This window comes from Saccostrea cucullata, unplaced genomic scaffold (assembly GCF_032062105.1).
Source record: "Saccostrea cucullata isolate Sc308-1 unplaced genomic scaffold, CSIRO_AGI_Scuc_v1 ctg979, whole genome shotgun sequence".
NCBI lineage: Eukaryota > Metazoa > Mollusca > Bivalvia > Ostreida > Ostreidae > Saccostrea > Saccostrea cuccullata.
This window is the reverse complement of record NW_026924382.1, coordinates 105,774-177,862: the sequence shown is the minus strand read 5'-3', so window position 1 is coordinate 177,862 and position 72,089 is coordinate 105,774. Positions and strand designations below refer to the sequence as shown.

Here is a 72,089-nt window from a genome sequence, read left to right as displayed (position 1 = left end):
AGTTCTTAATCCACGAAATCAAATCCCCACGAACCAACATTTTTTCCTCAAACTACGAAACTTTGACCCCACGAAAATATGTGATTTTACTGTATTAGAATGATAATGATAAGTAGTTCGAAAGAATGGTGTTCATCAATTGCATAAACATCTCTCTAGTTTTTGTTCCATCACGTTTTGAAGAAGCTTTTATAAAAAAAAATACACAGGTATTAACCCCCCCCCTCCAGTTTTCCTTCTTTTTAAATCTGGGGTTGAGTGACCTTACTTCTATTTTTAGCTCTTCTGAGCCAAAGGCTCAAAGAGCTAATGCTATGGCCATTTGTGCGGTGTGCGGTGTGATTTTTTAGTATATGGGCCATAACTTTTGGCCAATCAGTACCAAATTTGTCACAGGGTATCCTTGGCCCAATTTTTATATAAAATAAGGGTTGGGACCCTAAAACAAGGGGATATATTAATTAAAACAAAACCAAAAGTACTAGTTGCTAAAAAATCTTCTTCTCCAGAACCACCAGGCATATTTTCACCAAACTTACATACAAGGATCAGGATATGTTGAAGATTAAAAATTGTTCAAGGCATGACCCTGGGGCAAAGGGCCCAAGGTCACTTTAAAGTTGACCTAAATTTACAATTAATAAAAACGTTTATATTTTGCTTACTACAAATATTAGGATCATCAAATCTTGTAAGTTGATACATCTAAGACCTTCACATCATATTAACTCAAAAATAGGTCATGGTGACCTACTTTGAATTTTTTAGGCATTTGTTTTCAAATTGATTTGAAGGCATAGTTTGGACACCTATGATCATCAAACTTAGTCAGTTGATGCAGTACTTGAAAAGAAGATCACTGTGACCTACTTTTTGAAATGGTTATCCTTTTTAAAACATTTATCCATATTTCAGGCACTGAAAGGGTTAGAATCATCAAATCTTGTAAGTTGCTGCTTCTTGGGACCTTAAAACATATTTACGAAAAAATAGGTCACTATGACCTACGTTTTGAATTTTGCTGGCATTTGCTTTTGAATTGTTTAAAAGGCATATTTTGATTACCTTCAGACCTAAAATCATCAAACTTGGTCAGGAGATGCATCTTGGGACAATGTCGACCAAAATGTAGGTCACGGTGACCTACTTTCCATTTTATGGCTATATTTAAGTATCTTAGGTATTTATTGGCTTAGAATCATCAAACTTTGTGAGTTGATGCATCTTGGGTTTTCGGAAGAAAAAATTTTGTGACCTAAGATTTTATGGCTATATTTAAGTATCCTATATATTCCATCAAACTTTGTCAGTTGATGCATCTTGGGTTTTCGAAGAATGTCGACCAAAAGGTAGGTCACGGTGACCTACTTTTAACATTTTATGGCTATATTTATGTATCTTAGGTATTTATTGGCTTAGAATCATCAAACTTTGTGAGTTGATGCATCTTGGGTTTTCGGAGAGTGACGACCAAAAATTAGGTCACTGTGACCTACTTTCGACATTTTATGGCTATATTTAAGTATCTCCGAGTTTAGAATCATCATACTTTGTCAGTTGATGCCCAGTGGTTCTGGAGAAAGTAGGTCACGATTTTTTTGAATATCTCAGGTATTTATTGGCTTAGAATTATATATATTCCTCTGAAAAATGTTGAAAAATGTAGGTCAGGGTGACCTACTTTCGACATTTTATGGCTATATTTAAGTATTGCCGGTACTTATTGGCTTAGAATCATCAAACTTTGTCAGTTGATGCAAATTTGAATCTACAAAAAGTAGGTCACAGTGACTTACTTTCGACATTTTATGTCTATATTTAAGTATCTTAGGTATTTGTCAGTTTTCCAAGAATGTAGACCAAGAAGTAGTCCTAATTGGCTAAGAATCATCAAACTTTGTCAGGTGATGCAACTTTGGTCTTAGGATATTTAGGGTTAAGATTTTTGTAAAATTTATCAGAAGAGCATTCAAGGCCCTTCTTGTTTTTCTAATATGCACCATATGTTATTGATTTTGTAACCCTTTTGTCTCTATAAGCTTCTTAATTTTTATATTAGTCGAGAAATGATATACAGTGTATTAATTTGTAATGTATAACCTAAGGGTCCGTTTTCAAGGGATACAGGGTCTTAATTCTAAATAATATAAATGAAATTTTCCTTCAGCTCTATCTGAGCTTATATTCAATACGGGGAATCAATTTTATATACAACAATGATTATTTGTTATTTTTAAGGGATACTTGTCCTTGTTTTTTTTTTAATCCTAACAGCCGGATACAATTAGAGGTTCTTTGTAACCGTTCTTGAGAAGAAGATAAAAATGTGAAAAGTACTTCAGTTTAATTCCTTGGCCAAATACACACCGGGGCTCTTTACCCTAGCCTTCCTTATCTTTCTTTTACCCTTTAATTACTTCTAATTTTATTATTACCTTTAATCTTCTATTCAGCTTCTTGCTTCTTCTACGGGTTTCAGAACGCCCGAAACTGCCTCTGCAGCTTTCTATATAGCAAAGGGCTATACCATTCAAACGGGGGTGAACAGGCTCCTGGACTGTTCCATTAGTCCAGGTCACACCAACGTTTGAATGGTATAGGCCCATTGCCTTATTCATTACTCATTACGAATTAAAGAATAAACAAGTGCTTATCAGTGTGTAAAAATACACCAATATACTTCTAGTATATATTATGCATTAGGTTTAAAAACGTTATACTGAAGAAAACTTTTATGTATTTGGACAACATCTAACATGTAGGGAAAAATAACTGACAGTGTTCAGATATCATTTTGACATTATAAAAGTAAACTATTCAATTCATGAGAAAATGATACTTTCATAAACGCCCAATCCCGAAAAACTCTTGTATCAACTGTTGTATTTTAAAAGGCAACTCTTATTTTCTTGTCAAAAACATCTGCATATACATAACAAAAACAAAGGTACCTTTGCAATCACAGCAATTTCAAAGTAAAATTAAAGGAAGAGGTGTTTTAAATTGTCAATTTTTTTCTGTGTAGACGAAAATTTTGACAAATGAGCTATCTGATGATATAAAGGGTTCCATTTAATAGAAGGATATACATTATATGAAGGATTACATTGTGATTCATGCAAAATATTGAAACATTAACATGGAAATATTGGATGCATAAAGTAATTGTATTTGATAATCAGACCAAAGTTCCATATTATATTAAATTAAATTATATTATAATTATATAAATGTTGAATATTTATTATAATTACTGTAAGTGTATTCCTTTTATTGAATATTTTTTCCATCATAATTACTCAATTTCTGTTTAATCTGTATTCGTTTTAATATATATTGATTTTTTTCTTCAAATTTCCATTTATATAGTTTTAAATTAATACCACGCGCTTTACAGTATTTTGATTTTTTACTTCTTTCATTAAAGTTTTACATTTTTAAGCTAATTAAATTACGTACAAAAGTAAGAACAGTATTCAATGAGGACCTTGATGTACCTTGATGAGGACCAAGCTTAAGGGAACCCTTCACTTTCCACTGTCATTAATTTCATCAGTTATGTGGAAGATAACGCCAGGCGATGTAACAAACATTTAAAAAAGACCTCGAGACTTTATATGTCAGAAATCTGTTATAAGAATTAGATGGAATTATAAAATCTAGCATTAATTTAAGTTATTGAAGAGCAATTTGAAAATCTATTATTTGTTATTTTTTTAATAATTGTTTGGTAATACAGAAGTGAAGAATAATACATGAAATATATAGAGTCTACAAAAAACAGATCATGAGTAAGGCAAACATGGACCTCTTTAACATCAGAGTTGGGATCAGGTGCCATGGAGAAGTGAGGATCCACTTCCGACCGGCCACACCCGCCGTGTGCATCTTGTCATGGTCGTGAAATAACGGAAAAAATTCGTCGACAGTTCTACGTGTACATGATCAGTACCTGATCCCACCTCTGATGTTTTGGAGGTCCGTGTTTGCTCTGCTCCTATTTTGTATTGTTTTATGGACTTTTATATTGAGTACTGTTCGTTATCTCCATATCCTTCATGTATATGCTGGTCCCAGCTGAGTGGGTAACAGTATTGTTTTATTTAGTAAGGCTCATTGATTTAACTGTATTTCAGAGGAACTGGTATTTTGTTCTGCAGCTCGTAATCCAACTTATACACTTTCTAACAGCAGAAGATATTCTTAAAAAAAAATGAATTTGAATTTACCATACCTATAATGGATCCTAAACGAGGTGACAATCCTTTAAAAAAAGAAATATAATTGGTTTCAGTTCCAAGCAACGTAAGTTCCAGTAAGCTTCTTTCTTTATTAAAAGCATTTACCTAACGAGTACTGTACAACATTACGTTTAAAAAGTATAGTGTAAATCAGATGTGGATATCAAAATATTCCAAGGAATGTTAAGAAAATCTGAAATCACAAAAGTTTTACAAAATTGATCACATCAAAATTAATTTTCAACACTTTATTTAACCATTGCCCACACTAAATAACTGTCTAAAGACAATAAAGTAAAGTTTTCGTCAGCTGCTTTTTCAATTAAAAAAAATGGATTTGGTAAATTTTCTTGCCTTGTGTTTTGTCATATTAAAAACTATTTTGCTTTATTTAGTAAGGCACAAGATTTTACTGTATTTCAAAGGAACTGGAATTTGACAATATCTGTCTAGTTCTTAATTTCAAATGAAAAGACGTCAACTTTTCAAGCATTATCTTCCATTTCTTATGTAAAAATATACCTTAGTTTATGTATCTCAATTGATTCCCCAAAACAAAAATGAATTTGAATTTACCTTACCTATACTGGATCCTAAACGTCATGACAATCCTTTAAAAAAAGAAATATAATTGGTTTCAGTAAGTTCCAAGCAACGTAAGTTCCAGTAAGCTTCTTTCTTTATTAAAAACATTTACTTAGCGAGTACTATACAAAATTACGTTTAAATAGTATAGATCAGATGTGGATATCAAAATATTCCAAGGAATGTTCAGAAAACATGAAATCACAAAAGTTTTACAAAATTGATAACATCAAAATTAGTTAACGGTTCAAACTTTATTACAAACATTGCCAGATAATCTATGTTTTGCAATACAAATAAGTAAAGTTTTCGTAAGCTGCTTTTTCAATAAAAAATACTCAATTGATTCGAAACGCAAGAGCACGCTTTCCATACAAACAATTTCAAAAAACAATGTAAGTTATAGACAAAGTGTATGAACTAAGAGTGTCAACGATCTCGATACACCATTTTGAGAGTACTGTGGACGATACATTGACCTTGTCAGAAAATACAATATATCATTGAGTCAAATAAAATGCCGACTGATTTGTTTCATACTAGTTGTTAGGTCATTTTGATACACTGAATTGTTTAAGAATTTTTTTATTTTAAGGACATATGCAACGTAGTCTTTTTTCATGGAGTTGAAGAGTTCCAATTCTTAAATTCTTGAAGTAACCGTGTGCTATATTGTAAAATCTGTATATGGTGTTGTAAACTTCTAAAACAATTTTTGATAAAAGAAACAGCTAGAATATGTGTTTAGTATTTTTGTATATTTTTTTTCAATCATCTAAGAATTTTCATCAATTGATATCTTTCTAATAACCTTGGTAATGCATGCTGATTTTTTGTCTATGAACATCTGATGACACTATAATCTTTATTTAGGAATAATTTAATTCTGATTGTAACGCTGTATTTGATTGGATAAAAAATTTACTTCATATCGTATAAAATGGGTTGCCTAAGTCACAATTACTTGCGTCAAAAACGTATCAATCCGCCTGACGTTACATTCAAATTTTGTACAAATTGAAGTCATTTTGTTAGAAAAATCATCTTTTTTCCTTACATCAAATGAATGAAAATTACATTATAAGCAATGAATTTAATAGTTACCCATTTTATACGGTATAAACTGGGTTGGAACAGTTTACGCTTTTTTATAAACCGCTTCGCGGTTTATAAAGCGTAAACTGCTTTATACCGAAAAGTTATTCCTTAAATATCTTGAAAAATTATTAGTATGTAAGGTAGAGTGCGTATGCCCATAAGAAGGATATATGAAGATAACGAACAGTTTTCAATATCAAAGGCCATAAAACAATACAAAATAGAAGCAGGGCAAACACGGACCTCCGAAACATTAGAGATGGGATCAGGTGCCATGATTAATCGTGAGAAGATCATACGGTGAGAATACGGTGGGTGTGATCGGTGGCACCGACAGAGGATGTTTATTATTTCATGGCACCTTATCCAACCACTGATGTTTTAGAGGCCTGTGTTTACTCTGCACCTGATCCATTACAGTGTATGTATGTTAATCAAAAATGTTTAATTTAATTTGGAAGAGCTCCCCCTCCCCCAATTACTGTTAGACTATTTGAGCTGTGTTTAGAATAAATAAAGATATACACAAAAATATATATAATATGATTTTCTAGTATATGAAAAAAGCATAAGTGGTTTCAATGCCGTATGAGAATGTATGTGTGTACGCTTTTAATCAAAATAAATGCATTGATTTCATATATCAAAAGATTTGTTTATCTCGTACATCCTATTTAAATTAAAGCAATAAATTAACCAGTTCAACCAGATGGCAATGCTAATTATAATAAGAAACATTCAAAACAAATGATTTTTGAAATAAGTTAAAGAGAACTGTTTGGATATATATTTTAAAAGAGGCATATTACTAGTAATAGCCACATGGAATTTCATTAACCGACTTAAACAGTTAGCTGTAAACATTTTATCATTGAAGGAAGTATCAGTATCAAAATATTCAGAAATAGTTAGTTTCGGGGCGCTGTTTTAGTGAACGCTAAAAAATCTCATCGGTTTATGTAAAATAATTCGAGTTGATTAAAGATAAACTTTCAAAAAAGAGGTCATTAGTTTTCTTTCAAACAAAAAACATATTCGTAATTGTTTAAAATAGGCCATTTTCATTTCAAACATATATGGTTTTATTAACATGAACATAATATCAGATTTGAAATATATCAAATACTGATGAGAAATCACAGATTTCATGAGGGTTTAATTTTCGTTGTTTTTGGTTTGTGGAGAGACCCACGAACTTATGACCACCACGAAAAGTAAAATTTTATATGCATTACTACTTTCTATTTACATTCAACTACGAAATACATGTAAATACCCACATAGCAATATTTTTTCATTAGACCTCGAAAATTTGATCCCAAGAAAATATGTGACTTTACAGTATCTGTCTTCATTTGCAAACTAAGTAATGTAAGTATTTTTGGATTATTCTTTTCAAAGTCTGTAATAAAACTCATACATGTACATGTAATGTGTTTATATGAAAATCAAGATCAAGATAATGTTTAAATAATGTTTATTATTTTTAGAACAGATTATTTTAATTTTTCTTTAATTATGGAAAGAAAAAATACACATATACGAGGGCTGTTCAAAAATTATTGATACATTGTGTATATTTTGCTTTCTAATGAACATCTTTAAGTGAAATTTTGCATATATGTTTGACATACACTAAGAATTAGTAAAAGCAAAAAAAATTTACAAATAAAAACCTTGATTGGTAATATGCAAATAATTTGCTTCCGATTCCGTCTCAGGTGCTATTATAATAAAAACTATACAAATCAAATAACAAGCCTTTCATTGAACAATGATGTCTGTTAGGTATGATTAATTGCAGTATTTCCATGAAGATTTCAATGACAATTTAACTGACTGAACTTTAATTTCGTATTCATATATATATATAGTAATACAGGTCATTGATTTACATCACAGAGATCAAAGGATACCTTCAGTATTTTTTAAAAAGAATTCATGTTCTAGTTGACTGCAAGTAAAATTCCTAAGTTTAATTTTTGCTTAAACATGTAACACTTATCTCTTTATGGACATGAACACTGCGTAACGTATTACCGTTTTCAGAGATTCCGAAGATATAAATTTATCATAAACATATCACGATGTGTTTTAATATGGAAAAAATAAACCCATAATCCAGATTTTCGTGCCGACAAAAGGAAGATAAATAAAAAGAAAAATATTGAATTCTAATTTTTATTAACAGCAACCTTTTCCCTTGATTAAATGACACTTTAGGTTTCCATAATATCATTTCTTTTTTCTCCATAGGAATTAAAATTTTGCAACAATTATATTTGAAAAAATAATTGTAATTTATGTATTTTCATGAACTAAATAGATAATTTGTTTGGAGGTTTTCAAACATTTAAACCTTGATTGGTAAATTGCAAAAATTTGCTTCCGACGCCTTGCTTAATTGCAATGGAATGTGTAAGGTCATTGAACAATGATGTCTGTTAGTCATGATTAATTGCGCGCTATTTCCACCGCTTTCATGACAATTTAACTGTCTATTTTGAAGATATATATATAGTAATACTGATAAGCAAAGATTGGATACCTTCTTTTTTTAAATTGTTCACATTGACTGCAAGTAAAATTCCGTTTAATTTTTGCTTAAAAATGACATTTTTCATCATCATCAAAGTGTTTTATTTGACTTTTACAAAATTAGCAAAAACAAGCTGCGGTGATCTTGCCTATAAGCATTAGAAGACATAAAGATTGCTTATATGTTTTCGTTATTGATGGAATCTGAAATGACTTTTTTTCCCCTGCGAAAAATAAGAAATTTCCCTAAACCGTTGAATTGCAGGTATTTTTTGTGATCTATAAATGAAAACTTATATAAACGTATGTTTAAAGTTGAATTTAAGGCACATTTTAATACCATTATCTTACATTTTGCAGACAAAATCATTGCAAAAATAGCCATTTGAAATTCGGATTTCTTTTTACAGGCTCTTTTTATGTTTTCACTGAAATATACATTATTTTCTTTTGTTATCAATTAATCATTACCTTTCAATTCATAAATGATATTATAATTCTTTTAAGATTATGTTTGTGATCACTAGATTTTACTTTTCTGCAAATTAAAACACAAACTACAAAGCAAATTACCAATGGAATTACACATTGTTTATACAGATAGTTATGTCTTCGCTTCATATAAAATGATCAATATATTTTCAGATTATCGAAGTAAATCAAACCATCATTACTTTATTACAGATAATGTTGCACATGTTGTACACAAATCACATGATCCTCATGCATACAGATGATAAGATAAGGCCTTGGGAACAAGAAACTTAGGGATTTAAATAAAAAAAATAGTTAAGGAGAAATGAACTTGCTGCTTGCATGAAAAATTCATTACCCAATTAGTTATCTTTTTTATCTATGTTTCAACATACAGAAAGCAACATCAATATTTGAGCATCATTAAAGTCAAAATATCTTAATCAGTGTATTTATATAAATACTAATCAGTCAGTATACAGAAGTGTTTAATATATGGCATATGGAGGAGTGAGTGAGCATCCCCTGTCGATCGTTTACACACACTGCGTGCTTCTTGTCTTCATCTGGAAAATAAGGCAAAAAAGAATGTCGAAAATCAAGTGTGTATATAATGGCTTAACAATAAGTCAAACGACATTTTACAGATTGTCTTTGCTGACAAGGTCTGTATCGACCATTCATCTTACGAAATGATGACTTTAACTAGATAAAATTAATTTTTGCTGTTCAAATATGCATGTACAATAACAAGACAATATTGGAGCAGAGCATACACAGACCTCCAAAAAAGAAATACAAATGCGAATCACGAGAGCCTTAGCTGCACCTGTTCAAAAGTTATGGCCAAGTTTAAAGTTTTTTAAAAGTAAGTTCAAAGTCCGGAGTCAAGGTCAAAGGGTCAAATTGTTTGATTTCTAAAGAAAGGTCTTGTCTCGAGGATTACATATGTGAAGTATGAAAGTCAAAGCCCTTACCGTTTAAAAGTTAAGGCCAAGGTAAAGGTTGTTGGTATCCAATGGAAATTCTTGTTACAAGAATTACATATGTATTGTGTTATCATCGCGGGGTGCAATCTTTTTGCATTGTCCCATGTAAAAAAAATTGACTAATCCAAAGTTATTGGTACATGTATCAATTGGGTCTATGAAATACCGATTATCGTCTTGATACCTGCATGTACAAGCGAACTTCGTCTTTCTACAATATCTATTAAGTAAAAAAATTCTTAAACAAGCAAACTTTGTCTTTCTAGAATATCTATCAAGTAAAAATAATTTGATTCGAGATCTGTAGAAATGGATTGAGCAATTTGATACCTCGGTTTATTGATTATTATTTTTTTAGAAATCAGGTTGTCCTTTCAGGGCTTTTGTAGTACATAACTTATATCAACTCGATAAATTCTTGCACTTTTGTAGTGTAAATCACTACAGTAATTATAAATTACTGATGCACACATCTTTCTCCTCTAATTCTGCTTTGAGGACACTTAGAAAATACACTGCTAACATTGTAAGTTTTATTTACATTTTCTGTGGTTTGAAGAAGGTTTCTTGTAATTGTGGGAGTTTTATTTCTAAATTATTATCAGGTAAATTGATTTACACCAAGAATGCTCTCTGAGACTTTGTAAATCGACCATGACTAATACTCATAGCAAAAAGAATCCTACAAACTTGTCTGTTAGGTTACACAAATGACCTAATTCAAATTTTACCTGATGGTTCTTTGAAATTTACGAAATCAAAGGAAACAGAAAAACAATTCAAGTGGTTTTATTTTTAACTTGTTTGAGGTATATTTGGGGTGAAATGTTGTTTCAAAAGTGCAAGTGATTTTTTTATACAAGAAACATGTTCATCTAGCCCTATGTTTACAATGAGAGAAGAAATTATTTTGAACATTAGTTATAAGATTGTTGGCAAATTCAGAAACGAAACAACGTTCAATCTGTTTGTTTTTGGTGAACTGATCTGTGATTATAAACATCTACTGAGCAACAATATTAATGAAATATGTTACCTTATATATTTGTACATATATTTGGCATATTAAAGTAATATAATTCCTAGACAAAAAACAGATATGAACAAATTTAATTCTGAATCAATACAATTTTATTGAATCGATAAGAGGCTGAAAAATGAAATTTGTGTGTTTTTGAATACAAGTATAGATAATATTTTGCTATCCCTCTTCATTGTGTTTATAGAATATTTACATTAGTATATCTTTGTATTCAAATAATTTTTAATGAAACGAAGGGGAAACTATTGTAATAGTTTGGTCATTTCCTTTTATATTTTGGAAAGTATACAACATATTCCATAAATAAAGCTTCCATATTTTATTTGTCTTAAAATTATTTTATCAAATCTTTTTGGCATAGTAATATTAAAGTAATATTAACACTTTACCAATTTTACTGATTCACAATTTGAGTAATTTGTATATCTGTATGTATTGTACTTTAAATAACCGATCTTGGCATATTAATTTAACACTTTACCTGGTTCACAATTTGATGTTTGATATATATATATTGGATGTTTTACACATTTTCTTTTCATGTCATCGTATGCAAAGTGAAAGTAGAACAGGTACATGTAATACATGCATATCCTTTCGTATTTAATGATGTCCTTGTTGAAATAATTGCATAAATGTTGTAAAAAGAGTATGAACTACTATATATGTTTTGATGGAATTAATACGTTTTTCACTAGTATTTTACCTGTATTGTGCAGACAAGTGTTGTAGGCTGCAGACAGTCTATTTTTCTATTTACATGACGGCGAATTGCATTATGGTACTATACTTCCGGTTTATTTTACTCTGGATCCCCGCTGTATATTTATAAGCCCTTGATATTTCGCCAGAAGTAAAAATGAACAGTTATATGGTAATTAATTAATTATTTATTGTTGAATGAATGAAAGTCAAGTTATTATATGGTGAAATATTTATTATTGATCTAATTATTTGAACGGAACTATTTAATTTCTGTATTAAGATTTTTCGTTTTTTTTTTCGTAATATTCCGTATGGATCTATACGAATCCAATGGGTTTCTTATACGATTTTTCACGAAAGTATGTAAGGGGAGATTCTTCCGTAAATCGGAGGAGTCTGCTATTTTTGATTTTTGGGTTAACATCATTTTCTTTGGGGATATAGTCAAAATTGGTAAATATTTGTTATCTTTGAAATCAATTTAATGTAATTTATTAATTGGCTTAATTTAATTAGGGAAAGTTTAATTTTAACAGTTTTGAGAGTTTGTTTAAGATAATAATCTTGATTACTTCAGGGTCCAATCTTATCTAAATTTCCATTTGTTAATTATCTCTGATTCATAAATATATTGTTATGTTTAAAAGATTAGGTTTTTAGCCATATATCTCGATTATTTCGAGATCTGGCTCTTTATTGGGATTGAATTAATATTGTGATATTTATTAGTAAAAGGGTGGTTAAAAGGCCTGGATATTTTTTTTTTTTTTTTGATTTTGCAGACTCAATAAATTTATGAAGCTTTAATTATGAATTAGAGTTGTTTACAGGTGTCTGAAGGGAGTTAATCCCCCTTCTCCTTCTTCTAGAACCACTATACCGCAACATTTTTCTTGGTGTAAGAAGTGGGATAGCCATTGAGCTCTATTCCGCTACATTTTTCTTGGTGTCAGAAGTGTGATAGCTATTTAGCACTATTCCGCTACACTATAATTTGAATGAAAATAATGATTTCAAATTAAAACAAAAAATTAGTCATTAAATACGATGTGCATTGCAATATTTTTTCTCCAGCGAATGTTGAGGAAGATTTTTTTTTTATATTCAGCCTCTACAATGATTTTTTTGTAAATCCTCTTCAATGAATATTTCAATGTAATTAATTGAAACACATATTTAATTTGAGTAAATACTTTTTCTCTGTAATAAGCTAACACAGATTGCATTTTCAAATACAATCTTCAGTTGCGCATTTTGTCCGAAAAACTATTTGTAAATGAAAAATTATTTAAAATGAAAAAAAAAACAAAATTTCTCACAATTTGTGTTGCTATAATTGTTATGCATCTGTCTTTCATGAAAAAGCAGATTTCCGCATTTTTTAAAAATAGGATCAATTTGTCTTCAGAGCCAGGTCTTCATAATTTTGAGAGATTTTTCATCAAAATCTCTTTGATTTTTACTAGAATTTGATTCAGTTATAATTGATAGATTGAAATCTTACGCTTACCACGTAATTTAAATACATGTTTTTAAAGAAATTTGAATTTTGGTTTAATTTTTTGCTACTCTTGTATACCTATGTTACAAACAGACACATTGTTTGACGAACTACATTAATATGATTTACACGTAATAATCCATCATTGCACACCTAATACAGATGGTTACTAATAATTTAAATAAATAATTTTGACAATAACGAATTACGTTTGCTTCAACGATGTAGTAAATGAAAGTTGCTGTTGTATGTTATTAGAAGAGTTCCATTGTACCGAAAACAAGATTGTGGTCAGATCATATAAATATGATTTGATATCTTTAACAGCTTACAATCATTTTTCTAATACACAGGCAAACCTCAGAAAACACGGTATGTTATCTTAAGCTGGCTACTCATTAGTTTAAATGACTTAAAAGGAATAATTTTAATATAGGATATAATATTTCTGGAAACCAGATCAATAGAGAGCTATTTCTTTTGACACTAATTTTCATTTATTTTCAGATGTTGTTCCAAGGAAAATTAATATTCTTCTTCTCGTGTGTCTTAAGGTTTGTACCTATTAACGGGAATTTCGGATTCCGTAACTCCCGGAGATTTTTAGACCAACCATCATTCTTTTCTACAAGATCTAACAGAGTTCTAAGAAGAGGATCTTTGTTGGATTCTGATTTAAGATTATCTAGAACACGTATATCTTCATCTCCATGGAGAGAAGTAAATCAGAGAAATTATTTGGACTTAAGTCCGAGAACTTCTGGAAGATCATTTAGGAACAGTTGGTCTTCTTCAACACGTGTTTCCAGAGGAAGACCACTATATGAAATGCGAGAAAACAGATCAAGAAGAAATAATATTCACGAAATACTGGGACGACAACAAAGTGGTAAAACAAGTAAAGAAGTTCTCAACAGTCCAGTGATAAACGGAAATGAAGACAGATGGGTACAACGAGCTGGAACAGGTACAGTTAGATCCAGAAGAATTGAAGACCTACTGAAGCTGATGTCGCAAAATCGGAGAGCCGACATTTTCAATCCTTTAAAAGGTGATTTTGGTAGAAAAACATCGGCTGAGAGAATGTCAGCAGCTGCAATTTCAAGGCCTTTGCACGTTTCCAGTCGACATGAACAGTTGCGGAGACTGGAAAGTTTGGAACCGGTTGAAAAGAAAAAGACATCTGCAGAGAAGATTTCGGAACCTGAAGTAAAACTTCATAGAAGAATAATTACAAGACCCAAGGAAGTTCGAAATCCAAATGTATTCTTACGAGTAAGAAATACTCCAGTACAACGAAGTAAAATTTTCCAATCTCTGCCCATGGAAAGAAACCATATAATCGCAGAAAAGAAAAAAACATCTGCAGAGAAAATTTCTAAACCTAAATATGAAGTAAAACTTCAGAGAAGAATAATTACAAGACCTAAGGAAGTTCGAAATCCAAATGTATTCTTACGAGCAAGTAATACTCCAGTACAACGTATTAAAATTTCCCAATCTCTGCCCATGGAAAGACATATAATCGAAGAAAAGAAAAAGACATCTGCAGAAAAAGTTTCGAAATCTAATCATCGTACAAGGCTTTCAAATAAAAACGATTCTATAGCTAATCGAAACATTCTTCTCCTTCAAAGATTGAATACATACTTGCGACAGCAACTCGCTTCCAGAAAACATACTAACCCCAAACAAACGATCCAAAGATCAAAGAAAGTCAGCAAAACGAGTAAGGAAATACTGAAGGACAATGACATTAAACCTGCTACGAAAGCACATGTTGTCAATGCCGTCCGCACACCAGAACCTTTATCATCCCTCACTCAAAGGCAACATAGAAGATCACGTTTATTAATGGAGCCAATGCGATTTAATCCCCATCGACGCCGATTACCACAACACCACAGATTGGAATCTAGCCATGGTATTCAGATAGATAACCAAATCCGGTCAAACACAGCGAATAGCGTAATAAAGTCACCAGTGTCCCCTCAGAAGCCTCTTTTTGTGGTTTTGAATCCCTTTACAGGAACTGTTGGTTCTTCAACTTCGTCGATACAGGACAAAAAGAAAGACACAAGTAAAGAAAACAAGAGTGGAGAAAAACTCACGTGGGTGAATCCTTAATCTAATTATATTAACTGGAACATTAATCTAACTTAAATAAAACATAATTTGTAATTTTTTTGTGCATACGTATTTTCAATAAAATATTTTCGAACGTTTTAATTTTATACCCAACCCTAAACCATTTTGAAAAATTGGACGATAGTCAAACTAAGAACAGTAGCAACTTTTTTCATTTAAATAATAATTATGTGTGTGTTATTTTTTTTATTGTAGTAAGATTAAAGATTAAATCAATTTTGATTGACATTTTCCTAATAAACGTAATGAGTTTTACTAATTATTCTGTCATCCATTGACATTTTCCTAATAAACGTAATGAGTCTTACTAATTATTCTGTCATCCGTCATCATTTTCTGTCAAATTATATATTTATTCATAGTGAAATTATGTTTCTCCTTGTACATGTCTATAATTAGGAAAAAGCACACAGTGAATTGAGTTTACTTTTCTCTATTCAAAATAAGGTGTAAGGCGTTTTAATTACAAAACTTTCCCCCTCACTCAGTGTGCTTAATTACTAGCAGTATTATCTAATATCGTCTGGTATTTTGGCATTTCTAAAATAAGTGAATGTACCATAGTACAATTACAATGATTAAAAGTTGAGCCATTAATGTGTTTGTTTATTCTTCATGCATTACTTTGTAAACACATCACCCTGCTTTTAAAGAAGTTTCATTTGACCACAAAATGTGATCGCTCAATAAATTTTAACTAAGTATTTAATAGCAGGTTGCAACCTTTGAACTCTCTCAACGACAACTAGTTACATAAAATCTCGTGTTATGAACGATACTTTGATCAACATAGCTGTCAAATTTAATAGAAAAAAATCGTTTTAACGAATATTAACTAGTTAACTTGAATTGCATTTACATAAGCACATTTACAGGCTACTGTAGCTTTAAATGAAACGAACATATCATATAAAAAGAGCGTATGACCACACATTATATAGAAAACCATGGAGTGCAAAAATTTATCGACAAATTTAGTTTTGTCATACTGATGATCAAGTTACCGAATATAAAATGCTCTAATCGCTTTTAAACTGTTTCAAAGATTTTGTTTTAATTGGGAAGTGTTCGATTTATCAAATAAGCGTCCAAATAGTCGGTGGTAGAGAGTATATTTACACGTTGAATGATATGTTTCAGTTTTTCTGTATTGTTGACAGATTTTTTATGAAATGCGATTTCATAGATTATACGTAGTTTGAGAAAAAAATACGAATCACAAAAATTTACTTATTTTTCGAAATGTTACAAAAACGAAGTCATTATACCTACCAGAAATTACCACGAAGATGGCTTGTATCGTTTTATTTAAAAAATAATATTTATTTCAACTGCCTGCAATTCAAAGTTTTGTAACAAATATTTCTCACAGATTACATGTATAAAAGTTCTACCACAAATTAAATACATTATATACATGTAGAACTTCTACTATATCGGTGTCACACTCGTACATGGAGTCGATAAAATATACACATTCCTCCTAATTCATCAATAAGATGGATTTTCATTGATTACCCACCTTATTTGACAGATGAGTTAGAATCAATGTTTCCTATCATAGACACCCTTGTCTTTTTCTTACTTTTAATGAATGATTGATAATGAGATGAAAATAACCTATTTTACAACAATTCGTGTTTGATAAAAAGTTGATGACAGCTAAGAAAAACTATTCATCTTCTAGACTGTATGTTCTGTCATAAAACTCGATCTTATTTCTTTATTGTTTAATAGATCTATATACAAAAAGGAATATTGTCTTTACTCGAACATTCTTAAAATCTTGTATGGCGTATTTTTGATAAATTCAGACTAACTAAAATTAAAAGGATCTGTGTATTTGTTTATATTTTTTATGAAGAAAGGACTTTCCTGTATATTACACAATTAAAATTAATCGGGTTTCAGAAATATCCGAAATTGAAACGATAACAGATTTATTTTTATTTTTATTTTACGGACTTTTGATCTTGAATTCTGTTCGTTATCTCCAATTGTTTCATTATTTACTCTGCATTTAAATTGTCAGACACAATTTAAAGTTAATTTAGTTAAACACATGGGGATATTTAAGTTCCGAATTGGTGAAAAAATTAATTGGTGAACGTAAATAGCAAATAATTTGTAAATCTACACTTTATCTCGTATTTTTATTTAATTTTTTTTTTAATCTAAAACACACCATTTGTAGCTTTAAGGAAATAAGAAGTTCCTTGGTAAAGGAAATAAGATGTTACCCGATAAAATTTTTTCTAGGATTTCCCGTCAGACCTTCATTAAAAGTTTTTTTTTTAACTCTTAACTTTATTTTTTCTTTTCAAAGGGATATTTACTGATCATTATATGATCCTCTAGATGAAGAATATACATTCCAGTATGCTGTGTACGACTATATTGTACACCGTAATTGTTTTTTAAAATTTTATACTAATTTAATTAATGTATACGATGACTTATTTATGATTATTATGTTCTAAGGGCCAAAATCAAAATCAGAAATATAGGATAGCAACTGGTATCACCAAGTGTCAGTAAAATTAGTGTGTCAATAAAGTTCGCAAAGAAACGTTGTGGTTATGTTCATAAAGAACACGTGCTAAAAGTTTTGCTAACGTAATACGTATAATTCAACAAACACGGGGTTGAGGAGAAGTTATTCAGAGTAAAGGGTTAACTATACATTATTTCCCTTTATGAAATATTTGGAATGGACCTCAAAAACATGAGGTCGGATCAGGTGTCAAAGAGGAGTAAGCATCCCCTGCCGACCGGTCACACCCGATGTGTTCTACTATAAAGATTGGGAAATAACGAAAAAATCCGTTGTCGATTTAGTGTGTGAATAATTGACTAACAGTTCTCGTTATATATGAAAAAGTCAGTCAGCATTTGACTTAATGATAAATTATGTTTACTGATAAGGCCATTGTATCGACCAAAGAACTTACGAAATGATGACTTCAAACTAGACTGCTGATATCTTCGTTTCATCAATTTGTTTGTCAATAATTTACCTGGTTTAAATACTCGAGTTTCTGATTGACAATATCTATCTGGTTTTGGAGACCTGGTTTTCCAGCAATCGATTGGAATTTTCATTAGTACCAATTGTGCACAGTTATTAGGAGACTTATTTTTGTATTCATATGAAGCAGAATTTGTTCAAAATCTTTTCTATCGTCAACTGCCCTTACTTATGCAGCTATATACCTTCATCACCTGCATACGGAGTGTATATATCTCAGTTGATTCGAGACGCAAGAGCATGCTCTACGTATGAACAATTTCTAAGACGAGGTAAATTATTGACAAGGAAGTTGATGAAACAAGAATAGCAACAGTCTCGATTAAAGTAATCATTTCGTAAATTCTATGGTCGAAACAATGACCTTGTCAGCAAATACAATTTATCATTGTTAGACAAATGACTTTTTCCGAATTTTCCGATCATGACCAGTTTTCATACTAATTGTTAGTCCATTATTTATACACTGAATTGAAAAGAGGAAACACTTGTGGTGGCCTTAAACTTCACAATTAGGTATATTGACGACGTATTGTCAATTAATAATAGTTATTTCCATTCTGCTGTCAATTTCCTGCTTTATCATGATTAACGTGATGACTTCAGCTTTTCAATCGTCAGCTTCCATTACTTATGCAGCAATATACCTTTGTCACCTACATACAGAGTTTATTTCTGGCGGGCATGTGAAATTAGTTATTGATAAACAAATTAATGAAGCAAGGATATCAGCAGTTTCATTTGAAGTTATCATTTCGTAAGTTCTATGGTTGATATAATGAGTTGTCCAAGAACCCCCCCCCCCCCAACATGACAAGGAGTACACCGCAGCTGTGAGTGGTCGGCAGGGGGATGCTAATTCCTCCATGATACCTGATCCCCCCCTCTAATGTTTTTGGATAACCGTGTTTGCTCCGTTCCTGTTTTGTAATGTTAATTGAGCTCGGATACTGTTCGTCATCTCCACAAATTTCATCCATTGGATTGTAATATAGTTTATTTGGAAAACTTTTACATGTTTGCAAAAGTAAAAAGAAGAAAATTTTGCAAGATAGATTCTGTAATAATGTAAAACAAATTGTGCATTTAAATGTATTGTAAATAGATAATCCATATCTTATATTTAGAAAAAGATGTACGATTCTAATTTTTTTTTGTCAATTTGTTTAAGCATAAACTCTTTTAGACAATCAATAATTACTCGAACGGTTGTGCTTAAAAATTGAATAAAAACATGAGACGTATTTTTCATTACAATACAAAAAAGTAAAAAAAAGTTAATCACTCAATTTGTCAATTATGAAATAAAGAAATTCCTTTTTGGGTGGGTGGATAGGGTTGAGGTGGGGGATTGAAAGACGGGGTAATTATCCTATTATCCTTACTTTAAATATACCATCTCCTAACTGTATACAAATGCCTGTATAATCTTTGGATACATGCATGTACATATGATTACAAAATAAGTATGTTATTGGATCATTCCGTTCAGTGAGGTTTCAGTTCATAGTACATAACAATATCATCATGGATATTTTTATTTATATCTTATCTAATTGACATAGTGTCATCAATATGATTTGAACAAATCAAACAACCTGCATAAAAGTGATCAACACCCTTAGTTATTATCCAGATCAATAGCGTTTAATATAAAGAGAGCTAGGTTAAGATAAAAAGTAATTAAATTAATTAAATTTTGGTATCAAAAGTTATGAAAAAAATATTTATATGTTGAAAACCGCAAACAAGATTATTTAAATAACTTAATTGCAAATAAATAAGACCATAAATGCTTACAAAAATGATGACTGTCACTAAATAGATTATCCCCGTTTTAACTCTGTATGATGTACCCGAGTAACGTGAGTTTTTAAGCTATGTTTAATGATACAAGTGAATTATTCAATTAATTGCATTTCATACTGAAAGACCTTGATCCCATAACATTGAAAGATACAAAAATAGAACTTCATCGATCTCGTTTCTCTGTTTCAATGGCAAAATATTTTATATAACATGTTTGGAGAGTAACTATGCAAATAATTACAATTTATATCGATGTTCTGTCTAATTTTTATGTATTTTTAAATCCTTTTTCATGCGCGATTGAATAATTAGTAGAAACAAACACTATATGTAATTGCTATTATTCATTTGTTAACGGTTGAAGAATGACTCAAAATATCTTTAATTAAAATTCTTTTAACCATAAGATATAATTTAAAATGTATAGAAAAGGATTTCTCAATGATTGGTCTGCTTGGGATGGAATTTTTAGGTCATAAAAGTAATTTAAAAACGAAAAGGGCTTTTATTTCAGATAAGATAGGCAAGCACATAACTTCTGCATACTGAATCTACAACCAATTCTATCTGTGTTGATATTTTGTAACCTGCTTTTATATAATAATTAACAAGCAAATTGCTAATTGTACAAAAATGGCATCAATCATATGAGAAGGATAGAGAAGTTGGTTGGATCTCAAAGGTTAATGAAGCTATAGGTCTTAATGATTCTCAAGAATCCCAGGACGGGAGTACGACTGCTTAAAAGTAAGTATTATCTTATTGAATTTAGAAATCGTTCATAAATTAACTTTATATCAAACATTTTTTCACAATTTATTACTTGTGCTCATGAATAAAAAAATTAATCTAAAATAAGACAACAAGAAACTCAAGATATACACTTTTTGAACTGAAATAATAAAATACCAAATGCTTGTAATATCTAAGATTGGCTCTAGAATATTTTAAGAATATTTTTAAGGGAAACTGAATATAAAAAATTAAAACAACATGATAATATCTTTTTTTTTCAGATGAATTTGGTGAATAGCTACACCTTTATGATAATAATTGTCCACATTAAGATCTTGAAAACTACGCAGTTACCCTTATTTCCACCAGATGCATATAAAACTGAGGGAGCATCAAAAGTAAACTTGAATATTGAAGAAAAAGAAATTTTTCAACATAATGAATCAGATGCAGGGATATCAAAAACCAATGCTAGAACAGATCATTTTGGAATGATTTCATCAATGCCTCTGCCTCCGTCTCCACCCGTTGTAAGGCAAAATGGCATTTTGAATTCGGCAATTCTAGGGGATGTAAGCAAATGGGATCTCAGTTCACACGAACGCAGTAAACAGGAAACTAAGTCACGGATGTTTAATGAAAAGGATTCAGAAAATGCACAAGAACTTAACACAGGAAAGAATGCTCAGGACGTTCATTTCTTTTCTACGGGACAAAAAGTGAATAACATCGGACTTTTACAAACACTGTTTGAAGTCATGCCAGAGAAAGATAGGACAAATGTCTTTATGAACATTATAAACAATATTTTAAACTCTCAAAGCGCTGTGCAAAAGCAGCAGACGACTACAACAGAAGCAAATTCGATACCAAAGGACCATTCAAGTCATGGGGGACACACTGAATCACGAATTGATAGTATAAAGAAAAACAAGGTTTTTGAAACAAAAGAGATGGGTAAGAAACGAATTTCTAGCAAATTCAAAAAAATAACTACGACTGAAAGTCCATTGGAACAGGAACTAGTAATCAAACCCACTCAATCCCATTTTATTGAGGATAGTAACATGTTTGATGTACAAAGTCCTAATGAATACAACCTTTACAAAAGAAAACCAAGGAACAGGGCCATCAAATCGCAGAGAATTAAAGAAAAATCTTCGCTTAAACATCGACGTTTAGTTGATAGGAATTCTAAACACAGTAAAAGAAAATTTGGTTTCACAAAAGGATTCGACAGCATGTACCAAAGACATTTTGGACAAAGTCCAAGTCAAGAATTTGTAGTGTACAAAACGACACTCTCCCCTATGATTTCTACTTTTAGTCATTTTGATAAGATGGTAAATCAGCACTGGAAATATAACAATCCCAAAGATAACACGCATGAAGGGACGGAGCGAGAAAGGTATAAAAATATAACAGAGACAAGATATGATTGGAATAGACAATCATCAAAAGAATCTTTGGATCAATACAAGGATGCAGAAAAAGATAAATTTTCAGATTATAGAAAGAAACACCCCATCAATATGCCAACACAAAATTTTCATGGTAAAAAAATTCATGGAAACCAATGGAATATACGTCCTAGAAATTATCAGAGAAAAATAAAGTTCGGCGTCAAATCTTCAACCGCTAGTCCTCATCATAAAGGTCCATATGCAGTAAGTTTGCCTTCGAAAGTGACAAAACAAGAAACATATAAACCTTATAGTTTCGAAGCTGGGAAAATGAAAGAATCACTGCATGACAAATATCCAAACAATGAAAATGCGTTTTTGAGATCAGAGCATATAGAGTCATATTCTGTTCATGAATTTGATTCTAAAAACGTCAATAAAGTGTCACCTATATTATCAAATAAAAATATACATATTCAAAGAACAAATTATTCTGCACAAAAAGTTGAACAAAAGCAAAATGATAAAATTGCTTTGAAAAGCTCATCTCGTCAATCAAGATACGATTTTGAAGCTGGAAATAACCGAACGAGTTCAAATGAATTTGGAGAAGTACGGAATGAACGTAAAATAAGCACTCATTCTAGTATCGTAAAAGCTCCAAACAGGACGAATGATACTTTATTTGTTATGGCCAAAATGATTCAAGAGGCAATACAAAAATCATTTGAAACTTTACAATTAGGCCAATCAAGTAGTTATACGGAATTAAAATCAAATAGTTCGCAAAAGTCCACGACGATTTCCTCAGCGCCTCCAGAAAAATCAGCGTCAAACTATAGTTTAGGTCTCAAAAAAGATGAAAATAATAAGAATGTTGCATCTGCTAAATCTGATGATTTGATAAATAATGGTGAAAATCAAGATAGGGTTGAATGGATAGATCCTGTCTTACCGCCGATTGAGAGTGAAAAATCTTTCAGAAATAAACAAATAGTAAACGATAAAACAACTAAGACCTCCAAACGTGTTGTAAGTACTGGATCAGAAAATGCAGAGACAACGAAAATATTATTTCCCTCATGGATGGCAAGGGCATCCTTTACACGAAGAACACTACAGAATCAAGACAGCAAGCGTACTCGATCCGGGTTTCGGGAATTACATGTACCTGCTTTTTCAGACAGTGTGGACAATGGTGAAAATACCATATATTATGCAAGGAGAGGTAGACGCATCCGATTCCCTTCATTTGTAACAACACAACAAACCAAGAAAAATAAAAGTAAGGAAAGCAAAAATATCAGTGCCCAGAAAGGAACAACGACACTTAGTCCTGATGTCGACTCGCCCTACTTTGATTATGCTCTGCCAGTTTCTGATCCACTTGTTTGGTAGACTGTGAATTAAATTGTACAACTCTATCTTTCATTTTATGATTCAGTGTAATGTAATTCATAATAAAATTTATAAAAATGTGTATCCAATTTTTTTTTTTCAAGTTTGTGTTCAAATATAACAATTTGCATTCCAGCAACCATATCATTTTAGCTAATGAAATAACAAGCAATACATATAGAACATATTCAAAGTGATTCGTGGAAATTTATTTGAATTTGAATGACCCACATTTTAAGACGGTTATTATCATTATTGTGGATTTTAGAGAAGGCATCGATAGGAATAAAAAGTATTTGGAGAATATACTCTGAGGGAGAGAATTATACCTCGTTCAAATGTTGTTTGTTTTTTTTAAGTAAAAAAAAATGCATCTCTTTCTTCTACAAATATATTTCATTATTTCATATATTAAAACTGTTCTTGAACCAATCCTGAATTTTTTTTTTTCTAATGAGTAGAACAACTGGCTCATGGCTATCACTTGTAAATTACAAATAATCTTTGTGATGCAATTTTGTTTACAGAATAGAAGTTCATTCCCGGATTCAAGCATAATCTTTTCTTCTTTGCCTTTGTATCATTTGATTCAAAGGTTTTTTTTTTATAATAAATTGAAAAAAGTGAAGTATTCAAGAATTATCATTGACATAATACTATTTATCTGGAGATTTATGAATTATCGAGAGAATGGGTATCAGAATTTAATTCGTAATAGCATTTTTTTTCATGTCGTTAAAACGAATTTTAAAAAATTGCTTTAACAGATTAAATTCATAATAACAAATTCAAAGAAACTTTGTTATAACAAATTAAATTCGTTCTAACGTTTTCGACAATTCGTTATATCGAATTTTTGTTAGGTCCTAAATAGGCTTCCGGATACACATGTATAACGAATTGAATTCAAAGTTATTTTTATAAAAGCCCATTGAGGACCTATCAAAAATATTTTTGAATTCGATATAATAAATTGTATTATTGTTGCGGTGTTTTTACTTTGAAGACCACTGTGTTTTTTTTTTTTTGATACAGCATGGCTAACTGTAATCTAACAACCATGCTATGTCAAGATAGAGCACGGCAGAAAGATGATACAACATTTCTAATATTATGACTCATGACCTTACACTGAATAAGAAAATATATAAGTAAAGTATCCAATTTTATGGCGGAAAAAAATCATGTCAACATAATGAATTATACCTTTCCTAATACATTTTTTTTATTTTGCACGTTGAATTTTAAATCCAAAATGAAATCACACAGCACATTTTTAAATAAATGTTTTTGACTCTCATAAACTTGAAGCGTAACAGGCGACACGCAATGTAGCATATGAAATGAAGTGGGTATTCCGAGCCGGCTTGATTTTATTAAATTTTAATTCCAGCAAAAATTGCTACATTCAGTAATTAAGAGAATCACTGTACAAGTCGATCGGTCAAAAGTGGACATTTTCCCGTGCGGTATACGTTGAAGGTTTAAATTACCCAGGTATTTTTACGAGTGTTAGGATTAAATAACATAAGGAATTTCCATTAATATATCGAATTTCAGCGAGAAATTTAACACAGCATAAAATCACAACCATCATCCATGGCGTTCAGACTTGGATCAGTGAGGAACATGTAGTTCTGATGTTCAATAAATACAGCGCGCTATACATTTCGAATCACGTGCTCCTTTTTCATTGGTCATATAAAATTGCATGATGAAATTTTGATATATTATGGCTAACTCAGTGTTTGAGAATACAGTTGAACTATGTGCTAGTAACGTAAAAGTGATAGATCATAGGTAACTCAGTTCCTGGGAACAATGATACAAAACTATAGAGTAACTTTTAACTCGTGCATCTTCAGATATCAGACTCGGGGGACAAGCCCCCTCGTCTGATATCTTTGTCCCCCGAGTCTGATATTTGAAGATACACTCGTTAAAAGATACTCTCTATATATTACTTGTCAAATTGTTATCAATAACGAATTTAAATCGTTATATAACAATTTCTTTGAATCTATTATTACGAATTTAATTTGTCGAAATCTAAACTTTGTTATAATGAATTCATTTGTATTAGCAAATTCAATAAACTGGGCCTATGGAAAATATATGAATTCTATTTGTCGTAGTAGTTTTAATTCCTTATAACAAATTACAGAATTCGGTTAAACGGGTTAAATTCTTTATAAAAAGTGTTGGAATTTGTTATAACAAATTTTTGAATTCGTCAAAATGAATCTGATAAACTTATTATAACAGATACATTCATTATGAAAAATTCAAATAAATTGTTATAATAAATTTATTTTATTATAACAATTTCAAAACTTCGTTAAGTAATTCACAAATTGTTTATAGGTCCTAAATGGGCTTCTACAAATTGTTATATCGAACTCATATGTATTCTTCTTTAGGCTCTGATTTTTAATTTTTTTAAACGAATTTAATTTGTCACCGTGCGTTAACATTTGAACATAATTAGCTTCATTTCTGCAACTGCTGAACCAAATTTAAGCAGTTTTGGCAAAAAACATCTATGGGTGAAGGAGAACAAAAAGTTTGATCTCATGGTCCAAGACCTCTACCTCCCGAGGGCTGATATGTGGAACTAAGACATCTTAAATTAATGCATTCCTTAAAAATCGTCTTTACTCCTTGAATTGACATCAAGCCATCAAATTGTTGGTATGATTGTAATAAGCATTGAGTTCTCAAAATTGCAAAATTTATGGCCCCAGGGTCAGGGGTTCTGGTGTTAAGGCGGGGCTATATAAATTATATACTGACAATGTATTAATTCTTTGAAAATCTTTCCTCTGCTCCTGGGTATTAAACAGACTAACTACATACATAGTTATGATGTCGAGGAAGGGTTCCTCTTCCCAAATTGTGAAATTCATGGCCCAAGGGTTCGGGGAGCTAGTGTTAGGGCGGGACTTGATAAATTATATACTAATAGTAAAAATAATGCATTAATTCTTTGAATTCTTCCTCTGTTCTTGGGTATTGAGTAGATGAACAACCTATATAGTTATGACGAGGAAGGGTGCCTTTTCTCTAATTGTGAATTTCAAATCCCGTAGCTCAGGAAAACCATAGAGGGGGTTCTAATTATATACTGAAAATTAATTTATGCTTCGAAATCTGCTCCTTGGTATTAATCAAACATTTATGATGATCAAAGGTGCCTTTTTCAAAATTGTGTAAATATGTGGCCCAAGGATGAGGGGTTCCTGTGGGATAGGAAAACCATTGATTATTGCTGATGTCATGGCCTCCGGTTTAAAACACGAACCAAATCCAATCGTTGGAACGTTATTACACGATGCTAAGGTGACCTATAGGACTCATTAGCCTCTTAATGTTTTTTATCTATCTTTATTAATCAGATTTTTTAAAATATTTGCATTTTATTCACAACACCCCCCTCTCTACCTTTTTTTCTTTCAAACAGTTTTATAAATAGAGAAGTCGATTTGATAAAGAAAATGATTCATTTATGAAAATGCATTTTAAAATACTGTGTCTTGAGCTTCCTTGAGTTTGACACATCATACATTTTCGCGTATTTCTGTTTGATAATGATAGGAAACGTTCTATTCCTTTGATTAATTTGATAGAAAAATTCTAACTCTACACGTCACTTTTTTCCATGCTAATTAACCTATTTGCATAAATTAATTATACCGCAAATTTTTTTTTACTGAACGTTGTGGTAAATTATTAATCATTACAGAAGATAAATGATTGCTGAAAACATGTTGCTGAAAAATAGAGTAAAATCCAGTTGATGAACTAAAAGCAGGTAAATATGTGTCTCTTTGATCATCATCAAATAATAGTAGTTCATGATATATACTGAAAGGAAAAAGAAAGGCATAATAGCATAATAGCGAAAAATATTTAAGTATGTGGCCGAAAATTATGAAAATTGGTCAGATGTGTAATTTTGTTACTGTGCACATAAATCGCTGGTCAAAATTACTCAACCATGAAATGTATGGCATCACGTTAAGGAAGTGATAAAAAGCCAAATACACGTGCTTGTTGATAATGACAATTTTATGATCACAATTTGTAGTGCCAAGAGATGCATTAGAGTTACAGACATCGTTTTCCGATATTTGCAGTCAGTATAAATTTCTTGCAATCATGGTATGGCTGACGGAAGTTACATTGTGTCTAGTAATTGAGTTCCATAAGTGAATAAAAAGGCAACAACATGATGCTGTGCAGTTTGTTTTTAAATTTTCAACCAAAAATGTTTTTTCGGCTATTAGAGAGTAACTTAAAAGGTTTCCAACCAACCATGACGGTGACGTTGGCGCGTAACAACGTCACATCGAGATAGGGCTTTTCATCATGCTACCTCAGTTACTGACAAGTCATTATCACTGAAATCGACATTTTTACAGCAGACAACCATACTCATATTTTCATCCTAATACTGACAGAAACTCTCTGCTCTAATTTGGTACGCAGGCTTGGCAACTTTACGTCGATTTTACTCTCACACGCGCACGTACGCGCCGTATGCGTAACGTTTTTAGCATGTTCACGCTGAGAAAATGTAGCCAGTGTTTGTCGAGACTTCCTTACAAACATTCACATGTACAAAATCAGCTAGATTCGGTAATTTCTATCCTAAATCGAAAATTCGTGGGATTCATTAGGCGAGGGGATTTGTTGGCTTTGGAATAACACAGCTACTCTCAACCATTGAGACTATCGTCGGAAGGCTTGAATGATAATCCTATGAGAAAGATAAATGCCCTGGTGAACTCAATGCACAAGAAAATCAAGGTTGTTACTGATGCCCAAGGGAGATGATGAGAATTTTTTATTTTAATTTTGGGGGGTATCGACATATCATTTTCAAAAACTAAAGAATTATAAGTCAAAGTCACACAAGATTTCGGTTACTTGTTGTTTAAAGTTGGATTAAATTGTTCGATAACAATACTGGAAAACATATTGGAAATAAAAATTTTAATTTTATTCAAAAGTTTATTATGCGTTTCTTTTTCCTTTCAGTATATTTTGTTTATCTAGATCTGTAATTATATTTTTTATTTAATATTCTTATATTTTTATTTCAGGTAAGATGAATACTGGTTTAATGATATTTGTGACGTTTTTTGTATTTCTCTTTAACCATGCAAAATCACAGGAGAATTTTCATAAACGAAGGACTAAGTTTTTAGTGCATTTACAAGCAGGTAAATTGCACATTTTTCCTTCTTTAAAGAATTTATTTCACAGTGCTCATTATCCAGCAGACAAAAATGGAACCAATAGTGATGATGATGATGAAGATGGTGATAATAAAGACAAATATACGAAAATGAATTTCCGTAGCCTTCAAAAACTGCACTTGACATTAAGTAAAATTACAAAAAATCGACATTCATTAGATCGTCTCGTCCGGTTTTACAAAGATAGTAGGGCATCTCGTAGAGTAAAACATCAACAATTGTCGTCACAAAAGGTAATCAGATTTCTCTCTACCTTTATTATCCAGAAGTATATTTATTTACTCAGCTTGATTTCGATTGCTAAAAAGGAAATTATCTACAGGAAACATGTTTTACATCGCTTCCGACCATCCACAATAAAGAGATTCAAGTTACCTCAAGTAAACCAAGCTAGAAAAACGACGAAACATCTCATTTCAGTTGAAAAATTACCATCGATTCAAAAGCCATTGCATGCTACGAATCTTGCAAAGCAATCAAACACAAAACAAAGGATCCCAACTACATCGTCTGGAACAATTTCTAGTCGGTTAACAGCCAAACCATCAATGAAACATGATCAAGACACAAGATTTGCGAAATCTGTGTCCAAGAAAAAGCCAGAAAAAGTCATCTCACAGATGTCCAACATACAATTGTTTGAAGTGTTTGAAAACTCATCAGAATTGAACAATTCAAAAAGTCATTCTTCTCAGAAATTTGGTTCTAGTATGAAAAACACTGGGTCCTCTTCTGGTGAAGGTATTCCTACAAAGCAGAAGTCAGAACAATTTTCATCTAGTCAGCTGAACTTGGACCCTGAACCGGATAATACAGATACTTCTTTGAAACTAGATGATAGCGAGGAACTTGAGCATGATGTTATTGCTGAGTTAGACAGAATTAATATGGCAGAAACATTTCAGAAACTTGTAGAATCCTCATCCAAACAACATCTCGCAGTACCAAAATCTGTTCATGAAATTCAAAACAATATCAAATATAACTTTTCGAATCATGCGCAATTTCCCCAACACACTCCAAAGACAGCAAATGGAGTTCATGTTAATTATAGTCGTAGGAAGAAACAAAATAGCTGATTTATAAAAATTCACCACTTTTCTTTTTACTATCATCACTCAATAAGACTTTAAACATGACGACCACTGAAACTGTGATAGAAAATTGACAAAGAAACTAATATGGTTTTTTTTTTGTTTGCACATTTGAATTATGTCTGTAATACGTTTCCTTATCTTTTTTTATAATCCTACTAACATTTTTTTTAGTTTTGTTAAAAATATTATGAACTGAGGTTATAAACATATTTTGTATTGATATCTGTTTTAATATTCATTTTTTTACTGTGTTTTCTTTGACTATTTGATTGCTTAACGTCCCTGAAAAGATATTTAACTCGTGTAAGGACACCTATATTTTCTGTCGCTGACTTGTACTTCTTTGCAATTACTTTCCTTAATCAACGAAGGTTCATTTTCGAGCCAATATTTTCTGTCAGATAGGTCTTTTTGTATATGGCGTCCTTCATAGATCTGTCTCTACATCTGAAATTCCATTCAGCAATGATATGCAAGTACTATCGCCTTGCTCTTCAAGATGGGATATATTTGCCAGAAATACTGTACATGTAAATAATTTATAGAATAAGAAATTTTGAGTGGAATTGTTTTAGTTTTAACGAACATCGCAAACTTTATTATCCTATTCGTTTTATTCCTTTTTTTTCAATATATATTTATTTTTACATAATGAAAATGTCAAAATCAATATGTTTGTTGTAATTATTTTCTTATCTTTTTGATGTAGCGAAATTATTATTTAATGTTTCATCTTACAGCGATAAAGAATATTTTTGTAATTGTTTTGATCGTATTATTCTTTTTGTTGAATTTTGACTTTCAAAATTACATTTTTGGTCATGTTTACTCTTATGAATATTTAATTTTTAGATTCACGTTTTCGTTTTAGTTTAAATGATATAAAAGTTAAGGATCTGAATGGATTCAAAATATTAAAAAGCCTTTAATCATCAGTTCATTCATCGGGTAAAACTCTATTTTCTTACTTTCGTATATGAAGTAAAATTACATGAATATTAACTTAAAACATTTTTTTTTACCAAAAATAATGTCTGACGGGAATAAACAAAATATGGTTAATATTAGTAACTCCTCCTCCATTTTAAACACATGTTTATTGATCTGAATGATTAAATCTGATAGCTCTGAGAATATGCTTGGACTTGATTGATTCAAGGACAATCATTACGACAGACAAGCTGTTTTATTATTAGTTTTGCCAAAGTCTTGAGGCGTCTCTTCACGAGTCTCCAAAAAAATCAGGCTTAGCTTGTTTTTTTTCGACAGCAGGAAGAAATATGCTAATACGTAAAGACCAGTACAGGAGTAGAAAGGTTTAAACATATACAAATGTATTTCAGCGATTTGCACTAATGCATAATTTCAAGAAGATGCTGTAGTTTCTTGACTATTTTATCAATGTATATACATGTTGTACATCTAATTTCATGCTTTTATTTTTATCCTCGGTAGTCCATGAGTCGCAACTTTATTTGATCGTACGTGTATGTATGTGTATTTATGTATATAAAGGAATTTATGTGATCTAAATACGTAATAAATTGCATATTTTTATTAATTACCAATTTGTTTGAAATATTTTCTGGGTTTTATACTTAAGCGTCCTCTAGTAACGGCTATTAGCCTTATCCTTATCAGAATAACATTTTGGCTCCAAAATGTGGTTTACAAATTTTACTTAGGTGTGAGTATTTATATTGTGTCACTCATGCAGAGTAGGGTTTTGATTCAAAGATATTGATTTATTGTTCGTTTGCAGATTTGTGTAGAACAGTGAAATATCAATTTCTAAATATATTTATTCGGGTTGCATTACATTGATATGGTTAGAAGTTGATAAAATTAAACCCGATTTAGTATGTATATAAAATGGTTCTAATGATTTGTGTAGTCTAGATATTAAGTTATACACTGGGTTGAGAATGTTTTACTCGCTGAGAAAAATTCGATTTGGTGCACAGTGTAATGTCAACATACCAAATTCTTCATAGTAAACCACCAAGTAAACCTGACAGGTTCTTAATAGAACATGAATCCTGCAATGTTAAGGTGTTGTTGGTATTAACAGGCTTTTTAACGCTAAATCAGGCAGAGAATTTGGTTATCATGGTTAGGATGTAAGATTTTTTTTTCTTTCATTACTAAAGACTTTGGTCATCAGAAAATGAGAATAAAGTAAACTGTTAAAATGGTGTGCACCAAAAATGAGCACATGGTTACACAAACTATTAGAATAGTAACAGGATGTCGGTTGTTTCAGCACTTTAAAGCTTGTAAGCAGATTGTATAACTTCAATACTTATATTTATAACAATTTAGTGTAAAATGGTCAAGTTTGGGTAGGTTACAAGTGCATATAATGTTTTTGGTTTCATTAAAGAACTAAGGCCTGTGGATTGTCAGTATACGATAAGAATTTAGCACTGCAAATGCATGTAGCTAGAGTAAATTGCCTTTGTTGTTCATCATGTAGCTATTACAGTCAGTCGCTTATTTTGATTTCATTATTTGCCATTGGGTTGGTTGCATAATTACAAGATAAAGCATATTAAGGTATTCATATTGTATATTTATGCTTTGCTTTGTTTTTTTTTTGGAACTTGGAAATGCCAATAGTGATTTATTAGCCACATCACGCTATAATAATAATAATAATAATAAAAAAAAAAGGTTGGTTAATTAAAAAATCCTCTATGGTTTTATATGCTTGTATACAGTGTATATATATCCTGTATGGTTTGGTTACCAAGGTAGTCCATATATAGTTGAACAATTTTTGCTATATATATCCTATATGGTTGGATATGCTTGTGCACGGTATGTATATGTATAAATATTTCTGTATGGTTTTGTAACCAATTTGTCCTATATGGTTGGACAATTAATTTTAGCTATCCTATATGGTTGGATATGCTTGTATACAGTGTATATATATTGAATGGCTTGGTTACCATATTGTCCTATGTGGTTGGACGCAGTATATTTATATCCTGTATGGTTGTAATTAATTTGACATATCCTGTATTGTTGGATATGCGTGTATACAGTATATATATATATCCTGTATGGTTTGGTAACCAAGATGTCCTATATGGTTGGACACATTATTTTTAGCTATCCTATATGGTTGGATATGCTTGTACAGCAATATATATCCTGTATGGTTTGGTAACCAACTTGTCCTATATGGTTGGACAATTAATTTTAGCTATCCTATATGGTTGGATATGCTTGTATACAGTGTATATATATTGAATGGTTTGGTTACCATATTGTCCTATATGGTTGGAATATTTATATCCTGTATGGTTGTAATTAATTTGACATATCCTGTATGGTTGGATATGCGTGTATACAGTATATATATATTCTGTATGGTTTGGTAACCAAGATGTCCTATATGGTTGGACAATTATTTTTAGCTATCCTATATGGTTGGATATGCTTGTACTTCAATATATATCCTGTATGGTTTGGTTACCAATTTGTCCTATATGCTTGGACAATTATTTGCCATTATTTGATCGTACGTGTATGTATGTATGTTTTATGATTTTAATAAATTTGAAATGCTATTTCATTTTGTAAGTCATGTTCCTCCTTCCTTTGATGTTTTATAGGTCCATATTTGCTTTGAATACTGTTCGTTATCTCCATGTTTCAATTACTGTGAGTATTTTAAAATATTTTTTCCACTTATTCTAGTGTCGAAAAAAGCGCTTTATTAATTGTGTATGGTACAAATACACTTGAGTAGTTCAGAAGAGAAATTAAATTAGACTCCTTTTCAGACGCGTTCTGTTATAGTGGATTTGTGCTAAGTAAGGTGGAATTTTGTTTATGATTCTATCTATTTTGATCTTATTATCATTTGCAGTTGTAAATATGACAAAAGCAATCCAACTTCATTTTTTCGAACGATGTATCCTGCTACAGCAGCGGATACAATCTAGCAAGAAACCGTGAAAAAAAGGTACCATTTAGGGCCACCGAATAAGGTCTTTAAAAAAATAAATCGTTTGAATAATTGTTAATTGCTATGTTCATTTGATATTTGTAACCAATTTGAGTAAATTGAAATCGTTACAAAAAGCCAGAAAAATTAGGTAATGTTGTACATATAAATGTGACAATGATAATGGTTCTCTTAGTTTTCATAAAAGTGTTTAAATATGAAGAAATGAGTAAAGATATCGAACAATGATCGTTGTATAGAAAGGACACTGTGGAAAGGGTATAAATTACTTAACCTTAAAATATCAGGTTGTCGTTCATTTTCTCCACATGTATTCTGGGATGTCTATACATTTATAAATTCTCTTTTGTTTTCCTTTGGTGGATTTTATATCAATATGTAATCTTTGCTCGTAAAAGGGCTTTCATTGAAAGAAAATTTCAGGAAATAAACTTTGAAAGGAAATAATCGTAAAAGTTATTTAAACTCCAGTTATTCCGGATAAAGATGGAGGAGTTGCTTATCTTTGAACACAACGATCACTTCGTTGAGAATTCAAGTAAAGTAGGAAATGAAACAGTCAGATTGGTTCGGGGACTACCATTAAATTTAATGGATAAGTGTACTTTTCTTTAATTCAACGAACTGGATCGGAGTTTGTATGTTGTTCAATTTCCCTCTCGAGAATTTTTCACTCATACGGAGACGCCACCACTTGTCGATGGAGAGCTGCAAATTTTGTCCTATACTCGGCACTCAGGGCCATTGAGCAGGTGGGATCTTTTTCGTGCCAGCACATACTACGATGGGGAACTTCAGTTTATATGAGTTCAACCGAAGGATTGGTCTCCTCGCCCTACAGCGGGATTCTAATGTTAGGATCAGCTCTTTTACCTCGCAACTCTAGAGCAAAACTGGAAGTAAAACCAACACTATTTCTACAAAGCACCAGATACTGATTTCTAGTTTTATTCTCCATCTCCCTCCATATCATCATGTATATCCGACTACATGTGTATGTGTATAAGCTGAAATTCAATATGAAAGGACAGTTGATAGAATATTCTTCAGCATCCATATTAAACTTTTTTTTAAATTTATTTTTAAGAGAACTTGTAAGTTTTTTTCCTTGTTCATGAATTGTCAGTCATCCTAGAGCATTGTGTATGTTTTATAAACCACAAAATTATATTTTAAAAAATTATTTAAGTTGTATTAGCAATAAAAAAAGAAACAAGACAAAGTATATTTGTAAAATTAGAAAAACATTTATTAACTGGAATGGTGGAGATGATAAACAGATAACAATCATTCATGAAAATAACAATGGTATTCAATCACACAAACACTAAAAAACACACACTTGCCCTCACAAGCATACTGTCAAACATGTAACAATTCGGGGCTACGATTGCCAGTAGAAGGAAATCGGTCACCAAAACAATCTTTTTTTTGTATTTCAGTAGGGTGATCATCCTTTGTAATGGTGGGTTTTTATTCTCTCTCCGCAATTACCACTTCTGTTTCACCGCCTTCACACAAACAACTTTCTTTCTACACTTAACTTGTTTAACAAGATCATTTATGTATTTCTAAACATGGCTTATACTAAAACGAATAAATAACAATATGGCTAAAAACAATCAGCATGTCCCAAACATAAAAAAAAAATTGAGCGGTTTATTCTTAATTTGATAAACATATTCTACAGTTTCAATAGCAGACAAAAACAAAACCATTTAAAACAAAATAAAAAGAATACCAAAGTAATAAAATGTTGCTATGGCGTTTGAGGTGGTTTCTTTTGTTAGGATATCAACATCATTTTTGTACATACACAAATAGAAAAAGACTGTATAAACAAGTATATCTAACATATTTGACTTTCAAATCTCACATTTACTTTCATTATTGTGAATAAAACCTTTTACAAGTGTAGAGGAAAAACACACCAGTTGAAATGTAACAAGGCAATCAGTTCAATCTGTATTCCTATCAAGTTAAACTAAAATCTTGAAGCTTTATGTTGACAATATGGAAAATTAAAATGATTTAATACACTACAAAAACAATGATACAAGAATAATGGGTAGATTGTATATCATTCTGGTAAAAACTAAATGGTCTGCTAGGAATTTTGGGGTTGCATATGATATTACTTTCGTTCGCACAAGTCGTAAGAGCGAGTTAGGTTTCAAATATTGCTAGTTAAAGATTGCCCTAATCAGAGCAACTAACAACATTCCTGAAGATTCTTAAACTATGTTTAAATATTTACAGGTGTTCCTTTTTTCCAAAAGGCAGAAGATGGAATTCGATCTAATTGACGCGTCAGTCGAGTTAAAAAAGAGAGTTATGGTTCCCTGGGTCCTTAAGAAACAGCAATGATATCTAAATTTAACTTAAGAACAGAAATAGCACAGCTTAATTATCAAAACGAAATATGAGTCATAAAGTTTTCTGGGTGGGAGTTTTGGATATAGTTCCCAGAAATTTGCAATTTAAAATAGAATAATTTATATAATTATGTATCTCTAATTGATATTTTAAAAAAAATTAATATGAATATGTAGACGTGTACATTTGTATTATAAACTTAAAAGTGATTTTGGAAGAGAGCACTCTACATACACGGTTAAAAAATGTTAATATGATGTTGAATGATGGTGTTAAGGATTCAATCTCTCTCTCCTGATGTAAGTTTGAAGGGTAATGTGAACACACACACATTCATGTTTGTTTGATATACACAAAAGTTGCATTGTCAAGTTCAGGGACACGTGAATAGAAATGGAATTGTTCTTGAAGTAGGAAACAATTGTATCATCGTTTTATCTTCTGTACACACTGAAACACAAAGTGAACTTGCTATGTACCCTGATGCACCCATGTTTCATGTATGTTTCCAGGAAGCATGAATGATAAAATGATATAAATACATGTCTGATACAGCTATTTCTGACATACTGTTTTATTCCTGAACAAGCATTTGCTTCGTGTCTGGTTGTTTCACAACCTTGGAGTTCCCAACACTTTGGCAAGTCAACATTTCATGAATTTGTAATCTTATACAGTCATTTTGTTACATCATGTTTTCTTGGAATTATTTCTGTAACTTTTTCCATGCTCTCATCCTCGACCAAACAGCGCTATGAGAAAGATCATCTCATCGTTGAAGTTCTTAAGACTTCATGATTTGTCCATTTGTTCCATTTAACAAATTTCAGATCGGTATTCCTGAATTCTCAATTAGAAATGATGTTCATTGTCTTTGCTCAACAGGACGCCTTGCTTATCTTGAGATGAACTTTAAAAACGTTCAACTCATCTCATAACTCTGTCACAGGCCCAGAGGGGTTATATTGCTTTGGAGATCCATTTAAAACGATTTTGTCTTTATCATGTCTATGTGTGACTCTCTGGAGAGTTAAAGTTCTGTCCACAGACACTTCTCTCTCAACATTCTCCTCGGAAGGAGGTTTCCCATTCGAATCTAAGGAATTTTTCTTCCTCGATGACTTCATTCTTGAAAGTTCATTTTGCACGTTTAACACGATGTCTTTTCTCACTTCTTTTGCCTTGTCTTTGGCAATATTGTGTACTTCCGTGGCTTTTTCTCGTGCCTTCGTTCTCATTTCAGTAGCCTTCGTCCTGGCTCTGACTTTTGCTTTACCCCATTGTTCTCCAGCAATTTTCATGTGTTTTCTACCCACAATACTCATTTTATCTCTAGCTTTGTCCATCTGTACTTTAGCTTTATCTATTGTCACATTTAAATAGTCAACACCGACATTTATACACATGGATACCAGTGCCAATCCGAGAAAAAGGTAGATTGAGGACACCAAGAAATACTCTGGCTGACCAGGTACAATGTCGCCAAAACCTATAGTACTTATTGAAATGAATACATAATAAAACGAATCGATGAAGTTCCACTGTTCTAAAATCATGTAGAAGCAGGTTCCTAAGAAAATGTATATTAACATTATGACAGAGGCGATAGGAAGTGGCAAGTTGAAATTTTCGTCGATTTCAAAATCATTCATATCATGTGACTCCTTTGACGTCACAGAGTCCCCGCATGCGCTCTCCGTTTCCTCTGTTTCCGGAACCATCAGTGTAACATGTTGAATACTGTTTCCATGAAGAGTGCTTTCAGTTTCTTCTGTCTCTGGTACCACCAAGGTAATTTGTTGAATACCATTTCCATGAAGTGTCACCTGATCAAGTGACGATTCTGCCATTATCTGCGCAGCTTCCTCTAGAACTGCCAACGGAAGTTCTGTTGAATCTATGACATCAGTACCTACCTCAATATCAATGGTTTTGGGAGTTTCGTTGTTTTCTCTGTCTACCGGGGACTCCCGACGACCTCGAAGTCGCCTAACAGATCTTACAGATGCCTTCCGTAGAGCTGTTTTCCCGCGTTGAAACCCACTCTTCATATATGTACTTCCCGTTTGGCGTACTTTTATGCAATATCCAGTGTAATAGTATCTTCTTACAAATTTCCACAGAAACTTTAAACCCACGGTTAACTTTTTGCCGACTTCTGCTAAAACCATTAAAGCCAAAGGTATCCCAATTGTTGCATAAAAGATGGTCATAACTTTTCCGAAGTCAGTGTTTGGTGTGATGTGACCATAACCTGCAACGAAAGACAAAAATCATTTATATTTTTTACTTTTTATGACATTTTATGACATGTCATTCAACTATCAGGAGAGAAGAGATTTTATTTTTTAATATGAACGAGTCAGCTCTAGCAAGATATCAATATTCTTCCAGTATGGTTGAATACATTGGGAAGATGGTGTTCGACAATTAAACATACAAAGAATAACAATAAGTACTACTATGATAGAGAAAAAATATCATCCAGACAAGAGCAGACACCTATAGGTGAAATTAAAGATTTGGCAAACATTCTAAAACCCAAACCACGACCAATACGTCTGGACCAACCAGTTGTATCCTCGGATAATGGTAGTTGTTTTTGGCAAAAGTCGCATTAACTACCTCATACCAATACTTATACTTTATTTATATAGAATTAACAGGAATGTTTTGGTTATTTTGAAAAGACAGTGGGCGTGTGTAATTTTTAATGGATATATATTGGATAATTCTTTTACAGTTCTAATGCGATCTGGAAATGACATGAAATTAAATACCTTTTACTGTCAAAGATATAATTAACATTGCATTTTAAAATGTCATAAATCCTATCATAATTGAATACTGCAAATATTAAATTTACTAGGCGGGGTCAAATGCAAGATTTACAAATATTTTGATGTACAGTTTGTATTTATATTCACCTTGTAAATTGAAAATTAACAACATAATCTAGGTGGTGAGCAAAATTCAGAAAATCAACTTTATGTTTTGTTTGCAATTATCCTTTAACTCTTGCAAAAAAAAATGTTCATTCCAGGAATATTCATAATTATGAAATTAATAAGACGGTGCTTCTTTTACCCTAGAACCAGTTGCTAAGCTAATCAATAAATTATTGTCATTCGTGTTTACATATTTTTTTTCCTCGTTTCTAGGCGCCGTTGTGTAGAAGAATGCTGTTCTACGTCTTTGCTGTTTTCGTGTCTAGTAAATCTGCATGTTTTATAACAGTCTGGATAAGATTTGCTTCACTTTCTTTGAATCTTAATTTTATTGCGAACAGATAGCTTGCTTTCAACATAAAATCTTCTCTGAGATTAGTTTCCAAATTGCAGAGTTAAACACCATCTGACGTATTTTTTTCTATTGAAGAAAGAAGATGCAAAGCATTATCGTTTCCAAAAATCTTCTACCTCGTTTACTAAATGCACAGCAAATTAGTTCTACAAGTGAACGAATTAAAACTGAAAATGAAAAGGATGAGTAAAAGATTTGTCTATTTTCATGAATTTAGACAATCTCCTCAAAGATGCTCTGCACAAGTCTGCATTTACAGAAGCAACAAATATGCAAATATTTTTACCAACCAAGCACTCTTAAAGTTGAGAACATTTTTTAAACAATGGTTATGATAAAAATATATCATATCGTATCGCAAAATCAACCAAAATCTAGAGAGATACTGGGCGATTTCGAAGAGTCATAATTAGTATGATTATGGCGTCACAGAGATGGTTATGACTGCCTTTGTTCTGGGATCACTTACATGGCTCCAACTCGTCTAATAATATAACGCACAGGACGTGGAAAGGTCAACTAATGCCGCGGTATGGTAACGTTATCAGCATAACGAACCGTTAACGATATTAATATCATACAGCAGAAAACGCCCCAGTGTCAGCAAGAACATAATGTTATTCCATGTTGTGCATGTAAAATGTTCGAAACAGATTTCATGTCCCTCAGTTTTTTTCAATTAGCAAACATTTAACAAAAAAACCTGATAATTCGAAATTTTACGTTTTATATTCTTTCTGAGAAGTCAGTTGATCGCCTAAGTTCGCTTGCAAATGAAATTTTTACTATTAGAAGCAAAAGGCAATTTAATTTTACTCCTTTTATGTGACATTAAACTTCCTGCTTGAAATAAAGTAGTTTTTGTTCCTCTTCCATTCTAAGCTGATGTGATTTTTTTCTCTTCTTGTTCGAATGCATCTTAATTTCCTAGAGTTTTAATTGCGAACTGAAAATAATTAGGCAAAGGAAAGGTCATACTTGTCATTAACATTTAATTGGATTCTGAGAGGAATAAATTGCAGCAACTTAAAAGGCTAAGCTAATTGCTAACATTTAAGGACCGTGTATTCTGTCGAGTATATGGAATGAAAACTTACACATACACAGCAAATTTACTTTAAATCTGCAGAATTTTCAAAAAAGCTTAAATATACGTGTTCACTTTAATTTAAGCTTTGTCAAATACAATTTTGGTATAGTGGTTTGGTTAATTATCAATGAATTGATTCGTAATTCCGAAAGTACAAATATATAGGCCCCTAGCTTTTGGTAAATTTTTCGATATATTTTAAATAAATCGTGCTCCAAATGTAATAACTAGGACCTTTTGTTAAAGCCACTTTAAATAATCCCTTTTCTGTACAAAAAAAGAAAAAGAAAATGACAATATCTACAGATTTGATGCTCGGCTACAAATACTACTCATTATATACACGCTATAGTTTCGATTAAAAATCAGATATTACATTCGCATACGTTAATCAAAAGCTATTGCCGTTTATCTCAAAACATTAATCGGTCATAAACTTCCAAATTTCTTGAATAAAAACGCGTCAATCGGACAATGGATCCCTGAACTGGGACCCTAGTTTCCTGTGTGCTTAACCAAAATTAGCAACAAATTCAAAATAACGGATGGAAATTAAATTGTAGGACTTTTAATAATTTGGTTAAACAGGGGTAATGGGTCTTCTTTAACTTTGATGTGACAAGTATTACATTTTTTCATTTTCCTTTTTTTATGGTTTGTGTTCATTTGAATTACCCACGGGATTATTTTGCCCTTCCCTTAGTGTTGAACTACAATTCAAGATCAACACTTTTTTCATTATTGTAAAATCTTTGAAATAGGTCTATGATAATTCTTTATGCGACAGTTTGAACCCATCTTATTTACTGTTTCAAAACATGTTTCTAATCTTGTACCAAGGTTAACCAACTAGTGAAATCTTCATAGTTCACGCGAGACATACACGTGCTGGTGTTTATTTGTCTGTCGGTGATGTTTAGGCAATAGATAAGTTAATCCTATTCAAGATTATAAATAAAGTTTTAATCTTGAACCATTTTCTTTTTTTACATTTTTAACTTATTGGTATTTTCAAAGACAAGAAAAAATATCTGCTAATAACATGGAAATAAAATAAGTAAAGTGTCTTACTTCACAGAATTAAATAAATTAAACGGTCAATCGATTTGGAGCAAATGATAGAAAACTTCTGAGATGAAACTAACCTTTTAAGATTGAAATTAAAATAAATGTCCTTATACCGGTATTTTTGACAAGAATTTATATTAACGTATAAATTATCGTAAGACTTTCAAAACAAAATAATCATAAAATGATTAAAACGTTGTTTACCAGTATTATGATAATTTTCTGTAATTCAGAAATCCCTGAAACAAGAAGGACAAAAAAACTATCGCAAGGTGTTTATACTTAGCATATCGAATATGTCATTTTGGATAGGCAAGATATTTTATTGAACTGTTTACTGAAAGATATACAGCACACGTACAACATTTAACGGATAACATATATATTGACCAGTAATGTCCGCCCACTTAGAAATGTCAGATCCTTTCCCCTCTGCGTTTATCAAAAACCCAGGAATAAGCAGAAAAATAGCAATTGGGGAACTTAGAAGCTCGTCTGATGATAAAAGCAGATCCTCCAATAGGGAGGCATGACATGATAATGAGGATTTGGACCGAACCCCCCGATGTTTTACTGGGTATTTTGAGTCTCTATCTATTTATAGAAACTCTTTTTCCCGCTTATCATAGGTCAACTGCCTTCTTGATTTGCAATGCTACTGATAAAAAGAATAGAATTAATGCATTTAAGAAGTCAAATACAAAAACTTTAATTTTTTTGAAAATCATCGCGATTTGTATCTTTAAGAATCCACCTTTCTGAATGTCTATCAACAATTTCTTTTGTTCTACGAAACGAAAAGTTAAAAAAGTTTCTTTTTTGGAAAATTCAGTTTGAAGTTGTTCTTTATGAACTCTTGAACGTATTATTATAAACCAGGTAGCCTTGAAAGTATTCCCTAAAAAATGAATACATTTGAAATGAGTTTTCGAGCAAAAACAAGTGGTGCTTTGCTCTCTCTCTTTTTTGGAAGCGCTCGTTATCTTCAAATTATATCTATAAAGTATATTGCCAATGATCTCTGTGTCTACTGACGTCATAATAGGTGTTGCAGGTTTTATACATGTAGTTACAATTCCAAATAACATTCGTATTAGATACGAGTTCTACACTTTAGAAGGTGGATAGCTAAACACGGGTTTTTTATGATAAATTTCCACTATCATTTAGCGATCTTGAAAAATATAGAACTTGCACAGGTCCCAATAAAAGAATGCTAACGGTGAGAGCAAACAGTAGGAATCTATTTGATTTTGTTTAATAATTATCTTGCAGCCTTTTGATGGGGAATAAATTCTCCCAAATCAAACAACGTTATGGACGAGATCCAAATCCTCCTCTAAAAACGCCACCGCGCATCTCCTGGGATAATCTCGTTAGAGGGTCTTATCTTAATTATCGTCTCTCTTAGATTAATTTGTTTCACACTTTCTTGCGCAATAATCATCCCCTGTGCCAAACGATTATCGCATTTAATCGATCGATGTTGTCCGAAAACCACAAGATCCTCGAAATAACTTGAAAGAACAATGTTGCGGTTGCGGAACATAATTATGGTTTATTGTGTATCGCATATACCACATATGATACATCATATATACATGTTGCAAAGTCTGTACAAGATAGGTCTCTTCTGGTGGAAAACCGAAAGAGGTCACTGTTGCGAAAAGGTTAAAATGCGGTAAAACGTAATTTAAGAGACAGCGAAAATGTGAGCTGCAATCTTACAATGTAGTTTATCACCGGTATATCAACACTTTAAATACTTAAATAACTATTTCTTAGGAATGCTTTGTACATGTATACGGATCTAAAATACCATCCAGAGAATTTAATCTGAAAACCCTAAACTTTCATATAATTGCTGTAAAAGACCCAGTTTTCTATATCAAAAAAATCTAAGAATTCTCGGATGATGTGCACTTTTGACTCAATTTTAATTCTTTTGAAAAGGAAACTAAAGGAATGTGGTGTAACAAAATGTTCCTTTTCAAAATTTACAATTACTTAGACATAAAATTAAATCCTCTTTATACAACTTCTATGTCGAGTCATGCTTTATAAAAATCTTTCGAGCCATTTATTCTAGCTCATTGAGGATAATAGTTATTCTCACACAACCCACTGATTGAGTTTTATACACGGTAATGAATCATGACCGAATGGTTGAGATACGCTTATCTAACCTTGATCCATAATCATAAATGAAAGAGTGTGGAAAGGTCTTTTTAAACAGCATCTTGAGCTGATACTGTTAAAAAGAGATAAGAAAAATGATTAGATTTAATATCAATACAAATCAAAGTTATAAATATTTTGCACTAACGTCTACAGTCAGAATGGTCGCACTCTATCTCAAAGCACTACAATTTGTCCTTTTAAAAAATGCAACTATAATTGCAAACTTCTTTAAATCAATATTGCCCAAGCTGCGATTTTTAATTGTAGCTCAGTTCAACAAGTATACGTGATTCAGAAGTTTATAGAAAAGATAAAGTACAGAATATTATATTCAGTTTCTTCGGAAAATTGGAAAATTGTGTGTGTTGGATTTTCTAAAAGTCTAAGATCTTTAACACCAAGTATCATTCAGTTTGCATCTTCTTAATTCAGTTTGCCATTTGCATCTTCTTTAAACCATAAACAAAATTATCATTCAAAATGTCGTTTAGAAATTAATGATCTCTCAGTTGAAATCTTACATTAATGAATGCACAACGATATAACATTCAAAAAGAATTTGTAATTGATTAATTGTATGTTGTTTAACGTTCCTCTCGAGAATTTTCACTCATGTGTAATAGTATCAACGCCACCATCCCCGTGGGGATCCGGGTTAGAATAGGTCCTCAGTACCCCCTTGCTTGTCGTGAAAGGCGACTAAATGGGGCGGTCCTTCGGATGAGACCGTATAAACCGAGGCCCCGTGTCACAGCAGGTGTGGCACGATAAAGATCCCTCCCTGCTCGAAGGCCGTAAGTGCGAGCATAGGCCTAAATTTGCAGCCCTTCACCGGCAATGGTGACGTCTCCGTATCAGTGAAATATTCTGGAGAGGGACGTTAAACAGTACACAATCAATCAATCAATCAATCAATCAATCAACGCCACCACTTGCCGGTGGAGAGCTGCTAATTTTGTCCTATGCTCGGCACTGAGGGCCATTGAGTAGTGAGGGATCTTTTCGTGCCAGCACCTACAACGACACGGTTTATATATGGTCTGATTCGTAGGACTGGGAAGAATTTGTGTATGAAGAGTTAGGTATAAATCCTACACGTATTACCCACGTATTACGGACCACAGATGATACCATTCACTTGTGTTATATGTTACCTCATTATGAAAGTCAATATCTTCGAATTATGATAAGTATAACGTTTTTTTTTATATGAGAAAATTGGAATTTAATTGGAATTAAATAATGCACAGTGTTCTTTTATATGATACAAACATTGGGCTTTTATATCTTAAATGATTTCTGCAGAACAACTTTTCAAATCAGAGAACTTCAATTTTATTTGTGAAAAACATTAGGGAAAACGTGAATAATATCTTTTTTCGAGGAAAACTTATTAAGATTAGATATTTCAATTAATTGAATGCTTCTTTATCTGTCATTGCCGAGTCCTTAATCCTGTAAAGCGTGAAACACCCAATTGTATTACATGTTTTACTTACAAAAAAAAAGAGTCACTTGTATTACTTGAAATTTACTACTTATATGAATGATTACATTTTTATAGTTTTCAAATTACTACATTATCATTCATTTGCTCAAATCAATGGTGGTTTAATGTGATGCTAAAATTTGATAGCGGCAGATTCAAATCAAAATTTTATCCTCAACATTTCATCAAAGTCAAGTGTTTGTAAAAAAAAATATTTTTAACATAGAATTTTAAAACAAAACTACAGCGTAGTTGATCTCCAAATTAAGTCTTGGGATGGCCGGGTCCGATGAGGTAATTTTGAACTCATATCCCCAAAACAATATAATTTTTTTTGGTCATCCGAGGTTTCGAAACCTAGCTAATACTGAAGTGTTCATGTTTTTGTTTGAACGTAATAACATTTCAAGTAGGTGATTAAGTGAATACATTGACTCAGTTCTTTTTTTAAAAGTATCTAAACAAAGTATTTCATTCATCAACCAACAATCCCACGACCAAAACAATTTACAACAGGTAAATATGTGGATATTCACAACTAACGCACTATCAATATTTTAAACGTTCTTATGCAACGCCCTTAAGAACGGTCTTCCCTTAATGAATCTTAAATATATACTAATTTTTCAAACTCAATGGCCCGCGTGGCGCAGTAGATAGAGCGTCTGCTCTGGAGTCGCGAAGTAAGGAGTTGATCGGTTCGAATCCCATTATGGGACGTGGAAACCGCTCATTCGGATGAGACCTCTAAACCAAACCGAGGTCCCGTGTCGCAGTAGGTGCTGGCACGAAAAAGATCCCTCACTGCTCAATGACCCTAAGTGCCGAGTATAGGACAAAATTTGCACCTCTCCACCGGCAAGTAGTGGAGTCTCCATATGATTGAAAAATTTTTGAGAGAGACGTTAAACATGTTAAACAATACACAATCAATCAATCAACTTAACTCAATGAAAAATACTATTTGAAATCCTATGGTTTTTCAAATTCATTTGTGGGTATATATATAGATGAAACCATCTAGAACCTATAAATATAATTTTCTGAAGAAGTTTTCATTTCAAAAACCATAACATTAATTCTTTTATATTGCATGAAATGAAGTTAATGGTTTCTTTACCATCAATGAAATTTATCCAAACTTTTTTCTCATTTTCTAATCGCAAGCAGAAGCCAGAAGGCGTGGTAGAGCATGATGAAACCTCTTTAAAAATATTTTGGAAATATATGTTTTCTGTGTAAATTCAAGAAATGGGTTAATCAGCCACAGTTTCTGGCAATATGTAATATTGCATTAGCTCCTTTATATAAGATATGCTTAGAAATAATCAGTTTGGCGGCCAAAGACTCTTTCAGAACAAAATGCCTTCAAATAATGAAAAAAAAAACTTTTGAACTCCAATTTTGTAATTGGTCTTGATTTAAAAAGAGGATTGTAGGTAAATTATAGAATTGGCATCGGTTCTGAATCGTGGACCTCTTCTTCCACCATTTTTTTCTCTGCCTAATAAATCATCCTCCAGTAATTTAAGTTCTTCAAATTTTCAAGCACGTTCGTGAAAAAAAAAATTAAATTGGGTAAAATTTGAGAAGGAACCAGTCAATGGTGGCAAAGTGGGCGAAAGTGATCTGACTCCCTCTTATTGATAACAAAGTTCTGTACTCTGCGTGAATATTGAAGGAAAACGTAATATTATTTAAGTTTTTGAAGGGATTTTTTTAACCTAAGTTTCACCATGGAAAATTTTCTAAATTTTATGGAAATGATGAAAGATTCGAATATCAATCTGTAAATTAACCTTCGAGGAAAACTTCAAAAACAGGTGTAATGCATACAGAGACTTGAACTTTTATGAAAGCTAACAATAATAAACTTACTCTGTATGCATTAAATTAGTTTCTTGAAAGCAAACAAGAAAAGGATTTGAAAACAAGCAGATTTCAGGATAAGATTTTTAGTTAGCAGCAAATTTGTCTGCATTATTTTTTTTCCTCAAAAGTGCATTGTGCTCTGGGAATATCTTAGAATAAAATTGAAGGAAGCAAACACAAAGTTATGGATCTGCATCCATAGTATTCACTTCGAAGATATTTTTTATTCATGTGTATTGGGAATTCCGACAATTTTTTATCGCAAATGTAAGCGTTTTGTCTGGCTTGTTTCGAACATGTATGCAAGTTTTCTGAAAGGTTTATGGCAGGTACAAAAAATGACCAAGCTACTATACAAAAAGATGTAGAACATTTCCAGCGCCTGTTGCTTGATGTCAGTTTATGGTTTCTTTTTTTGCCGTAGTAAGAGTAGGTTCTTGAGCTCAATATCTGGGATGATGGCTGATGAAAGGTGAAAAGGGTCGTACTTCTCCCCCACAATTACACTCAGAGTCCCCATGACGCTTAACGTTATAAGATTCAGAGAATGCTATACACGCGTCTCTGGGAAATTGATTGTGACAAATGATTGCATCTCCATGTGACTTTAATAGCGACATGTGCATTTGTGCACTATTGCAGATAAACAGCTACAGGTAACATCAAATTCCTTTTCTGTATATTGTTTCCTTCTTATCTGCGTTTTAACCGACATTGTTTCAATTTTTTGTACATTAGGTTTTTTTGTAATATAGATACTTTACAAAAAAGGGGTTAACGTTTGGGGGTCAGCTGAACTTGATTTATACCAGAAATTGTTAAAAAATGCATGAACTTACATAAAAAATAAAAGTACATGTTTTATATCATGCGGCACTTTTCAAGGTTGATACACGCATTCACTTTGTAATATTTCAGCAATTTCTTTTCTAAGATTAATTCTAGAGGGAATTTTTCAATGAAAGAAAAAAGATTTTAAGTTCAATTGCAATAAGATGTTTGATTATAGATATTGTGCGTATTTAATATCTGCATTTGGACAAACTTACCTATCGTAGTGTAAATTGTAGCACAGAAAAACAAAGATCCCCACATACTCCAAAGTGGTTTTTCGGTGGTATCATAGGGTGTGTTCCTGATCAAATTTTCATAATTCTCCAAATATTCTCGGGACTCTTGAATCCATTCAGTTTCATTTAGCATTTTATTATTTAATTTAAACAGTTGTTTTGCCGTGAGTTCCCGGAAGTTCACAACTTTTTCTCTCTGGTCCAGCTCTTCCTGATATTCTATCCAGTGAAACATAATCATTCCTATAATTGAATAAAGCACAAGTAAAACCGAAAGCCCCAACAGAGACTTGGATACTGCATAAATCTTCTTAAAGAAGTCTTTGATTTTGTTGATGATGATTTGCAATTTTGAGTCCGCTTCTATATCCTGCTCCTTTGGTCTCCCTTCTTCCTCCGGAATACTTTCCTCCGTCTCGGACGACATTTTACAATTTCCCTCTTTATTCCTGTCTTGAACAGAACTTATTGTAACCTCTGGAACCGTCAAAAGACAGCCACCTTGATTCCAGACCATGCATGCACCGAGTCAGTTTTTTCTACTATTATCAAACTCTAGCTTTCGTTTTTATCTCGTTAATTCAGGCTTGCTGGTGACTTGCTACCTCTTGCTCTCACTATGTCTATTTTTATACCCTCGCGAGTAAGTATTTCTAACCACAGCACAATGTTGCTGATTCCTTCTATCCGTCAATGAAGACTAAGTATCCAATAGTGCAAATAAATTTTAAGAGAAGTCCTCGATAAGCTAATACAAGTCTTAAATCCAGTGAAGTGGTGATAAAACCTAGCGTTTTGTTTCAAGCATAGGGTCACGAGTGATGCTGCATCTTTCCCTGCAAAGTGAATATTAGAAACATATGTTGCTGTTGTATAATGCCAAGATCCCCTCTCTCTCGCTCTCTGTCATTGGTGAGTGCGTATATTTATATGTTTCCAGTGAAGCGATTTCGTCACAGTGTACGGAATGGTCCGAGTTTTACAGTCCGATTAGTAATTCCTGCTCACGTTTCCTTTATCTCAAGCGAGATTTACGAACTTTTTAAAATACTACACACAGATATCGAGCTGAAACTTTACATTGTTGAACCTGTGTGTCGAGCATATACATGTAAATATTTACATCGTTAATTTGTAACGATGACCACATGTGGATACTCATTTAACAGGAATGGATGATGGAATTAGGGTAATGATTTTGTCCACGTTCGCAGTCGAGACTAACAAAAATAGGGATCTATCATTTTTTTAACCCGTCGTTAACCAATTTTTAGGGTTCACCGAGGAGCATGTGTTTACTATTCTTCAGACTGACAACAAAAACGTTCATGACTAGTGCAAGCTGAGAGTCATGTTGGTATATTTAATAGAACATGCTACGTGATTGCGATTGAAAATGTTGATATTCATATACTTTGAAATATATCTCACGGTTTTCTTAGAATCAAGCTATATTAAATAAAATGTTAGAAGCGCAAAGATGTACTGTACTAGTATCCTGTACTGCGAAGAAAGCAGACACAAAATCTAAACGACGGCACAAAAAACTAAACATGACAAACAGTATCTTGTTTACTATTGCACGTGCTCGACGTTTGTAAATTAAATATTTTAGCTTTGATTTAAATTGTTGTGTAGTGTGGGAAATGTTTGAATAGGCATTTTCTTGCATTAAAAGTTTATTTTCTCAAAGGCAATATTATATATCATTTATTTGACTCTCCAAACTAGATTTAATATTTTGTATAATTTTTTTTATCATATTTGTTCTTTTTGTTTGTTTTTTCTAAAATTAATTCTGACACAACCCTTACCGATAGAAAATGTACTATGTTTTATTTTAATTGAATTACATGTATTTCGAAATAGTGCATAATGCAGATTTCCCAGCGATCCATTCACTTTAACCCCAAAAGAGAAAACCAGCAAATGCATAAAATGTATTGTATCTCATATACATGTGTTAGACTACTTTGCTTTGGTCTTGTAACATTTTCAGCCTATACAATCACTAATTAGAACAATGGCGGATAATGGATTTTTACAAAACTGTATCCCCAATATAAATGTCCGTTTAGCTTAAAAGTAATCAAAATCTACCATAAAATCATAATTGTAACTTTTTGTCAAAACGTCATACGAGAAAAAAGTAAAACAAAATATGAATTTATTAATAAAGATAAAGTATTTTTGAATGAATATAGTTTCCATCAAGTGACAATCTAAACCAGTAGTGCTAATCTATCAATCATTTTGTCTTAACCCATTATTAATTAAGTAGATATGTATAGACGATATATTGCACCTACCTATTGCATATATGCAGAGATTTGTGGAAATAAAGAAACATTACCTCTCTAATATCTAAAAATAAGAAGCAAAAAAAAAAATCCCAATTTTGTAACCAAGAGGATTTTTAACGAAACAAATGAGCCGTAAAGTATCGCCGTTCTGAAATATACGTATACATCGATGTTTTGAATCGTCTTTATTAATCTGTTAAAAAACAAAATGGAAATGATATCTATTTACGTTTCAAATGGTTAATTGACCTTATCAAAGAAAGCGACACACTGAGGTATACCATATTCTCAAAGAATAATTTATCTTTAAATAAGTTAAGATTAACCTATCAGTCTAATTGCTCCTTAACCCGTGCGGCCCGTGTGCTGAATGATGTTTTCTGTAACACTCTCGCCAACTTTTAATTCTGTGGAACCTAAGTGCGAAAAGATAAGACTTAAGTCTAACTGCAAAAGCAGTTTAGCTTAGTTTCGTTTTACAAAAAACACAGTAATAGCCTAATCTCGCAGAGGGGGCTAAATGTTCACACAGAGGTTATTTCTCATTAGTGTTTGGTTCGACTTTTACAACCTCATTTCCGTGTGTTTGATAATTTTCATGCTCGTTCGGGAAGTGGTTAAATTAGCTTAATTTTGATGTCTTTTTACATATTGGATTATCAATTGTATCCACCCTACATAATCAATCTTAAATTCAAAAAGTATGCTACGTGGAACAAAGTTTGAATTTTAGAAGGTGGCTATTCTCTATCTTTTATATGATAAGATTTCGTATATCATCATTTAGAGTTCGTCGATTCAATGGTAATTTAGCAATATGAAGTCATACATCAAAAATGATAAGTTTCTTTAATACCTGGCAAATAACCCTGGTTTCGCTACCTATCAAACGTTCATACAATTTTTTGAAACATTTTAAACCGGTACAATGAAATCAGACATGAAATGAAGGATATGGAGATAACGAACAGTATTAAATCTCAAAGTCCATTAAACAATATACAAAATCAGAGCAGAGCTAACACGGACCTCCGAAACATCGGAGATGGGATCAGGTGCCATGGAGGAGTGAGCATCCCCTGCCGACCGGTCACACCCGCCGTGAGCTCGTTGTCATGATCAAGAAATAACGGAAAAAATCCGTCGTCAGTTCAGTGTATAAATAATGGACTAACAATTGGTATGAAAAACGTCAGTCAGCATTTGACTCTATGATAAATTGTATTTGCTGACAAGGTCATTGTATCGATCATAGAACTTACGAAATGATGACTTTAAACGAAACTGCTGATATTCTTGTTTCATCAACTTGCTTGTCAATAATTTACCTCGTTTAAGAAATTGTTCATACGTAGAGCATGCTCTTGCGTATCGAATCAACTGAGATATATATACTCCGTATGCAGGTGATGAAGGTATATTCCTGCATAAGTGAGGGAAGTTGACGATAGAAAAGTTAAAGTCATCACGTTTATCATATAGCTTGGTTGTTAGATTACCATTAGTGAAATATATGGAATTAAACGAACAGTATTCAAGCCCAGAAGTCCCTTCAAACAATACAAAGCGGGATCAGAGCGAACGCGACCTCTAAAACATCAGAGGTAGGATAAGGTACCAAAGAGGACTGAGCACTCCCTGCCAATATAGGCCGGTTTACCCCATTATGTGCTCCTTGTCATGATCAGAAAAATAACGGGAAATTCCGGCGACAATTCAGTGTATAAATAATGGCTTAACAATTAATATGAAAATCGTCAATAAAAATTTCACTTTATGATGGATTACATTGACGTACATTGTCATTGTAAGCTCTATGATAAATGTGATGACTTTAATTTTTCTATCGTCAACTTCCCTTACTTATGCAGCAATATACCTTCATCATCTGCATACGGAGTTTATATACCTCAGTTGATTTGATACGCAAGAATATGCTCTACGTATGAACAATTTCTAAAACGAGATAAATTATTGACAAACTAGTTGATGAAACAAGAATATCAGCAGTCTCGTTTAAAGTCATCATTTTGCAAGTTCTTGGTCGATAAAATGAACTTGTCAGCAAATACAACTTATCATTGAGTCAAATGCTGACTGACGATTTTCATACTAATTGTTAGTCCATTATTCATACACTGAATTGACGACTGATTTTTCCGTTATTTCCCGATCATGACAAGGAGCAGACAGCGGGTTTGACCGGTCATCAGGGGATGCTCACTCCTCCATGACACCTGATCCCACCTCTGATGTTTTAGAGGTCTGTGTGTGCTCCGCTCCTATTTTGTATTATTTTATGGACTTTGATATTGAACACTGTTCCTTATCTCCATATCTTTCATGGACCATAAAATTTGCAAAATGATGTCGTTAAACGAGACTACTAGTAATGATATTCTTATCTAATCAACTTGGTTGTCAAATGAATAACTTACCTCGTTTGAGAAAGAATAGGGTACAGTTTGAGCTTAATTGTGCCCTGAAAATTTAATGGTCTTGAAAATTTATGAAATTGGCTTTAACAATTGTTGAGTAGATGAATATGATAAATCATTAAAGAATATGGCATGAAGGAGGACCTCTCTGGAAATATGACGTCATTATCTTGGTACATTTCTAAATTTAATACAGAAAAGCCTCAAAATGACTTACTTCTGTGCTAATTTTCCTTTAGAAATTAGTTTATGCCACCGTCGTCCACTTTAATTTTTGGATATATTATGTTAACTGCCATGAAAAATCACATATCTCAAAATCTTTTTGGGCGACGGTGGCAGAGTATGATTTTTGAAAGAAAATTCCACTGAAAATTGATGTCTTCTGCAACTTTTTAAGAAAATACGGGAAAATGCACAAGTTAATGATGTCACAATTAGCATATAGGAGGTCAAATGAGAAAAACGATTTGTGTATTCTTACTGCAGGGAATTCCTATGATTCAGAAAGAATGAATTTTGATTTCTTATATCACTTTCATATTTTAGAAAAATATAGGGCTTAATTTGTATTGCTTGTTCTTGTTCATTTAAAGAATCACTGTCTAGTTTGTTGGGCATGACAGGGAATCAACGATAGTTGGAAACATGGGATAATTTCCATATCGAGAGAAGCCCTTTACACATAAATTAAACCACGTTTCGGCCTGTTTTTTTATGTCCTTGGAAAACCCAACAAACTAGACAGTGATTCCTTATATATTTAATTCATTAGGACATCAAAAAAATGAATTCGAAAAATTGTTGCATTTTCGTCTAAAAGATTTAAAAGAACACATGAAATCCATTTAATTAAGAAAATATATGTACAGTTTATATAATTTTTCTTGTCAAAAAACTATACATATATTTTTTTAAATGTGATTATGGATTACATGCAATCTTATATCGTATTAACATTGAGTAAACGATAACTATGTACCATATACCTCATGGCAAATTTAGAGGTGTTTTTTTTTATAATAACATTTTTTTTCTATATCTACAAATGAAAATTTGTGAGAAGATTTTCACAGAAAGCATCCATCATCATTTTAGGTAAGCTAATCACTCTCGGTGTGTTCTTTAGTAATCATAACTTTTCTTTAATGAAGTGCAGCAAAATTTGGACTTATTTTTTTTTTCATATTAAAGCATATGTGCATCTGATTTTAAATCGTTTTCTTATTTTCCAGATAATTCAGAAATGTTAAAGTTCCACTCCTCAGGCCAGGTCTGTACTACTTAAAAAGGACAAATATCTACATGTAATTTGTTGGTTTATATCAGGGTTGTAAATTTACTATTCATACATGTGTATTATATTATATTGTGTATATCATATTATTATGTATCAAAATTATTACTAGAATTTCTCAATTGTAAAAAAAAATATATTTGCCCCATCATATAGTGAATGCTTTTAAATTGTTCCTTATATCATTGCACCCTAGTACTGCCCAATTCTTTATTTGAGTAAGGCGGTATTCTATCTGGTAGTTATATCCTCTTTGGTTATCTTTTAAATTAAAGTTTTGAGAAATGGAGGTTTTCTGATAAGCTGATTAACTTATTAATTAGCAGTGAAAGCTATTTCTGTATTTTCTTTATTCTTGTAGAGAAATTAATCGAAATTTTCAATGTATTCAGCAAGATGTTCCGAAACAAGCGAAAACTTGTTTCCAAGGGCATGAATCTTAAAGGAATCCTCAAACAGGTGTATTTTAGTAAATTCATAAAATACATTTTTTCTTTCATTTTGCACTTTTCATTTTGTATGAAAACATTGATGCCAGATTTCATTTAGTGTATATATAGATAAGATTATACGAAACAATGTTAAAAACAAATGAAATTTCTTAACAGGTTGCAGTCAATAGGTGCAATATGCTTTTGATTCGTCAATGTTTCTTTCATCTTTGAAACGATAAGATTTATAGAAATTCTGTCTTTTTAAACTTCAAACGTTTTGCAACCAGCTTTATAAATCTTCATAACACAGTTACGTAAGAAAATATTCTCACGTCTTAACAGTATTTTCTATTCTGTATAAAAGATATTTGTTGTTGGATGAAACAACACAACTAATTCAGAGACAATCGTTCTTGGGCCTAAAAATAGAAAATAGGGACCAACTGTTCACTGCACATTGAAGAGTTCCAACTCCTTTGTATCATTATGCAGTTAGAGTGATCTGCCCTTTAATTTAAAACTGAATACACTAAAATTTACGGTGCAAAACAGTTTGTTCTCAGCAATTCTTAACATTATATATCAGACTTAGATTATTGAAAACTGCTCTTACGAGTGCGGTTTCCAATTTTAAGATGAGCAGAGGTGATTTCTGAAAATAGTAGGTGTCCTATGCTGAAAATGAATTGAATGTTTATTTTAAAATGTGTATTTTTCTCAAAGTCCATGAATATTGAGTTTAAAGAGAGGGTCTGGTCCCTATAACCGTGTTTGTCCATATCTTCCTCTTTTTTTCATCAGTTTTTCATCAGGTTCGACCAAACAAAACTAACAAAACCAAGCAAACGTCTTTGAATGTATTAGGTACTGGCCTATGTATTTATTATATGGGATCTTTATGCGTTCGTAATAGCATAACGCTAATCATAACTTTTGTTTCTCCTTAATAACGAGAGTCGATGACTCCTGACACCTGATATAAAATGTTTACGTTTGCAAAGCTACTCAGCATTTGCAATGCCTGTAAAAAAGCCATGGGTTTCTCATTATTCCTGTTGATTTCAGAGATCTAGAAAATGTCAGTAAAAGTCTGAGTTAACCTTGAAGCACTTTTTCAAAGAAAAAAGAATTCTTAAAAAGGGAAGTTTTAAATAATTTACATAATTAAATTTATTTTTGTATTCATTTTGTGTTTTACACGTCGACATTGATAATTATTTATTAAGTTTTATTAACGTTTCGTCATTGGTAACTAGAGTTGACTCACGATGAGTAGTTGCATCACCGTGAGAGAAAAGAGTATCGTGCCAACACCTATGGTGCACAGAGACCTTGAAAACCATACACCGACCTTGAGCATTAATATCACTGAACTGGTCATGCCCTTGATGATGAATACGATAATCACCTACTTGTAATAGTTAACGAATCAATTTCCTTCGTGCACCACTGGAAACTTTTAACTTCGTTTGTCAACTCATACAATTGAGCGTGCTTGTTTCTAGATATGAAAATTGTTTTAATTATTGTAAATACACTTTATTACACTACATAAGTTATAATTGTGCTAATTTGAGTCTAAAAGTTTAAGTACTTTTCACATGTTTCAGGTATTTTTAAAAATATGACATGTACACTCAATATGTACATCTACATATATGCTAATCTATTCATTTATATTAAAATTGATACAGTTGGTAATGCAACTTATACTCATCGGAGGAAATTCTTGAAAATCATGTCAGTTTTGAATACCGGGTATTTTGAATATCTCCAGCAACCATTGAATTCTAATACCATATCTGTACTGGATTTCAAAATTGATAAAATCCATACAAACAAACTAGTACATAGTGGTTCCCAGTATTTGTTCCGCCAAGCCTATTCACATCTCACTAAAATATTAACAGTAGTAAAGGAGAACCTTCTAAATTACTTTGCAAAAATATATTCTCAAAGTGGTGAAAAAGCAAATATGGATACTTAAAAATCCAAGGAACTTTTGAAAATTTGAAAATCATAGAATTTTACCAAAATCAACAGCTTAAAGCCATACGACTTTTCAATTTTTTATAAATACAACCATTCCCCACGATCAATTAAAGTCCAGACTTTCTGATATAATTGATGGCTGATTTATTGATAGCTGTTCTTTCAATAAAAATGGAACTCCTCAGTTTACTTACCCTTCATTGGTCATTTGCAAAATGGGCAAACACTCTGATTGTACACACATGTACTCTGAAGTTGATATATAAAAAGATGCTTGAGTTTCTGATTGACAATATCTATGTGTTTTTAGAGACCAGATCTTTCAATAATCTATTAATTCCCATTGGTAAACCAATTGCAACCCGTAATTAGCATACCTATTTTTGTATTCATTTGAAGCAAAATTTGTTCAAAAGCTTATAAGTGAAAAGATGAAAACATTTGATGTTGCCTTCAACTCGACATTTAGATATACTAGTATCGTCGACATATTGTAAATTAACAATGCTTGTTTCCATTCCTATTTCGATACGATTTATCCCGGTGAGCTTGAAATAATTTCATCACAGAGTCTGACAATTTTGTTTGATTTTTTTATTACTAGAAAAAGAGTTAGGTAAATGGTGGTCTAATAACAAAGCTCTTGGATAAACGCGATGACTAATTTTTAACTTTTCAATTTCACCTACTTAGGCAGCAGTATACCTTTATCACCTGCGTACGGGGTTTATATCTCTTAATTGATTCGATACACAGGAGCATGTTTTACGTTTGGACAATGTCTAAAACGAGGTAAGTAATTGACAAATAAGTTGATTTAATAACAAGAATTTGAACAGTCTCGTTTAAAAACATAATTCCTACGTTCTCTGGTGGATACAATGATATCAGCAAAATGCAATTTATCCTTAAGTTAAATACTGACGTTTTTCATTTTAATTGTTCAGCCATTTTTTACACACTGAATTATCGACAGATTTTTTCGTTATTACCCTATGGATGCTCACTCACCCTTCGTACCTTATCCCCCTCTGATGTTTAGAGGTGTATGTTTGCTCTGTGCCTTATTTGTATTGTTTAATGGACTTTTTCAGCTGGAATACTATTCGTTATCTCCATAAGTTTCATTGGCAAATATTCACTTTGTATTGTCAAACATATGCATTCAATTCATATAAAAAAAAATGCTAGCTTCAAGAAATAAATTGTCTTTTAGAGGAAAAAATCGGGATTGCGGGTCATTTTTTAGGATTAGTTATTAATATATCAGGATGGTTTATATCCACTTTCAAACCATGGAATTGTTTCAATTCATCAGGCTTTTTCTTCTCCGATATTTAAAGAAACCAGGATATAATTAGCAAGCTAAATTAAGAAAAACAAATCATATTTGTATCCAGACACAAATAGTTTTTTGTGTTTGTAGATCTAGGACAATTCGTCATGTAAACTAGAGACACATATATCTTGGTGGAAAAGTTCTGTTTAATAGTTTGACGATGGAAAAATGCTGTTACTGCTAGGTAGGTCTTATAAAAACTCAGTGCTAGAACACCATATGCTACAATTAACTTTTCTTTCGGTTTATTGTTTCGAAATGTTTGTCTCTTTTCTTATGTTCTTTTTTTAATGTTTTTTTTTTCTATGAAACTCAAACGCTCAAATTATAGAGCAAGACTATTCAATGGTTTATTTCTATCTTTTATTTATTTGATGCCTGGTGTACAAACTTTAAGTTTGATAAAATTATTTTAAACTATACAGCTCAATCAATTAATTTTTTATCAATTGCTGGTATCTTTTTGCAACGTGGTTCCATGGTTTTCGTGTCATATTTTGAAGAATTGCATACAAATAAGGTTTGTTTTCCATTTAATGAAATACCTGGTACATGTATTTCATCAGAGAACATTTTTTTGTGTAGGGAAACAGTCCCTTTTGACCATTTCGCGTATATCATTAAAACAATTTTTCATATTTCATGCGATGCATGGCTGCAACCGTTAATCGATTATAAAGATAAGGTGAAGATAATGAAAAAAATATTTAAACTTTAAAAAAAATTATTTGAAACAATGAAAATATTTTCACCTTTGTGAGAATCCATTCCATTAACCCGATTGATATATAAGCATCTGTAAATTACTAAAAATCTGTACCGCAATGACCTACAAACTGACTATTAACCCAAATGTATGCTACTTGTACAAAATGGGTTACGAAATAACTTCCGATTATCAACTGTATGTGTCTTGTGCATATCTCCCGAACAGGAAAGCTTTCGAAGCTATTCTGGTAATCATACGAGCTTTGCTGTATCAAGCTAAATCCTGAAAACACCGGTACAGTACAACATGCATGCCTGGGAAGGCTGCTTATATATCTGATAATAAACAGAAAATATATATCTTTTCTGGAGTCACATGATATCATATTCATCATTTAATATTGATTTAAAAGAATATAATTTCCTTGAGGTTTTTTTAGTGTACCTTTATGAAAATTCGTATCAGATGTCTTGCATATCTGACCTATAGAGGTGTATTTGATTTATTAGAACTAAAAGTAAGTTCTGGATTAAAAAACATGACGATATATTCCAGGGTCCAGTAGATGTTTGATCAAGCCTATATACTGAGAGCTCTGTAAAGTAGACATTTATACTTTACCAGTATATTTAGTAATAGTTCCTCTTTGAGCTATTTATACTTTATGGCAAAGTAGAATTCTTTTTCTATTTATACTTTTATGAAACAAATTTGAATATTTAATAAAATTTCCTTAAGAAAAAAGTTTTGTTCTATACAATATAGAAGATGAATATCATTTTCTTACTGAATGCCCATTATATACTGAGGAGAGAGATAAATTTTTTCGATTACCAAAAATTTCATATTATTACCAAAAGGCTTTCTCTGGTTATTTAATAAGTAATCTAATTATTACAAAGCTAAGTGAATATCTTGTCAAAGCCTTCAAAATAAGGCATAATGCCATGAGTTTTCATAAATAATGTTATAGACACATATTTATTTGTAAACTGGTATATATGTATATTGATAATATTGATTTTGATTGCATGTTAATTAACAATTTGATAACCCCAACTGCTGCATCTACATGTTTTTTTATTATTCAGATATATACGTGTGTGTGTATGTGTGTTTAACAAATTTGAATATTTAATTGTAAAAACCTTTATGCCTTCTGAAAATTGAAATAAAATTATCTTATCTTATCTTATACCATCATTTGATCTAGAAATATCAACGACCATTTATTCAATTACCAAGGGAAACGTTCTGTTATATGTCGACACGATATAACCTAATAGACTCGAAATAATTTTAAAACATTTGAGAAACTGCTATATCAGCTTCTTTTTTTTTATTGAATTTTTTTTTTTTACTGATTATAGACAATAATGACGAACTAATATATATGAAGAAAAAGAATAGTTTTCATGCTCAAAGTTTATTTAAACAAACAATCTGGGAGCAGCGCAGACACGAACCTCTAAAACCATTAGACGCGGAATAAGGTGTCATGGAGTAAACATCCCAAATCGAGCGGTCACACCCGCCTTGGCATGATCATTTAAACGAAACCATTCGAACAGATTTTAAATAATAGCTTAATATTAAGTATGAAAAATCAGTCAGTATTTAATCTGCTGATATATTGTATTTTCTAATTAAATCATGGAATCGAACATAACACTTTCGAATGATGACTTCAAACGAGACTGTTGATATTCCTGTTTTATCAATTTGTTGGTTATTAGCTTGTGACTTTTCAAAAATTGATCGTTCGTAGAGCGTGCCCTTACGTGTCTAATCAACTGAGAGACGTGAACCCACATGCATCACCTGTGTATATGTTCTTATGTCTCCCAAATGAATTGATACAACAGAGAATTCTCTGCACGATCATTTTTTTAAATAAGGTATGCTTTTGACAAGTTCATGTTGAAGAGATTTCAACGAACTCGATTTGAGTCCGCATCTCGCAAAATCTATTATCGTTATACACATGTAATGACTGTTTCAATACAAACTATCGTTATGTCGTATTAACATCTTTCAAAGCAACTGTTAGTTCATTGTTTTTATACGTAAATTAACTACAGATTGATCTATCTATTTGAACAGTACATTATTCTCAAGCGTTTGAGTCCGGTCAGGAGACGCTTACTTTTCCTGGGCACCTGCTCCCAGCCTTGGTGTTTTGCCCTGTCGATCGTGATTTCTGCGATAGATCGCTATTCGAAATTTTCTACCTTTACATTACCTATTACCTGTAAGGAAATAAGTTAGACATAATTCAAAATGCCCTTTCCGTTGTACTCATTCTTAGTATCACATGCTTCAGGATTTAAATTTTAATGTTCCGAATCATTCAAATTACAAAAAAAAAAACACACTTTTTCATGCTGACAAGATGTTCATAAAATAGTATCCTACTGTATTTTCCAACTTTCAAAATACTTTTTATCATGTTTACCGTTCGTACCGAAGATAATTCAGATTTGTTTTTTGCACTGTGAACTTTTCAAAGATTGGTTTGCACTTATTTAAACTCGTTGTTAAATTTTGAGGTAACCAAAACTTTAATCTTTGGTTCTAAATAAGTTTACCAGGGGAAACAACGATGCAGCTGTGTTTCTTATACTTCTGAGAATCCTTGAATAATTCAATAAATGTCAACTATCAGCATTCTCGAGCCAAATAAGCAGGTGATTTAAAATCTACAATGACACGTAAAAATAAGAATAAACAAACAAATAAAAATAAAAAATGAAACGTAGTCTTACGAAAAAATGATTTGCACAGTTTCTTTCATATAAAATGACACTATATATGCAAATATCTTTTCACACGCATTGGCACGTCGTAGAAACACGATGGACCATTGCATTCACACTTGCCTCTCATCTTGCTCTTACATGTTGTGAGAGTTACTCCGTGGCCAACAACGCTATTACGTGAGATATATTCGGCAGAAATGTAGACTTTGCGTAATAGACTAATGAAGATGACCGTTTGGACGGCCTTGGTTGAAATTTAGGGTCAAAGGCATTACTATTAATATATTGATGAGTGAATGTATCGTACATTAGTACCTGTTAATTATCAACGTCATTAAGGTAATAATAATTAATTAGCAGAGGGAACCTGGTTATGAATCACAATACTCTGTATATAACAACTGTATACATGTACTACGCACAAGTACATGCACCATGAACCTTCTTCTCCCAGGCATGCTTTTACCGTTTCAAAATGCATTCAACATAGAGCGTCTGATGCCAGTCATGACTTAAACCATAACATGTTTTATACAATAAAATTGGTAAAATATATCAAAATCAAAGTCGGTCCATGTGTGCTGTTATAATACCTATGTTAGTTTCAATCTCAAAAAGAAATGTACAGCATCTGTACCGTTTTAAACTTTTAAAAGTCAATTTCTAAACCATGGAATGTCAGACCTTGAAGTAATGACAGAGTGTCTTCAAGGCAGACACAATATATGTACCATACAAACAAAGTATTAATTTTGCATTCACTATTGTGACTATGTTAATCACTGCGTTCCATCAGGAGTTTTTGGTGATGAGACGGTATTTACATCACCGCTTACTTCTGGGGTGTTTCACAGAATTGTGTCAAAAAAAAACATCTTCTTATCTAGATGACAGACCTACAGGGTAGAAAAGTCACTCAAGGTCAATAATTAATCAAGCGACGAAGGTTAACCTAAATAACTTTGCGTTGAATTGTAAGAATCCAGTGCTTATGTTTTAAAATAAATGAGCTAAGATTTCAGAACAACGTTTAAGAAATACTTATTTCTGTATTTATGATTTTAAAAAAAAACTAATTTTAATTATGTTAAATATCTAAAATATTGTTGAAGTAAAATTCGGACACTTTGTACACTTTTCCGTTGACAAAATCATGAAACAACAGAGTCTTTAATTGTTAGACTTATTATTATAAATACATAGTAGGAGAATTATGCTTTGATTCTTCAACTGGTAATTAGAAGTCGAATTTGTGTCCCAATTTAAAAGAAGAAAATGATTTGTTACTACAATTACATCAAATATTCCCATCAACCAAATTGTATCTAATTAAATAACCTAACCTTTAATGTATTACAAGACATAATTAACATTAAATATAGGATACCTTGAACCTTATAAAAGGCCCGTTTATCAAGCCCTCACGGAAATATGATAGCAGACAGGAAAACCTTCAGAAATTCTATTTCTAATGGAAAAAATATAAGAATTGTGCCAATACGGAAAATTTGGCAAATGTGAATATTTAAGATATTTTACATTAAACTGACACAAATGACTTATTCCGCTGTCACATGCATAATTTATATGGTGTTTACATCCTCCTGATGATTTTATTTTCAAATAACATGCTCTGGAAACAATGTTTTTTAACGAAGGCAGGTTACTGACAAATTAATTAACAATTCAGGGATTTTTTAAAGAAAGTATTGCGTAAATTCTATTGCTGTTGTAATGACCTTGTTAGCAAATATAACTATTTTTGGGAAGAATTTTGACTTACGTATTTCATTCCAGTTGATAGGTCTTTTAAAACTAAATTCGACAATGGAATGTTCCATCAACCTGATCTTATACATAGGGATCACGCAGCTTTGTCCGGTTAACAAGGAATGGTTACTCCACTCCGGCACCTGATCCCACCGCTGTAATGTCTGTGGTCCGTGTTTTTTCATATATTTATATTGATTGTAGATTTGTTTTTAACCCAATTACTGTTCTTTATCTTTTTTCTTTACAAAACTACCCATTTATGAGTAAATGTTAGTAGATTAATTTTCCTCCATATGCTAACACTTGTATCAGTGTCTTTTTCTTCTGTAGAGGTCAGCGTGTCTTACTCAACAAGAGGAAAGATAACGTTGTATTGGACTATGAAAAACAGGTGTAGAGATGGTTTATTTACTACATTAACTAGTATATAAATCTTGCTACCGAGGACTCTAGACAAGACTTGATTGCTGTAGAAATATTGGCGTTCTTTTTTGGAACCACATGAGTATCATTTATGACATGTTACAAGGACATCAGAACGCTGAGTAGGTGAAATAGTGGGTGGTCATTGAACATCGTATATCAGAGAAGAAGCATCATGTAGGTTCTTAAACGCCAATATTAATATTGCTGATGAACGTCTAAGTTAAAGTTCTTTTTGCATAAAAGTCTTTACAAAAACGTTCAAATGACGCTCTTTTGCACGTCCATTTTCATTCTTATTCGATTTTGAAATATTTTTCTAAAGATTTATCATATCATATAATTTTTTAAAGTCAGAAAAACAATTATATTTTGAAAATTTAACTCAATTTCAAGAATAAGGTTATTAGTCTCTGTCACAAATAGCTTTTATTCATATTGCTATTAATTGATGAAATCATTTTTTTTGTTTCATTTTCGGTTTATATATATACATGTTTACTAGGGGTATACTTAAGCAATGGTATATACCAAGTAAAACAATGTTTATCAGTCAAACATCTATACCATGTATTTATTTTTCATAAACTAATTAATGTACCATGCTTAATATGTTAATTTAAGATTTTGAACTGCATTCTTTAATAGCATTGTAACTTTATCACAAAGAAAAATGAAGTTAATCTAATTAAGTGAATTATGCGTGAAAAGAAGAGTCTGACTCATCTGTTTCATACTTGGATATTTTACTTGAAAAAGATGTTAATTTTAATCTAACAACCAAGCCCTATGATAAACATGATGACTTTAACTTTTCTATCGTCAACTTCCCTTACCTATGCATCAATAAACCTTCATCACCTGCATACGGAGTTTATATATCTCAGTTGATTCGATACACAAGAGCATGTTCTACGTATGAACAATTTCTAAAACGAGGTAAATTATTGACAAACAAGTTAATGAAACAAGAATTTCAGCTGTCTCGTTTAAAGTCATCATTTCGTAAGTTCTATGGTCGATATAATGACCTTGTCAGCAAATACAATTTATCATTGAGTCAAATGCTGACTGACGATTTTCATACTTAGTCCATTATTTATACACTGAATTAACGACGGATTTTTCCGTTATTTTCCGATCATAACAAGGAGAACACGTCGGGTGTGACCGGTCGGCAGGGGATGCTCACTCCTCCATGGCACCTGATCCCACCTCCGATGTTTTGGAGGTATGTGTTTGCGCTGCTCCTATTTTTTATTGTTTTAAGGAATTTTAATTTGCATTTGAACACTTTTCGTTATCTCCATGTGTTTTATTATGTGCTAAACTCGTATTTTACGTATTTTGTATTTTTTATGAATCAAAATGAGAAAGTGTAACATTATTTTTACACTTTCAAATTTGTTTGATCACCTGAGTGGATCCTCTGGCCCATTTTCCTTGCCTTGGTCTCGTGTTGCCAATCGACCTTTAACTTTTCAGCTTTTTAAAAATATATTAACACATACTTATTCTGGTACACATATTCTGTGGGTAAAAGAGAAGAAAAAGTGTAAATTTTATGAGCTCTTCCTTCCTGTGACTCAGATGGAGCGACTAAATCATAAAAATTCATCAAACTTCTTTAGCCTGGGATTTCAACTAGGCAAAATGTTCAAATGATAATATAATAATAATCACGAGCCTTTTATGAACGGATCCCGATGAATATGTTTTGGAGGTCCGTGTTTGCTCTGCTCCTATTTTGTATTGTTTAATGGACTTTTGAGCTCGAATATTGGTCATTATCTCCTTATATTTCATTATAGCCATTTGATTCAGGTTCAGAATCCAGGGTAGGACTAAGCTGTCCATACACTGAAATGCATTATGTCTAAATTAAATTCCCTTGTCCATGCCATCTAGCGATAAACTGTTAACATAATTATTAAATGTACTAAAACTTTCACAAATCTTGTGACATTTATTTCCCCTCGCTCCATGATTCAGGCTTTTAGATGGAGCTTTGATGGATATTTATTGAGAATAAATAAAATGCATTTATGAAAATTGTTCTTCCTATGATATTAATCAACAAATAGCTTTCTAACATAACTTTGAAATTCATGACCATTGGTCTCCAGGTAAAGGGTAGAAAATTGGGTTCAGGTGGACATATTATAATAAAAGTTTAAACTTCAAGTTAAAGACACACATCTTAAATGATAAAGGAAGCTAGCCAAAGACCAATTTAGATCCTGTAGATAATATTGAATATAAGCTGGATAATTAGTCACGAGCAAGATTTTTTTCTTGGATATATAAAATTTATAGATTAATATTAATTTGTAAACAGCCTTTTGAATTGGTTTACCTGAGTTTCAAGCTAGCATTTAAGAAGTGTATGTCACACACAGTCGGGATCAGTCATCGGGTACAAGCTTCGTCATCCACATTTGAAGGGTTTACCTAATATACAGCTTTTCTGTCGATGAAAATTAAACAGAATTAACGATTAAATTTCAATCTCGTCATTTATGGTTCAGTAGAACTGGTGTCTTTGATATTATGGGGTTGAAATATGTTGATCTGGATTGAGCTGAGTTGGGTACCTTAACCCAGTTATAACGATTTCTCACACTTTTCCGCAACACTGTGTCCTGCTACAATATTATATGATAGAATTTAGAACCGATATATACCTTGTATAATGTAGCAAATATTTATATTATTCTTATTGCGCAGTAGATTGCTCTAAGATGTTTGTTGTAATAAATAAATACCTTTATTGTCAATATCGTGAGTATTGTATCATTCTAATAGCATTGGAAAACATTCTTTCATTTAATTCTCCAAAGAAATTATGATTAAAAATTATTCCTTTTGATTCTAAATTTTATTTTATTTTTGTTTTTTTATTATTTTTTTTTTTGGTTCTTTTAACTGCTTTGATTAGCCACCAACCAAAAAAACTATAATTTAGTTATCATTGGCGAGAGATTGAACAAAAAACTAAGCATTAAAAAGAAAAGGAAAACAGCATCGTAAATAACTTGCTTGTCATCCGATGAATGCAAGGTCGAAGTCATCAGTAAAAATAAGGTTGGATAATGGTAATTATTATTGTTTATTGTGGAATTCAAGACACCAAGGCATACCTGCATAAATCTTTGTCGTATCTTTGCAGGGGATAAGCACAGTAGAATGTATGCTGTTATATGGACCAGGCACCCGAGGTTGTTGTCCACACAATAAAAGCATAATGTAGAGAATAAGTAATGAATATCCGCATTGTCGTAACAAATATAAGGAACACACACGAAGCTAGTATTTTTTATTCACCACTGATTATGTAGGTGTCATATAATTGTTTTACTGAAGTTGCCATAATTATTACGTTAAAAGAAAATAAATTATGATTTTTTTCAAAAGAAATTATGTTTCAGGTCTAAAATGTATTACAAGTATGCAACTGGGATATATAATATGAAATACAAATGACAAATGACATTTGACTGCAAAAATGCATATGGCTATAATTAAATGGATATTTATTGATTAAGAACTATATTTCCCATCAATATATTTGTATGTTAATTTGAAAACTTGTAGAACACTTCAGTTCCTAATTTTCTTAAGACGCTTTTATCATTCCTGACCAAGTAAAGATTTTCTCAATAAATTATTAAGTGCGTACGTTTGGTGTATTTGAGGTGATATCGAGCATGGAAGCACGTGATGCATGTGAGTAAGTTTTTCCTATTTAGCTTTAAAATTGGAAATACACGTATATGAATTATCTCCCTTTTCTTCAAAAATGGTAGGTCTAAAAAAAGAAATGTCTAAGGTCAGACTTTAGACTTAATAAAAATTCGCTATAACTAAAATGAGCGGAGTAAACTAATGTATTACATTTCATAGTACCATATTCTTTATAATTTGATAATCAAAACTGATCAAAATATATAAATTCAATGTGTGTTTAATATGTGAGAAAATATATTTTCATCATCTGTTTATTTAGTTTTGCATGTTTTATTTCTATATTTTTCATAATAACATAGATGTCTTCTCTCATTATACATCATATTTAATTATGCCAATTTATATTTCCAGTTTTATTAATTTTTCTCTGTGATAACTCTTTGAAAGCGGAGTTGATATCTTATATATAAATTAGGCAGGTCGATAGGTCAGGAGCTAAGGAGGCTTAATATGCATGCAAATCTCGTGCGCGTCTGTCTCTGTGTCTGACGCTAAGGAGGCCAAATATGCATGTAAATTTCGTGCAGCTGCCTTTGTGTTTGACGTCAGCGGGCGAGGACTATTGAAAGTGACATGGGAGGCCTCATGGAATTTAAATCTATTTGTCTACATTTTTAAAATCTAAATCTAAAATTTTATTTCACAATGAAATGGAAATATAAGAAATCACTGTCTAGTTTGTATAGTATGCCAGGGATATCAACGATACTGGGAAACATTGGATTATTTATGCATAGCGGGCTTCGCCCGTTATGCAAATTATCCAATGTTTCCCACTATCGTTTATGCCCTGGCATACTATACTAACTAGACAATGATTCCTTAAACATCGCTGCAGGTGTAGGTTCAAGATTCTATGATTTGTTTTCATTCCAGTAAACTGACATGAAGACGTTTCTTGAACGTTTCTTCTTGTTTCGAATACATGTACATTAACTTTATTTAACGCTGTCTCCGGTAGCATCAATATTTATACATCGCACGTCCAACTGTTTTTATAACAAGTCTGCATCTGTTAACCTGCGGATTTATGCTGTTCTTCTCCAGAACCGCTAGGACAGTGTTCCCTTATCATTCTTTGTATCTTTTATTAATATCATATTTTATCCCTAATTATGATGCAAAAAGAAAAATCTTATGTTTTAGCTTTGAGAGAAATACAAACCTAGCATAAGGTGGAATCTAGAAGGCAAATTAATTCCATGTTGTTCCTTTGAAATATGTCTGAGCTATTTTTTGCTTTCTTTGGGTTTCAGTTCATTTAATCAAATAATCTGCTTCATAACAAGATTTGTTACATACATGTAATTAATATTTCTTCTTCATCAAGGAGCTATTTCAGTGATGCTTGCTTCGTAAAATTTTAATATATGAGAACTTCCTTGGAGGAATTTTGATTAGCTTTTTGTTTGCAGGTAGAAAATAAGCTAATCAACGAAAGTAAAGTATCATTATTCTGTAGCATTATAAAAGGGGACTTTTAAAGAGTTAATTATAAACAAATGAATAAAAATAAAATGTGTGTGTGAAAACAAATTGATATAATATTTAACATAAAATATTAAAATATTTAGACCTTGTATAGTTTAACCAGACAGAGCATCGTCTGAGATTCCTGTTTGTTTGTTTGTTTTTTATTGCTGTCATTCTAGATAGAATTTAGGGTATGGAACAGTGCTTTCGATTATCCATATTGTAAAAATAAAATGTGTATATGAAAACAAATTGATTATTTTTACAATATCTTTGGTTTTTGTTTGCAGGTAGAAATTTTTGTATTCATATGAGCTTTGGGCAAAATTTTATGCCTGAAAAGAAGAAAACACTTGCTGTGATCTTCAAGTATATATATATAACAGTTATTACAAACAATATGACAATATTACCTTCAGTTTTAGCATTTTTAAAAAGTTTGTAGTCAAGTGATTTCAAATTTTTTAAAGAGTTAAAGATTATAAACAAATGAATACATCTTATATTTGTAAATAAAATGTGTGTGTGAATATCTAACAAATTGATATAATATTTAACATAAGTTTATAGTTGATATTATAATTTACATTGATATATATTTTTCCAATATTTAGACCTTGAATTCGTTTAAAAATTTTCTGTGTACAAGATTGTCATAAAAAAAGTTACATCTTTGATCTATGATATTAACCTGTAATATTTGTATGTTTGTTTTTTTGAAAAATCATACTTTAGTAGCAAAGGTTTGAAAACAGAAGAAAGAATTTTAAATTCACACAACCAGTTTGACTTGTTTTTTATACAATTAGAAAAATCTAACAATGATTTAAAATTACCATCATCGTCAAATAAGTCTTTAACATGCAAAATCCCACTGGCTATCCAGTTTTTAAAAAATAATGTATTTCCCCTATAAACAAAGTTACAATTGTTCCATATCGGCTGTCTTATCGAAGACATTTTGTTCAAAAAACAGGGCTTACATTCATTAAAGCAACATAACATTTGTAAAAATAAAATGTGTATATGAAAACAAATTTTTAATTTTATTTACATTCAATATCAACGATATCTTTTAAAATTCTACCTATTAGCGTGGTTTTTTTTATCCCAAATGAAGTTATAAATTAGACGTTGTATTTTTTTAATGTAAGCATTATCAGGAAGACTTAGTATTGAGGCAACGTATGTAAGTTTAGATATAGCAAGTGTCTTAACTATACATGATTTACCAAATAGCGTAAGTTTTCTTCTTTTCCAAGATTCAAAAAGTTTTTCAATATCGTGATAAATTTTCATCCAGTTTTTAGTGTAACATTCTTCCTTATCATGCATTCCCAAACATCTTATTTTTGTATTCATATATAAATTTCTTAGTTCCCCTAATAAAATGCAATGCAGAACTTTTGAACCCGCATGATCACAGAATTCTTGTAAAATTTTATCAAATCGTCTGCATGTTGGATGTTTTTAATTTCATAATTATTAATTGAAAAGAAGAAAACACTTGCTGTGATCTTCAACATTGGATTTGTATATAAAATTTTTGCCCATTTTATAAAAATATTTAATATTAAATTTTTGTATATATCAACCGACATATAATATACCATCTGAATTTTCACTTTCACAGTATTCAAAAACGTCAATACTAATCTAGGTATATCTTCCATTTGATTTTCGTTAATCAACTTATATAGTATATTTTGTAATCTCTTTGCAAAGACAAAGGCAATAATTTTATAATCTGTATTTGTTAAGCTTATCGATATATCCTTTCTGTGTGTAAGACAATTCACCTTTATCAAAAATATCATTAAGTGCTTTATAAAAGAAAGGCCCAAGTAAAAACTTTGATAAAATTCACTAGGAAGGCCATATGGTGATTTTTCTTTTTTCACTATCAACAGCTTCCTTGCACTCTTCATATGTTGGAAATTTTTCATACTTGGATATTTTATCGTCTATCTCAGAAAAATTTTTCTATTTTTTCGAAATTTCTTTACTAGTTAGTTCGCTATAAAAAGAATACATTTCACCTAAAATGGCATTAGTTTTACAATTTTATTTCCTTCTCTTGATTTCTTTAAACATGATGACTTTATTTAATAACTTTTTAGATTTTTTGTCATAAATAGCGTCTAAAGTTTTCAGTCTTTTGTAATTAAAATTTTCTCTCCTTTCTCCATATCTTCTATGCAGCAATTGATTTTTGTTCATTTTTTGCAAAATAAATCATCATAATTAACCTGCATACGGCTTTTATATATATATCAACATATTGTCAATTATCAATGGTAATTTCCATTCCTATGTCGATACGATATATCCTGGTGAGCTTGAGATAAAAGATACCACAGAGTATGACACATCTGTTTCATACTTGGATATTTTACTTGAAAAAGACGTTAAGAGTAATCTAACAAACAAACTCTGTGATAAACATGATGACTTTATTAATAACTTTTCTATCGTCAACTCTCCTTACTTATGCAGCAATATACCATCATAACCTGCATACGGCGTTTATATATATCTCAATTGATTCGATGCGCAAGAGCATGCTCTACGTATGAACAATTTTGAAACGAGGTAAAATATTGACAAAGAGGTTGATGAAACAAGAATATCAGTAGTCTCGTTTAAAATTATCATTTCGTAAGTTCTATGGTCGATACAATGACCTTGTCAGCAAAAACAATTTATCATTGAGTCAAATGCTGACTGACGTTTTATCATACAAATTGTTAGTCTATTATTTATACACTGAATTGACGACGGATTTTTCCGTTATTTCCCGATCATGACAAGGAGCACACGGCGGATGTGACCGGTCAGCAGGGGGTGTTCACTCCACCATGGCATCTGATCCCACCTCTGATGTTTTAGATGTCCCTGTGTGCTCTGCTCCTATTTTGTATT

At 31.7% G+C, this 72,089-nt stretch overlaps 2 protein-coding genes across 2 annotated transcripts; one reads left to right on the top strand and one right to left on the bottom strand.

Annotated features, from left to right (window-relative positions):
* The first annotated feature begins 13,431 nt into the window (after positions 1–13,431).
* Positions 13,432–15,580, top strand: LOC134266301 (uncharacterized). The gene is made up of 2 exons (XM_062748514.1): positions 13,432–13,545; positions 13,681–15,580. Exon 2 carries the CDS (start codon positions 13,681–13,683, stop codon positions 15,298–15,300), a length of 1,620 nt encoding a protein of 539 aa, XP_062604498.1. The 5' UTR covers positions 13,432–13,545; the 3' UTR covers positions 15,301–15,580.
* A 20,983-nt stretch (positions 15,581–36,563) lies between these two features.
* Positions 36,564–49,617, bottom strand: LOC134266307 (potassium channel subfamily K member 18-like). The gene is made up of 2 exons (XM_062748525.1): positions 48,460–49,617; positions 36,564–38,661 (listed from the first exon to the last, which is right to left on the bottom strand). The coding sequence occupies exons 1-2, from the start codon at positions 48,995–48,997 to the stop codon at positions 37,340–37,342; spliced, it is 1,860 nt and encodes a 619-aa protein (XP_062604509.1). The 5' UTR covers positions 48,998–49,617; the 3' UTR covers positions 36,564–37,339.
* Positions 49,618–72,089: the final 22,472 nt, after the last annotated feature.

Coding starts and splice junctions, on each gene's coding strand:
- LOC134266307 (XM_062748525.1), bottom strand. CDS start 48,997: ATGGTCTGGAATCAAGGTGGCTGTCTTTTGACGGTTCCAGAGGTTACA. Junction 38,662..48,459: donor TACAATTTACACTACGATAG/GTAAGTTTGTCC, acceptor CTTTCGTTGCAG/GTTATGGTCACATCACACCA.
- LOC134266301 (XM_062748514.1), top strand. CDS start 13,681: ATGTTGTTCCAAGGAAAATTAATATTCTTCTTCTCGTGTGTCTTAAGG.